General features: G+C 41.3%; 2 protein-coding genes across 2 annotated transcripts in view; one reads left to right on the top strand and one right to left on the bottom strand.

The window, feature by feature from the left end:
* Nucleotides 1-30,352, top strand: part of LOC111183837 (organic anion transporter 7) — a 32,951-nt gene extending 2,599 nt beyond the window's left edge. Inside the window, exons 3-10 of the mRNA XM_022591699.2 lie at nt 13,391-13,545; nt 13,648-13,816; nt 14,959-15,082; nt 25,988-26,103; nt 26,771-26,985; nt 28,615-28,723; nt 29,190-29,393; nt 30,292-30,352. Coding sequence (XP_022447407.2) covers nt 13,391-13,545; nt 13,648-13,816; nt 14,959-15,082; nt 25,988-26,103; nt 26,771-26,985; nt 28,615-28,723; nt 29,190-29,393; nt 30,292-30,352 — 1,153 coding nt within the window. The remainder of the gene's footprint in view (nt 1-13,390; nt 13,546-13,647; nt 13,817-14,958; nt 15,083-25,987; nt 26,104-26,770; nt 26,986-28,614; nt 28,724-29,189; nt 29,394-30,291) is intronic.
* Nucleotides 30,353-42,999: 12,647 nt separating this feature from the next.
* PLAAT5 (phospholipase A and acyltransferase 5) lies at nt 43,000-66,352 on the bottom strand. The gene is given in 7 exon segments (XM_089914646.1): nt 43,000-43,401; nt 45,206-45,463; nt 47,404-47,495; nt 47,498-47,516; nt 64,061-64,156; nt 65,443-65,540; nt 66,100-66,352. Coding segments are annotated over 7 exon segments (909 nt in total). The 3' UTR covers nt 43,000-43,308.
* Nucleotides 66,353-72,089: the final 5,737 nt, after the last annotated feature.

Genomic DNA, 72,089 nt, shown 5'->3' with positions numbered 1-72,089 from the left:
CCCACTATGGAGAACAGTATGGAGGTTCCTTAAAAAACTAAAAATAGAACTACCATACGACCCAGCAATCCCACTACTGGGTATATACCCTGAGAAAACCATAATTCAAAAAGAGTCATGTACCAAAATGTTCATTGCAGCTCCATTTACAATAGCCAGGACAAGGAAGCAACCTAAGTGTCCATCGACAGATGAATGGGTAAAGAAGATGTGGCACATATAAACAATGTAATATTACTCAGGCATAAAAAGAAACGAAATTGAGTTATTTGTAGTGAGGTGGATGGACCTAGAGTCTGTCATACAGAGTGAGTTAAGTCAGAAAGAGAAAAACAAATACCGTATGCTAACACATATATATGGAATCTAAGAAAAAAAAAAGTCATGAAGAACCTAGGGGTAAGACGGGAATAAAGACACAGACTTACTGGAGAATGGACTTGAGGATACGGGGAGGGGGAAGGGTAAGCTGGGACAAAGTGAGAGGGTGACATGGACATATATACACTACCAAACGTAAAATAGATAGCTGGTGGGAAGCAGCACATGGCACAGGGAGATCAGCTCCGTGCTTTGTGACCACCTAGAGGGGTGGGGTAGGGAGGGTGGGAGGGAGGGAGATGCAAGAGGGAAGATATACGGGAACATATGTATAGGTATAACTGATTCACTTTGTTATAAAGCAGAAACTAACACACCATTGTAAAGCAATTGTACTCCAATAAAAATGTTAAAAAAAAAAAAAGAAACACTTATGGCAAATTACACTGCCCTGGGGCTTCCTTGCTCCCCAGGGATCTAGAAACACAAACAAATGGAGAATATCAGTCCATGTGGTGAGGGCTATTTTATCAGCTGTGAGCACTGTGTATGGGATACAGAAACAACATCTCCATCAGACATGGGAGCATTTTAGGATGAGGTTTAGAACAGAGGTGCCACAACATATGGCTTATAAAGACAAGAAAGAGGTACCTATGGGAACAGAGAGGAAGATGTTTCACATCATGAGATTCAACCTGCTCAATGATACAATATGGAAAACAGTGTTGCATGCCTTAGCCAGGGGGCCGTGTTCAGTCCCTCTTAGCTGAATGCTTGTGGATTTTCAGAGCATGGTCATCATGTCCCTGTTTCTCAAGTGTGATGGGTAGACATTCCTAAGAAACCTGTGTTATACATAGCAAAGTGTCTTGGTGGTGTATTCCAAGGACCTTGATTTTTATTTTTGCTGAAACATTACTTTAAAGGTAAATTTTTCAACCATGTAGGAAATTAATCTAATGACAACTTCTGTCACCTTTTGTGGTATTAGAAATTGGAATACCCTGGGCCTGACCATACCACTTCTGAATTAGAAAGCCAACCTTTGCCACCACCCAAGCCTGTCTCCTCTAAAGGGTGTGGGGAATTAAGGTGCCCCTTACCACTACTAGCATAATGCCATCTGTTATCTCAGGTGAAAACTGTGAATTCTGAATTTATGGCCTTATAAAAGGTACCTTATAAAAGTTTTCAGAGTCAGAATGTTCATTTCTAACAGTTCTATAACACAGAACTACTCATCTTGCAGAAATAAAAATAAAACAATATATCTATGCTGATTGATTTTTGAAAAAGCTTCCAAGACCATTCAATGCGTAAAATATGGCCCATTTAACAAATGGTGCTGTGACAATTGGATATCCACATGCAAAAGAATGTGAATAAACCTAAAACCATAATAAATAATAACACAACATGGATTAGCAACTTAAATATAAGATCTAAAACTATAAAACTCAGGAAAAAACAGGTGTAAATCTACATGACTTTGGGTTTGGCAATGTATTCTTAGATATAATACCAAAAGCCTGAGTAACAAAAGAAAATATATATAGATAGGACTTCATCAAAATTAAAAACTTTTGCACATCAAAGGATATTATCAAGAAAGTGAAAAGATAACCTATCTGATGGGAGAAAATATTTGTAAATCATATATAAAGAATAGATAGGCAAATAGACCAATGGAATAGGGTTTAATATCTAGACTATACAAAGAACTCCAACTCAACAACAAAAAGACAAAATACTCAATTTTTAAATGGGCAAAGGACTTGAATATACATTTATTTTATGAAGTTATACAAATAGTGCATAAGTACATAAAAAGATGCTCAACATGATGTCATTTAAAAAATGCAAGTCAAAAACCACAATAAAATGCCACTTCACACCTACTAGGATGGCTATAATTCAAAAAAAAAAAGGAAAATAACATGTATTCACAAAGATATAGAGAAATTAGAATCTTGTACACTACTGATGGGGAGGTAAAATGGTGCCACCACTATGACAAATACTTTGGGAGTTCTTCAAAAAGCTAAATTTAGGGAAACCACATGACCCAGCATTCCATCGCTAGGTATAAAACAGAAGGAATTGAAAACAGGAACTCAAACAGATAGCTTATACAACAATGTCATTGCAGCATTATTCACAATAGCCAGAAAATGAAAACAACCCAAGTATCCATCAACAGATGGATAAAATGTGATATGTACATACAATGGAAATTGTTCAGCCATAAAGGAAATAAAGTTCTGAATCATACTAAAACCATGAAAACATGTAAAGTAAAATAAGAAAAGACAAGACAAATATTTATGATTCCACTTATATAAAATATGTAGAATAGGAAAATTCATAGAGAATAATGTAGAATATAGATACCAGAAGATGGGGAGAAAGAGGAATGGAGAGTTATTGCTTAATGGGTACAAAGTTTCTGTTGAGGATTTTGAAAAATTTTGGCAGTAGCTAGTGACGATGGTTGCACAACATTGTAAATGTAATTAATACCAGTGAGTGATCTATACAGTCAAAAGTGGTTAAAATAGCAAATCATATTTTATATATTATACTGAAATTAAAAAGAAACTTAATCAAGAGCATGAGAAGACAAACCACAGACTTGGAAAAAATACTTGCAAAAGACACCTGAAAAAGAATCGTTATCCAAAATATACAAAGAACGCTTAACAAAAGGAAAATGAACACTCCAATTTAAAAATGGTCAGAAAACTTGAAAGGCACCCCACCAAAGAAATTATACAGATAGTAAATAAGCATATGCAAAGATGCTCCACAACATATGTCATTAGGGAAATGCAAACTAAAACAATGATATACTACTGCACACCTATTAGAATGGCAAAAAGCAAAACACTGACAACACCAAATGCTGACAAAGATGAGGAGCAACAGGAACTCTCTCTCATTCGTTGCTGATGGGAATGCAAAATGTTACAGCCACGTTTGAAGACATTTTGTCAGTTTCTTACAAAATTAAGCACACTCTTGGCAAATAATCTAACAATTAAGTTCCTTGGTACTTTCTCAAAGGACTTGAAAAGTTATGTCCACACAAAAACCTACCTGTGGATGTTCATAGCAGCTTTATTCATAATTGCCAAAACTTGGAAGTAACCAACATGTCCTTTAGTAGATGAACGCATAAATAAATTGTGTTACATCAAACCATAGAATCTTACTCAATGCTAAAAGTAAATGAGATATCAAGCCATGAAAAGACATGGAGGAACCTTAGATATGTATCACAAAGTGAAAAAAGCTAATCTGAAAAGGCTACATATTGTGTGATTCCAACTATATAACATTCTGGAAAAGTCAAAACTATGGAAACAGTAAAAGGATAAGTAGTTGGTAGGGGGGGAAATAAATGAATAAGCAGTGTACAGAGGTATTTTAGGGCAGTGAAACTACTCTTTATGATACTGTAATGGTGGGCACATGTCATTATACATTTGTCAAAACCCATAAAATGTACAACACCAAGAGTGTATCCTAATGTAAACTATGAACATTGGGGGATAATGACGTATAATTGTAGGTTCATCAATCGTATCAAATGGATCTTTGATATTTAAAATCCTTGTTGGTTAGTTCCAAAATTTGTCTCATCTCAGGAGAAGATTTGAAAGATTTCCATTCTCTTGGGAATGAGTTCCGTTCTCTTGGTTCTTCACATATCAAGATATTTTGAATTATATCTTGAATATTACAAATATTAAGTTGTGAAGATTCTATTTTCCATTATTATTCATCAGTAACACTGATTCCTTCATTTTAGCAAGTAATTTTCATGCCTGAAATTAAACTAAAAACTGTTTCTTATGCAGCAGCAGATGACCTCAGTTTAGATCTTTGTCCTTAGTTGAACTTATTCTGCAGGTGTATGTTTCAGGGGCCATCTGGGGGATGTGTGGTAGACACAATTGTGGGATCCCCTCTTTACCACTTTCCCGTGCTGGAGCTCCCACTTTTTTCATTGTTCCCAGTTTCCCACCATCTGTGCCCTGATTCTCCAGATTGCAGGATGGCAGGTTTTTTTCATGCACCTCATTCACTTTACTGTGAGGACTGCACCTTATTCCAGGCTAAGAGCCATGGAAACAGGATGTTTTTTATATTGCTCTCCCTCTGCTCTTATCTGAGAGAGTATACACTCCCCATTACAGTCTATCTGCTTTTGTTCACTCTCACCTATGTTCCAGTAGCTCCTTTTTGTGTATGTACCTGCATGATATTTCTTTTCTGAGGGAATGGAGGGCAAATAGTAGGGTTTAAGGCCTTTATTCCTGGAACCAGAAATGTATGCATCAGAGGCTTTTAAGAGGAGTATTATAATAGAATATTTTAAACCTAATTCTTGAATCTCCATTGATAATTAACTGAGAGAGCCAGAATCATGTTAGGGAAGACATTTTAAAAGTCTGTCAAAATAGGCCTTAGGAAAGATGGTGGGAATTTGAATTAGGAAGATGTCCACAGAAATGGTAACAAATAGCTGGATTTGGGTCATAATTTGAGGACAATGCAGTAGAACTTCCTGATGCTTTCAGATTTTTAAGGAGTGGCAGAGGGTCAAGGAAGATATCTATGTGTCCAGGCTGAGGAAATGGATGAATGCTGATACCATTTAGTGAGATGAAGGAGGATAGAGAATGAGGCACATATAGAGGTGAAAGTCAAGACTGCTGTTTTGGGGGAGGTGGCCAAGATAATTGGAGTAGGAAGACCCTGAGCTCACTTCCTCCCTTGGGCACACCAAAATTACAACTATTTACATAGCAACTATTGATAAGAAAGACCAGAATCTAGCAGGAAAAAAATCTTTTACAACTAAAGATATAAAGAAGGAACCAACCACAAAAAGACAGGGAGGAAGGGCAGAGATTCAGTATAGTCAATACCTATACCCCCAGGTGGGTGACCCACAAACAGGGAGGATAATTACAATTGCTGAGGTTCCCCCCAAGAAGCCAGGAGCCCAAACGTTACATTGATCTCCCCAGCCTTGGGGTCCTGCATCAGGAAGATGAGCCCCCAGAAGGTTTGGCTCTGAAGGCAAGCAGAGCTTAATTTCAGGGGAGCCAGAGGGTTGTGGGAAATAGAGACTCCACTATTAAAGGGCTCACACAAAATCTCACATGCTCTGCGATGCAGTGCAGAAAGAGAAATTTGAAAGGAGCCTGGGTCAGACCCACTTGCTGATCTTGGGGAGCCTCCCAGAGACGCAGGTAGTAACTGGAACTCACCCTGGGGACATAGACACTGACATCAGCCATTTGGGGAGCTCATTCTACAATGTGGACACTGCTGCTGGCTAGTGCCATTTTGGAATCCTCCCTCTCCCAGAACCTGGCCCTGCTCACCAGCTTGTCAACACCAGTACTGAGGTGCCTCAGGCCAAGCAACTAGCCATTTAGGGACACAGCACCACCCACCAGCAAGAGAGCAGCCTTAAGATCCCCTGTGGCCACAGCCACCCCAGCACACATCCATTTCCACCAGAAGACCCAGGACCCAGCAACACACACCAGTGTGCCATCACTAGCCACAGGACACCCAGGGCCCTGCAACCAGAGAATCTGGAACCCATCAGATGGCCAGCTTCACCCACCAGATGGCCAGCACTAGCCCTGGGCCAGCCACACACATGGCAGTGGACAGGCATCAACTCCAGGACCCATTGGGCCCCAGCCCTGCCCACCAGCAGGCAAACTCCAGCCCCAGGACCATGGCAGCTCCACTGCTCACCATGTCAGGACCTAGCCCATTCACCAGCAGGCTAACACCAGCTCCAAGACACCTTGGACCCCTCAGCCAGCTGCCCCAGGATCCAGCCCCCTCACCAACAGGCCAGAAACAGCTTTAGAATAACCCAGACCTCACAGCCAGGTATGTCAGGAACTGACCCAAACGACGAGCAAGTCAACACTAGATCTGGAACACTGGTCAAAAAAGCAGCCACCCCAGAACACACCCACCAGAGGGTCAGCACTAGCCCTGGCACAATGCAGGACTCTGCATCAGCCTCCTTACAACCGAGCCCAGCCAGCCAGCAGCCAGCAGCCAGCAGCCTCTGCACGAGGCAGGGCCTGGCAGCCAACTGGACTGGGGACCAGCAACTCCTATGAGGCTGCGCACAGTAGGCATCCACAACAACAGAAGGACCCATGCAGCCCACATAGGGGGCACCTCTAGAGCATATAGCTCTGGTGACCAAAGGGAGTTGCACCACTGGCATGGATAGGACAACTCCTACAAAAGGCCACTTCTTCAGGTCAGGAAATATAACCAACCTACCAAATACATAGAAATAAAAACAGCAAATTATAAATAGAGCTAGCACATATATATGGAATCTAAAAAAATAAAAGTTCTGAAGAACCTAGGGACAGGACAGGAATAAAGATGCAGACAAAAAGAATGGACTTCAGCACATGGGGAGGGAGAAGGGTAAGCTGGGATGAAGTGAGAGAGTGGCATGGACATATATACACTACCAAACGTAAAATAGACAGCTAGTGGGAAGCAGCCGCATAGCACAGGGAGATCAGCTCAGTGCTTTGTGACCACCTAGAGGGGTGGGATAGGGAGGGTGGGAGGGAGATGCAAGAGGGAGGAGATATGGGGATATATGTATACATATAGCTGATTCACTTTGTTATACAGCAGAAACTAACACACAATTGTAAAGCAATTATACTCCAATAAAGATGTTTAAGAAACCCCAGCAAATTAGGCAAAATGAGGAAACAGAGGAACGACATTCCAAATGAAGGAACAAGATAGACCCCAGAAGAACTAAGTGAAGTGGAGATAACCAATTTACCCAATAAAGAATTCAAAGTAATGATCATAATCATGATCAAAGAAATCGAGAGAAGATTGGATGAACAGAATGAAAAGTAAGAAGCTTTTAACAAAGAGTTAGAAAATATAAAGAAGAACCAAACAGAGATGAAGAATTCAATAACTGAAATGAAAAATACACTAGAAGGAATCAGTAGAGTAAGTGATAAAGAGGAAAAATTCAGCAAACTGGAAGACAGAGTAGTAGAAATCACTAAAGCTGAACAAAAGAAAAAGAAAAAACAATAAAAAGAAATAAGTACAGTTTAAGAGACTTCTGAGACAACATCAAGTGGGCTAACATTCACATTATAAGGATCTCAAAAGAGGAAGAGAGAGAGAAAGGGGCAGAGAACATATGTGAAGACATAATAGCTGAAAACTTTCCTAACCTGGGAAAGAAAACAGACAGCCTGGTCCAGGAAGTACAAAGAGTACAAAACTCAAAAAATAAGAAACAAGAAAATTGTGAAAGGAAAAATCTCATTGGTTAAGGCATATATACAGTAAAGGTAGTAAATGAACCAGGTATAAAGGTTAAAAGAAAATTAGTTAAATCATCTCTATGTGCAATAAGTATTTAAAGGATTCCAAAAACAAAAAGAGGGCTTCCCTGGTGGCGCAGTGGTTGAGAGTCCACCTGCCAATGCAGGCGACACGGGTTTGTGCCCCGCTCTGGGAAGATCCCACATGCTGCAGAGCAGCTAGGCCCGTGAGCCATGGCCGCTGAGCCTGCACATCCGGAGCCTGTGCTCCACAACGGGAGAGGCCACAACAGTGGGAGGCCCGCGTATCGCAAAAAAAAAAAAAAAAAAAAAGATGTAAAATATGACATCAAAAACCATAATTGTTGGGGGAGGGGAGTAATAATGCAGGGTTGTTAAAATGCATTTAAGTTAAGAGATCAGCAGCTTAAAATAATCACACATATAGAGAGACTGATATATATATATACCTCATGGTAACCAGAAACCAAAAACCTATAATAGATGCACTCCCCACCTCCCCAAAAAAGAGAAATGAATCCAAAGATAACAATAAAGATAGTAAAATCTATCACAGGTAAAATCAAATCACGAGGGAAGAGAACAAAAGAGAAGAAAGGAACAAAAAAGAACTATAAAAACAATTAACAAAATGACAATTAGTACATACCTAACCATAAGTATTAAAAATGTAAATAGACTAAATGCTCCAATTGAAAGACGTAGTGTTGCTGAATGGATACACACACCTAAAAACAGACCCCTATATATGCTGCCTACAAGAGACTTACTTCATATCTAGAGATACACACAGGCTGAAAATGAGGGAATGGAGAAAGTTATTCCATACAAATGGAAATCAAAAGAAAGCCAGAATAGCAATACTTATATTAGACAAAAGAGACTTTAAAACAAAGACTGTAACAAGAGGCAAAGAGGGCCATTGCATAATGATCAAGGGCTCAATTCAGGAAGAAGATATAAAAATTATATATATATATATATATATATATATATATATATATATATACATACATACAAAAATATATATGTATGTGTGTGTGTGTGTATATATATATATATAAAACATAGGAGCACCTAAATACATAAAGGAAATATTTACAGACATAAAGGGAGAAATCAACATGGCACAATAATACTAGGGGACTTCAACACCTCAATTACACCAACGGAGACATCTTCCAGACAGAAAATCAATAAGGGCTTTAAATGACATATTAAATCAGATGGAGTTAATAGATATATATAGAATATCCCATCAAAAAGCAGCAGAATACACATTCTTTTCAAGTACTCATGGAACATTCCCCAGGATAAGTCATATGATAGGGCACAAAACAAGTCTCAGTAAATTTAAGAAAATTGAAATCATATCAAACATCTTTTCTGACCACAATGCTGTGAGACTAGAAATCCAATACAAGAAAAAAACTGCAAAAACCACAAGAATGTGGAGGTTAAACAAATGCTACTAAATAACCAATGGTTCACTAAATAAATCAAAGAAGAAATTTAAAAATACCTAGAGACAAATGAAAATGAAAACACAACGATCTGAAATCTATGGGATACAACAAAAACAGTGCTAAGAGGGAGTTTTATACAAGCTTACCTCAGAAAACAAGAAAAATCTCAAATAAACAACCTAAACTTACACCTAAAGGAATGAGAAAAAGAAGAACAAACAAAACCCAAAGTTAATAGAAAGAAAAAAATCATAAATATCAGAGCAGAAATCAATAATACATTAGAAGTATCACAAACCATGATCAAGTGGGACTTAACCCAGGGATGCAAGAATGGTTCAATATCTGTAAGTCAATCAATGTGATACACCACATTAACAAACTGAAGAATAAAAATCATATGATCATCTCAATAGATGCAGAAAAACCTTGACAAATTCAACATCCATTTATGATAAAAAAAGAAACCTCTCAACAAAGAGGGAATATACCTCAACACAATAAAGGCCATATGTGACAAGCCCATAGCTAAGTAGCATCATACTCAATGGTGAAAAATTGAAAGTATTTCTAGTAATATCAGGATGAAGACAAGGATGCCCACTCTCACCAATTTTATTCACTTTTATTTACATAGATTTGGAAGTTCTAGTCACAACAACCAGTTGAAAAAAGAAATAAAAGTAATCCAGGGCTTCCCTGGTGGCACAGTGGTTGGGAGTCCGCCTGCCGATGCAGGGGCCGCGGGTTCGTGCCCCGGTCTGGGAGGATCCCACATGCCACGGAGCGGCTGGGCCCATGAGCCGTGGCCGCTGAGCCTGCGCGTCCAGAGCCTGTGCTCCACAACAGGAGGGGCTGCAGCAGTGAGAGGCCCGCGTACCGCAAAAAAAAAAAAAAAAAAAGTAATCCAAATTGGAAACAAAGAAGTAAAACTGTCACTGTTTGTAAATGCCAAGATACTATACACAGAAAATCCTAAAGATGCTACCAAAAAACTACTAGAACTCATCAATGAAATTGGCAAAAGTTACAGGATATAAAATTAATACAGTAAGTTGAAAACTTTCAAAGATGAGAATGTGCCCAGAGTAAGGGCGAAGAGAGAGAAGAGGAAGAAAAAGTAACTGAAGAACCAAAGAGGTTCATGATGCAGGAAATGGCAAGGGGATTTTCTTTCTTTGAGGAGGCACTGTTAGTTTTTGAGACACAGGACCAAAATGTAGAACAGTACATGAAGTTTGCAGCAGCCATTCAGAATGGAATCCAGTGCTACAGTGTCATCTATGATGAGAAAAAAAAAAAAAGGATCTACTACCAAGACATCACTGGATTGTTTTTTCAAGAGGGTAGAGAGAATTGAATCTAGCAAGGAACCAGAAGCTGTGCCATCAATGACACCCATGAGTGCAATTGCAGCTTGCACTCAGTCTCCTATTGCTGACGATCTTTCAGCTCTACCATCTCCCACCTCCCATCCCTCCTCCAGTCAGTAACTCTTCTTGCCTGTTCACTTGATGCCAGGTCCTGTATGCCAGCTGCTGTACTGTACTACTGTACTTTTCAAGGTACTGTACTATAAGATTAAAAACGTTTTCTTTATTTTTGTGTTTGTTTTTTATGCATTATTTGTTTGAAAAGTATTATAAACCTATTACAGTACAGTACTGTACAGCTGATTGTGTTAGTTGGGTACCTAAGCTAACTTTGTTGGACTTACGAACAAATTGGACTTATGAATGTGCTCTCAGAATGGAACTCGTTCATATGTAGGGAACTTACCATATACAGAAATCTGTTGCATTTCTATACACTAACCAAGAAGCTATCAGAAAGAAAAATTAAGAAAACAATCCCATTTACAATTGCAACAAAAAGAATAAAATTCCTAAGGATAAGTCCAACTGAGGGAGTAAAATGCCTGTACTTGGAAAATTATAAGGCACTGATAAAAGAAACTGAAGACAACAAAACAAATGGAAAGATAAACCGTCCTCAAGGATTGGAAGAATAAATATTGTTAAAATGACCATACTGCCCAAGGCAATCTCCAAATTCAATGCACTCCCTTATCAAAATACCAACGGTATTTCTCATAGAACTAGTAAAAATAATTCTAAAATTTGTATGGAAACATGAAAGACCCCAAACAGCCAAAACAATCCTGAGATAAAAGAACAAAGCTGGAGTATCATGCTCTCTGGTTTCAAACTATACTACAAAGCTACAGTAATCAAAACGGTATGATACTGGCTCAAAAACAGACACATAGATCAATGGAACACAAGAGAAAACCCAGAAATAAACCCACATTTATATGGGCAATTAGTCTCATCAAAGGAGGCAAGAATATACAATGGAAAAAGACAGCCTCTTCAATAAATGGCATTGAGAAAACTGGACAGCTACACACAAAAGAATCAAACTAGACCACTCTCTCACACCAAGCACAAAATAAACTTAAAATGAATTGAAGACTTATATGTAAGGCCTGAAACCATAAAAATTCTAGAAGAAAACATAAGCAGCACACTCTTTGACATGGGTCTTAGTAATTTTGAGGGGCGGGGTGTATGTCTCCTCAGGCAAGGGAAGCAAAAGTAAAAATAAATAAATGGGACTACATCAAACTAAAAAGCTTCTGCACAGGGAAGGAATCTATCAACAAAATGAAAGGCTACTACTTAATGGGAGAAGATACATACAATAAGGGGATAATATCCAAAATATACTGGAATTCATAGAACTCAACATCAAAAAAGCAAACAACCTAATTAAAAAGAGGGCAGAGGATCTGAATAAACATTTTTCCAAGGAAGACATACAGATGGGCAACAGACACATGAAAGGATGCTCAGCATCAGTAATCATCAGAGAAATGCAAATCAAAACCACAATGAGAAACCGCCTCACATCTGTCAGAATGGCTATTATCAAAAAGACAATAAATTGGTGAGGATGTGGAGACAAGGGAACGCTTATGTACTGCTGGTGGGAATGTAAATTGGTGCAGCCACTATGGAAAACAGTATGGAGATTCCTCAAAAATTAAAAATAGAACTACCGTATGACCCACAAATTCCACTCCTGGGTATTTATCTGAAGAAAACAAAAGGAATAATTCAAAAAAATATACGCACCCCTAAGTTCATTGCAGCATTATTTACAATAGCCAAGATATAGAAGCAACCTAAGTGCCCATCAATAGATTAATGGATAAAGAAGATATATTATATATATATGAAACATATAAAACATATGAAAGAATGAAATCTTGCCATTTTCAACAACATGGATGGACCTAGTGGGTATTATGCTAAGTGAAATAATTCAGACAGAGAAAGACAAATACTGATTTCACTTAAATGTGGAATCTAAAAAAGAAAACAGTGAACAAACATAACAAAACAGAAGCAGTTATAGATACAGAGAACAAACAAACAGGTAGTTACCAGAGGGGACAGGTGTGTGGGGAAAGAAATAGGTGAGGGAGATTAAGAGGTATAAACTTCCAGGTGCAAAATAAATGAGTCAAGGGTATGAAATGTACAGTGTGGGGAATAGAGTCAATAACAATGTAATATCTTTGTATGGTGACAGACGATTTATCGTGGTGATCATTTTGAAATGTATAGAAATATGGAATTACTATGTTGTGTAACAGGAACTAACACAGTGTTGTAGGTCAATTATACTCCAAAAACAAACTCATAGAAAAAGAGATCAGTTTTGTGGTTACCAGAGTCGGGCATGAGGGGAGGGGCAACTGGATGAAGGCAGTCAAAAGGTAGAAATTTCCAGTTATAAGATAATAAGTACTAGTGATGTAATGTATAACATGATAAATATAATTAACACTGTGTGTTATATATGAAAGCTGTTAGTACGGTAAATCCTAAGAGTTCTCATCACAAGGAAAAATTTTTTCTATTTCTTTAATTTTGTGTCTATATGAGGTGATGAATGTTCACTAAACACTGTGATAATCATTTCATGATGTATGTAAGACAAATCATTATGCTGTACACCTTAAACTTGTCCAGTGCTGTATGTCAATTATATCTCAATAAAACTGGGGAAAAAAAGAAAAACAGAAAAAATTTTAAAATAAAATAAAAATAACAAAACATCCCCTAAATTTCAAAGTGTGTCTTCTTTTTGTTCATTTCTACAACAGGTTGTTACTATTACTATATCTAACCTGTTTCCATTTCTCAGGTTTGGGAGGAGGTTAATGCTCAGATGGTGTTTGCTCCAGCTCGCCATTACTGACACCTGTGCAGCCTTTGCTCCCACCTTCCTCATTTACTGCTCCCTACGCTTCTTGGCTGGGTTTTCTACCATGAGCATCCTGACAAATATTTCTGTGCTTAGTAAGTCAATACTTCGGGTCTTTGACATTTTCCAAGCCTTAACTTTGACTTTGAAATTCTAACTTTGTTTGAAGTCAAAATCCTGTTTGTGTTTTCTTTCAGTTGTAGAATGGACAGTGCCCCAATTCCAAGTCATGGGAATGACCATGTCAATCTGTGCTGCTTGCATGGGACAGATCGCCCTAGGAGGACTAGCTTTTGCCATTCGAGACTGGCACACCCTTCAGCTGGTGTTTTCTGTACCATTATTTGTCTTCTTTCTTTCCTCAAGGTATAAGCTTTCTTACATCCTTTGTCTTAGAGGATCCTAGATGCAAGGTACCTGAAATTAGGATGCAAGAATTCTGGGTGGTCTTAGTCAACTCTTGAGCACATGCTCTACTGATCTGTGCCCTATGTACACTTAAAGAAGCAGAACGGGTAGGGTTGCCAGATAATACCAAGGGCATTCAGTTAAACTTGAATTTTAGATAAAACAACAAACTTTTTGTATAGTACACCAAATATTGTATGGAGCATAGTTACACTAAAAATTATTCATTGTTTATATGAAATTTCTACTTACCTAAGAATTCTGTATTTTCATTTACTAATCAGATAAAATACAGTGTCTCATTAAAGTAAAACTTCAAATAAACAGCAAATACTTTTTAGTGTATGTCCAAAATATTGCATGGGACAGTCATACTCAAGAATTACCCATATTCACTGCTCACCTGAATTCAGATTTAACTAAACACAGTGGATTTTCTTGTTGTTTGGGGTTTTATTTATTTATTTATTTATTTATTTAATTTATGGCTGCCTTGGGTCTTCGTTGCTGCGCGCGGGCTCTCTCCAGTTGTGGCGAGTGGGGGCTACCCCTCGCTGCGGTGCGCGAGCCTCTCATCACAGTGGCCCCTGTTGTTGCAGAGCACGGGCTCCAAGGAGCACGGGCTTCAGTAGTTGTGGCACACAGGCTCAGCAGCTGTGGCTCGTGGGCTCTAGAGCGCAGGCTCAGTAGCTGTGGCGCATGGGCTTAGTTGCTCCGTGGCATGTGAGATACTCCCGGACCAGGGCTCGAACCTGTGTCCCCTGCATTGGCAGGCGGATTCCCAACCACTGCGCCACCAGGGAAGCCCAAACACAGTGTTTTATTTGCTAAAACTGATAATATCCCCCTGAATAATGGGGGGAGGGCACTATGACTCCAACTCTATATTCCTGGCAGTCAGTGAAGGTGTACTGCATGGAGAGGTCATCGTCACAGCTTCCTAGTTATGGTACAAAAGAACCTAAGTTTATATTTCCTGGTATAACAAAACAAGAGATAGGTATTAGATGGGAGGGGAGAGGCATTTCAGGAAAAAGCCTCTGTGAAAAAAAAATGGGCAAATGAAAGCTGATGGCACCTCTGTCCTCTTCTTTGATCAGGTGGCTGGCAGAGTCTGCTCGGTGGCTGATTATCACCAACAAACCCGAGGAGGGCTTAAAGGAACTTAGAAAAGCTGCTCACAAGAATGGAAGGAAGAATGCTGGAGACGCTCTAACCATGGAGGTGAACAGGAGAGGGAGTTGGTTATGGAATATAGGAAACACATGACCTAACATATACACTAGTCGGCGTCCATAAAGTGAATAAAGGGTGGGAACACTGGTGTGGTTTGGGATCTTCTTACCTCATTGTCCTGGTCTTCAATAGCTGTCAACATGGTTTGAATGAACATTAGGATGCTGGTGCCGAAAGGACTGGATGGAGATATTTTACTCGACAGAGGCAGATAACGCAAATATGTGGAAGCTAGAAAAATGGTACAGTATTTATGATTGTAAAGGTTGTTATTGTTCTCACTTTGTGTTAGAGAAAGTAACCGAAACTAATCCACTTCTTTCCAATTAACACTTCAGTGTGTTTTCTTTCAGGATAGTAAGGCAAGTTGAAGGGCAGCTTAGTGACCATGCAGAATAGAGCATAAGGAGGCTTATTTGTCAAGTCAATCATATATGCTTCCATTCATGGTATATTTACTGAAAGGGCATTCTGTTCTATACAGGAAATATGGTAATGACCACAACAGTCCAAATCCCTGTTTCGTGGCGTTTACATTCTACTTATTACAAGTTCCAAGAACATGACTGAGTGGAAATGCTTCAGAGAGATCTTTCTCTTTTTTTATTTTCCTCCCCAGGTATGGAAGGCAGACGCTGCTGTATGTCATAAAGTAGACCATTCACCATGTCATGAATGTATAAATTATTTATTGAAAAATTATAATGTAGTAGGCGTGGTGCTTGGTCATGAATAGCTGTATGAGTCAGAATTCCATTTTTCACAGAGTTTTAATATTAAAAAGAGAAATTTTAACATATATTTTAAAATAACTTTTATTGTGGTCAAAATGCATAGAATGAAATCTAAAAATTTTAACTGTACAATACAGTATTGTTAACTATAAGTACAATGAGCTCTAGGGCTTTTTCATCTTGCATGACTAAAACTCTGTACCCATTAAACAACAATTTCTCAATTCCCTTGTCCCCAGTCCCTGGTGACCACCATTCTACTTCCTGTTCTATTATTTTAATATTTTAGATACCTCATATAAGTGGGATCCTGCAGTATTTGTCCTTCTATGAGAACTATTTATCCTTTTGTGACTGACTTACTTCACTTAGCAAAATTTTCTAGATTCACCTATGATATAGCATATGGCAGGCTTCCCCCATCTTTATGGTTGAATAATATCCTATGGTATGAATATACTACATTTTCTTTATCCATTCATCCGTTAATGGGCATTTAGGTTGTTTCCATATGTGAATCGTGTGGCAATGAATATGAGTATGAAAATATCTCCTCAATATCCTGTGTACAATTCTCTTGGCTATATAACCATAATTGATATTGCCAGATCATATGGTATTTCTGCTGTTAACTTTTTTGTTTGCAACGATAAGAGAATGAAAAGAATGCTAGTAGAGACAAGGAGAAACCATCTGCCCTCATTTAACAGGAAAAAGAGAGTGCTAGGAGCTAGACAGCCAAAGAGAAGCGATAAAACATTTCTGCAAATAAGTTCAGTTACACGTGTGATAGATTTTTTAAAAAACACTTTACTGAGGTATGATTAACATACAAAGAGCTGTACGTATTTAATGCACACAACTTGACGTATTTGCAGATGAGTATACATCTAAATATCATCACCACAGTTTATGCAATAAACATATCCATCACCTCCTAAAACGCTCTCTGCCCTTTATTCATTATTTTTTTGTGATAACACTCAACATAAGATCTACCCTCACAGCAACTTTTAAGTATACGGTACAGTATTATAACCCTGGACACTAGACTGTAAAGTAGATCCCTAGGATTGATTTATCTCGCACAACTGAAACTTTGTACTCTATGACAAATATTTCCCCATTTCTCACATCCCCCAGCACCTGGCAAACACCATTCTACTCTCTGCTTCTTCGAGTTTGACTCTTTCAGATTCCTCGTATAAGTGGTATCATGTAATATTTGTTCTTTTGCACATGGATTATTTTACTTAGCATAATGACCTCTAGGTTCATTATGCTGTGGAAAAGGGTGGAATTTCCTTCTTTTTATTGCTGAATAATATGCCATTTTACATATATATGTGTATACACACACACATATATATATATTTTCTGTTCATCCATGGATGGACATTTAGGTTGTTTCCATATCTTAGCTATTGTGAATAATGATCCAGTGGACATGTGGGTGCAGATATCTCTTCAAGATCTTGATTTTAATTCCTTTGGATATATACCCAGAAGAGGGATTACAGGATAATATACTAGTTCTATTTTTAATTTTTTGAGGAAACTCCATACTGTCTTCATAGTGGCTACACCATTTCACATTCCTAACAGCAGTGTACAAGGGTACCCTTTTCTCCACATCTTCACCAACACTAATTACTTTTTTTTATAATTGCCATCCTAACTGGTGTGAAGTGATAACTCGTAATTTTGATTTGCCTTTCCCTAACAACTAGTGGTGTTAAGCACTTTTTCATGTACCTCTTGGCCACTTGTACGCTGTCTTTGAAGAAATGTGTATTTAGTTCATATGCCAATTTTTTAATTAAGTTATTTGGCTTTTTTACTATTGAGTTGTACGAGTTTCCTATGTATTTTGGATATTAACCCTCGATAAGACATTTGGCTTGCAAATATTTTCTCCCATTCTGTAGGTGCTTTTTCATTTCGTCAGTTATTTCCTAGCTGTGTAGAAGCTTTTCAGTTTGATGTATTTAGTACGATTTGTCTATTTCTGCTCATGGCCTGTGCTTTTGGTGTCACATCCAAAAAATTATTGCTAAGACCAATATCAACAAATTTTTCTCCTATGTTTTCTTTAGGAATTTTACAGTTTAGATCTTACATTTTAGTCTGTAATCCATTTGTGTTGATTTTGTCTATAGTGTAAGTTTCCAGTTTCATTCCTTTGCATGTGGATATCCAGTTTTCCTAGCACCATTTATTGACAATATCCTGTCCCCATTGTGAATTCTTGGCACAACTGTCAGAAATCAATTGTCTGTATATGCATGAGTTCATTGCTGGGCTCTCTATTCTGTTCCGTTGGTCTATATGTCTGTTTTTGTGCCAGTATCATACTCTTGGTTACTGTGGCTTCGTAATATATTTTGAAATCAGAATATGTGATGCTTCCAGCTTTGTTTCTGTTCAAAAATGCTTTGACTGTGGGGACCGTCTGTGTTTCCATATGAATTTTAGGATTGTTTTTTCTATTTCTGTAAAGAATGCCATTGGGATTTTGACAGGGATTTATTGAATCTGCATATTGCTTTGTGTTGTATGGACATCTTAACAGTATTAATTTATTTGTTTAATCCACGAACATGGTGTCTCTCAATTTTCTAGTATCTGCCTTAATTTCTTTCTTCAGGGATTATAGTTTTCAGTATACAAGTCTTTCACCTCCTTGGTTAAGTTTATCCCTAAATACTTTATTATTTTGATGCTACTGCAAACAGGATTGTTTTCTTAATTTTATTTTTAGAGAGTTTGTGGCTGGTGTATAGAAATATAACTGATTTTATATGTTAATTTTGTAGCCTGTAACTTTACTGAATTCATTTATTAGTTCTAACAATTTTTTGGATATGTATTAGGGTTTTCTACAAATTAGATCATGTTGCCTTCAAACAGACAATTTTACTTCTTCCTTTCTGATTTGAATGCCTTTTATTATTTTTTTTCTTACCTAATTGCTCTGGCCAGGACTTCCAGTCTTACATTGAAGTGTGATCCTTGTCCTGTTCCAGATCTTAAGGGAAAAGCTTTCAGTTTTTCACCATAGAGTATGATGTTAGCTGTGGGCTTTACATACATGGCCTTTCATGTAAGTTCCTTCAATACCTAAGTTGTTGAGAATTTTTACCATAGAAGTGCATTGAATTTTGTCAAATGTGTTTTCTGCATTTATTGAGGTAATCACATGATATTTAGCCTTCATTCTGTTAATTTGGTGTATCGCATTGACTTGCTTATATTGAGCCATCCTTGCATCCCAGGAATAAAGCCCACTGGGTAATGGTGCACGATCCTTTCAATATGCTGTTGAATTTGGTTTGCTAATACCTTGATGATTTTTTCAACTATGTTCTTCAGGAATATTGGCCTGCATTTTTCTTTTCTTTTCTTTTCTTATGGTATCTTTGTCTCACTTTGGTATCAGGATCATATTGGTCTGACAAAATGAGTTTAGAACTGCCCCTGTCTTCTATTTTTTTGGAAGAGTTTGAGAGGATTGGTATTAATTAATATCTAATTAATTAATCTTCAAATGTTTGGTAGAATTCACCTGAAAAGCCCTATGGTGTTAGGCTTTTGTTTCTGGAATTTTTTAAATTATTGCCACATACTCTTTATTAGTTATTGGCCTATTGAGGCTTTCTGTTTCTTCTTGATTCAATCTTTGTGGGTTATATGTCATATCTTTGTGTTGCAGTGATCCTTTTATCATTATAATTTACCTTCTTTGTCTCTTGTGACAGTATTTGATTAAAGTCTATTTTATGTATACAAGTTGACTATCCCTGCTCTGTTTTGGTTATCATTTGCATGGAATGTCTTTTTTTAATCTGTTCACTTTATGTCTACTGTGTTTTTAAATCTAAAGTGACTGTCTTACAGATAGCATAAAATTGGATCTTTTTTTAAAAAATTCATTCAGCCACCCTATATCTTTTGATGGATGAGCTTAATCCATTTACATTTAAAGTAATTATTGATAGGTAAGTACTTACAATTGATAAATTGTTTTCTCTCTGTTTTATTGTTCTTTTTTCCTCTCTTCTATTGCTATCTTCCCTGGTGATTTGATTTTTTATAGTGATATACAATACTTTGATTCTTTTCTGTTTTTATTTTGTATATCTACTGTAGGTTTTCTCTTTGTTGTTTCCATGAGACTTGCATAAAACTTCTTATAGCTATAACAGTCTATTTTAAGCTGATAACAACTTAAATTCTATTATGAGCAAAAACTATACTTTTACTTTCCCTAAACACGTTTGATGTTATTAATGCCAGAATTCACTTCTCTCAAATCATGTATCTATTAATAATTTTTGTGGTTCTAGTTATTCTTAACAGTTTTGTCTTTTAATTTTTATACTAGTGTTAAAGAAATTTACATGCCACCATTACGGTATTAGATTATTCTGTATTTGTCTTATATTTACTTTAACCATAGAGATTTTTACTTTCATATGCTTTCGTGTTGCTGTTTAGTATCTTTTTCGTTTCAACTTCCTTCAGCCCTTCCTGTAAGGCACGTCTATTAGTGACAAATTCCCTCAGTTTTTCTCTGGGAAAGTTTTTATCTTCCTCATCTTTAAAGGACATTTTTGCTGGGTACTCCATTCTTGGTTGGCAGGTTTTTCTCTCAGTACTTTGAATATATTATTCCACTCTTTCCTTTCCTACAGAATTTCTGCTGAGAAATCCACTGATGGTCTTATAGGAGTTTTGTTAAGTGTGGTGAGTCACTTTTCTCTTGCTGCTTTCAAAATTCTCTCTTTATATTTCACTTTTGAGTATTTAGTTATAATATGTTTCCATGTAGACCTCTTTAGGGTCTACCTACTGGGAGTCCTTTGTGCTTCATGAATCTGAATATCCACCACTCTCCCCAGAGAAGGGAAGTTTTCATCCATTATTTCTTTAAATGAGTTTTCTGGTCCTTTCTCTCTCTCTTCTTATGTGACTCCTATAATGTGTATATTGATTTTTTTATATTGTTCCATAAGTTCCTTAGGCTGTCTTCACTCTTTTCCATTCTGTTTTCTTTCTGTTCCTCTGACTATGTAATTTCAAATGGCCTGTCTTTGAGTTCATAGGTCCTTTATTTTGTTTGATCAAATATGCTGTTGAAGCTCTTAATTGAATTTTTTAGTTCATTTATTATATGCTTCAGCTCCAGAATTTCTGTTTGGTACTCTTTTATGGTTTCTGTCTCTTTGTTGAACTCCTTATATTCTTTATGTTGTTTTCCTTGTTTCATTTTGTTGTCTTTCTGGGTTCTCTTGCAGCTCACTAGCTTCTTTATGATTATTGTCAAATATTTGTAGGCAGTCTGTAGATCTACACTTCTTAAGAACTGGTTACTAGTGCTTTATTTTGTTCTTTTGGTGATGTCATGTTTTCCTGATTCTTTGTGATCCTTGCAGCCTTGTATTGGTGTTTGTGCATATGAAAAAGCAGTTATTTCTTCCAGTCTTTACAGTCTGGCTTTGGCAGGGAAGCTCTTCACCAGTCCCTGGAAATTCTGGGCAGGCCACTTGGCAGAGACTACAGGTGGGCCAGTTAGCAGGGTTCAATAGTGGTCCTACTGCCTCGGTCCACATATGGCTGTGCCTTCAGCCAGGGTCTGCAGGTGGGAGGGTCCACTGCTAGTGTCCATGGAGAGGCAGAACTTGTTCTGGGGTCTGTGGCCAGGCCTGGTGCCATTGTCTGTGGACAGGCTAGATGCCAGAGTCCACAGGTGCTGTTGTTGGTAAGCAAGTTTCATTTCAGGGTCCCTGGATGGGCCTGCTGCTGGTCATGGGCCAAAGGCAGGTCTGGTGATGGGATCCACAGGCAGACATGTTGTTGGGGTCCTGAGAAGGGTGGCATGGTGCCTGGGGTTATTACACAGAGGCAGTGGCCCTGAGAGGCCCTGAGATGATAAAGAGCCATTGGCATAGTCCTTTTTTTTTTTTTTGTAAATATTTATTTAGTTATTTATTTTTGGCTGTGTTGGGTCTTCATTTCTGTGGGAGGGCTTTCTCTAGTTGCGGCAAGCGGGGGCCACTCTTCATCGTGGTGCACGGGCCTCTCACTATCGCGGCCTGTCTTGTTGCAGAGCACAGGCTCCAGAGGCGCAGGCTCAGTAGTTGTGGCTCACGGGCCTAGTTGCTCCACGGCATGTGAGATCTTCCCAGATCAGGGCTCGAACCCATGTCCCCTGCATTGGCAGGTGGATTCTCAACCACTGTGCCACCAGGGAAGCCCCAGCATAGTCCTTTTTTTAAAGAAATTTTGAAATTTAGGTGGAGCTCTATGGCACTCTGAGACTGTATCAATATATACCTGACTTATAGCAAATTATTTTGGGCCAACTAACATCTTGGAAGTATCTTTAGTTCCAAGCCCGCACCTAGTATTTTGTCTACCAGGTTGGCCCAATCCAAAGAATTAAAGCTTAAATCTTACAGGAAAGTTATTTGCCAGGTAAATAACAAAAAATAAGTGTTACGAGCTGGAAGAAAGAAAGGAACAATGCATTATCAGGGTAAATGGCAAATGACAATCACCTCAGTGCCAAGAAGAAGAAAGACAACATTGTACAAGAGGAACAAATGAAATTTGGTTTAGGAACTGGATCCTATGCATGAATGAGTACCCAAAATTGCCTTAATTTCATTTTTTAAATTTTGTAAAGATTATTCAGAAATTTGTGGTCTTAGTCATGTTTAACCTCCATCTGACAGATTGCCAAACACGTTCACTCCAGACAATCCTTCTTACTTAAAGCTGTTCCCCTTCATATCAATAACAATCCATTGATTAATCCAGTTTTGGCTGTCTTGGAGTCCAGTAAATGATAAACGTTTCCTCTGCCTAAATCACACCCAACTGAGGGATAGTTAATGTGCTCAGAAAGATGACAACAAAAACTTATGTTTTTCACTACAGTGAAAACTGAAATAGAGGAAGTGTCTAAATTTCAAGCAACAATAAGTTTGCTAACACTTCAACCCACAACTGAACTTATTCACAAGTGCCAGGTTTTTCCACAGATGCAGAGCCTGCATTGCTAAATATAAGGTGTGACCCAGGCAGCAAATCTGAATGAATTTTCATTCTAAAGGCATTCTGGGTCACTGAAGCATATCCATTGCATTCTCCTAATTTACCAGTCAAATACCTCAGTCCTCCAAGGGGCAGTGAGGGTAGGTATAAAGTGGTCTGTAGTATTACTCTTTCAAAGTCTTTCTTCTTGGAAACATGAAGATTATGAAGAAAGTGCCCCTACCCTAAGCCACCAGTGTTTCTCAGGCAACTTCTTTTTGGTCAATTCTTATTTCAGTCATCCTTTGGCAGATTCATTTTTCCATCTTTTCTTTCTTTATCTTTTAATAAATTGTCCTCCTCCCCTGCTCATTTCATTCTACTGGTTCTGGTATTTCAATGCAATTGTGGTCTTATCTACCTTCCTTCCTGTTCTAAACTCTGTACATTCCAAATTCTGATACTCTCCTCTCACCTCTGCTCTGTCCAATTTCCTCCTCCTATTCCTGTGTGACATCTACAGTCTTTTTCAGTCTTCTTTTCTATTGTCCTAATTGTTTCAGACCCAGTAGAAACACAAGAACTCATGCTCCACAGTAGCCCAGCCTGAAATACACTTCAGGCTGTATAAGAAATACATTTTCTTAAAGGATCCCAAGGTGCACTGTCCAGTCAAACCATTAAAAAGTATTCAGTTGAAACTCGATTCTCACAAACTCAATGATGGCACACTTATGTGATGGTAAGTGACATGGCAACTATGAGAGACCAACACAAATTCCTCCCCTGAATCCTCCGCAGGTTTCTCTTACATACAACTTCAGAGTTTTCCCAACTATTCTACATTAAGAGACGTTTCTTTCTAAATATCATAAATTGTAATTTTGAAGAAATAAATGTCCATTTTCTCCATTTCTGATCTCATTGACAAACATCTTCTCAAAGCTCTCCCGATCCATGTTTTATACCTATATTGGTTCTTGAATTTCAAGTCTTTCAGCTTCTAAATGCATTCCACCTTCAGCCAGTTTCTTCCACCCTCCCTGTCGTCCCTCTTTCTTTTTGTCTTCCTCTTTCCCTTCCAAATTTATTTCAGGACTACTTGATGACAGATCCTGTGACAGTCGCAGAGGGGAAAAGTCTACAGTTTCTATCTTCATAAAGATCACACTCAACAAGTAAAATGGGCTTGATAAAGTCTCTTTGAATTAAAGCAAGGGTGGAATGTGACTGTCAAGGAGGAATATATAATCTGAACGCAGATATGTGGGCAATGAATGCATCTTGGAAGTAGTTATATCTGAAATGGGTCTTACAGGTTAAGGTAGAACTATCCAGGTTTAAACCAGGCAGAGAGATGATTAAATTTGCAGTTGAGAGCAGTCCAAATGACTTACAGAGGGGTCAAACCAGGGTGTGCTGGTAAATGTTTAACACTTAACATTGCAAGAGGAAAAGAAGCATAGATCTCAGATTTGTGGCAATTATCAATTTCCGTGGTGTGACTATTACCACCACAGTGAGTTTCGTGCCACCACCAAGATGGCAACTGCTTTACAAACTATCTAAAAATTTAACAAAGGGCTTTTGTGAATTTTTACACACTGATTCCAGAACGCCACTGGGCAAGGGTTCAGACGAGGGCTGTTTCATGCTTTTTACCCCAGGATAGTGTTATGAGTGGTACAAAGCATTTTTTAAGCAAGAAAATGAAGTGAAGATCAGAGAGAAAAGTACCTTTTAAAAAGTGAAGATACAGCAGGCTCCCATTTGAATACGGGCCTCTTTTCCCCTGAATAAGGATTTTACCAGGTAGGAGGAACTCCTTGAGCTCCTGTAAGTGATCTGGCATCGCCCCCCAAATACATCTGCTAACACTATTCACGTCTCTGCTTGCTCACCAAAAATGAACGGCCAGTGTAAAATAACCACACCATATCCCAAACTTTAACTTTGATATTGGATGTAATTTAAGGCTAGTCTTGCAGGCATTGCATCCCTCATCTGGCCCAAGTTTAAAGTATTATTTGAGCACATTCTTACATTATCATCCATGACCATGGCCTGTGGTCATGGGATTCTGGTGTTAGATGCAATCCTGACTCCTCTCTTCTAAAAGTGTTAAGTCCAATATTTCACTATTTGGGCTTGTTCTTTAAATGAAAGGACATTCTTGCATGTGTAGGTCCTCAGTTAGGGTGGCCTTTCATTTCTCTGAATTCCTCATGGAATTATTCCAGTGGACTTCATGGTACGTTTTCATTTGTAGAGGTGGGATAAGAATTAAGACTATACTGTTTGAATAACTAATAAGTAAGTATCTGAGGTATGCTGGATATAATTCCTTATGCATATTTTTAGCCTCATGTATGGACCAGGAAATCCTTGTGAGGGAAATGCCATTATTTTTCTCCACCTCTTCTCCTCCTACTCTGATTCTTCTACCTGTTCTTCTTTTAAATGACAAGTAAATTGAGTTTTAGAAATATTTAATTACCTTCCTCAAGGTATATACCTGGCATGTTGCAGGGCTATTAAGTAACTCCAGATTATAACCAACTCTGGGTTTAAATCATTCTATACCAAGATCTCTCCTAATTTCATCCTCAGTTTTAATTCTAGGCATCTCATTCATGGAGGCACGACATGCCAGGATTTCCCCCAAAGTGACTGAGAAAAGAACCAAAATAAAGATTCTCAGGAAATGTTCTTTTTCCTGAGATAAACAGTTTCTCTGCACAGGACAGCCAGCTGATAACCAAGCTTAGTTCTCGGGTCTTTCATGCCCATCTGGCACAAATGGAGCTTTGGAACATAATCCAAGCAACTCTGCATTTGATTCCCTTTCTAATCTGAGTATCTAAGGTACACTCCCTTTCTGATGCCCTGTAGTCCTCTCGAATCTTGTGTTTGAATATTTTTGTTGCTACATCATTTCCTTCAGTCCCCTTTAACTCTGTAATTCTCTAGTCATACCACTTTTACTCCTGTCATTACATCCTCAGTGGCTATATTTTCCAGTAGACGGAAAGGGACATCATCTATCTCGTCATCTGTTGAGGGCCTCACAGTGCCTCCCGTTGTGTGACAACTGAACAGTCTGTTGTTGTTGTTGTTGAAGGTTGTGAGATCCATCCTGCAGGAAGAGCTGGAGGCCGCACAGACCAAACCTTCTGTGTTTGACTTGTTCCGCACACCCAACCTGCGTAAGAGCATCTGTCTCCTGTCCTTTGTGAGGTGGGCTTCTCAGAATGTATGAGGGATGCTAAAATAGTGGAGACATGAATCTATCCCATATCAAAGGATACAACATGTTGTGGGAACAGATTTGAGATAAAATACAGAGGAAGCTATAATGATAATTGCTGTGTTTAGAGTAGTCAAAGAGTTATGAAAAATACTGACCCAGAGCTATTTATACAACGGCGAGTTTTGTTTATCATATCACCCTACCAACCTCATCACTGGAAACTGAGACTGAGAACTTCAGTCATGGTACAGACATTGGCTTTAACTTTCTTCACTTGTTTGTTTCCATTTTAATGGAGGTAAAATTACAAGCAGTAAAGTGCACAAAAATATACAGCTCAATGAATATTTCCATATGTAAATATGCAACCATCACCCAGATAAAGATATAGAAAAAAACTCTAAAACACTAGAAGGCTCCATCATGCATCCTCCACAAAAAACACTCCAAACCCTCCCCCAAAACTTAACAATAATTAGGAGCTCCAATTTTAGAATTTTAAAATCATCACCTTGCGAGGAATTATTCCATAAAATATACCATGTTTTTATACTTTAAAACCAACCATTGGCTGCGTGGCTAATATTTATCATCATTTGTAAGACAAAGGCTCTAAACCTTATAATAAGTGTCTTTCATTTTTGTTCACCACAGATTTGCAAACTTCATGTCCTTTTTTGGCCTGATTCTCCACCTCCAGTACATAGGGAGCAATGTTTTCCTGTTCCAGGTTCTTTTTGGTGCAGTCAACCTCCCAGCCAATTATGTTGCATTTTTGGCACTGAATCACCTGGGCCGTCAAGTAAGCCAGACGCTCTTCATGTTTCTCCTTGGAGTCTCCATTCTGGCCATCACATTTGCGCCTCAAGGTGAGAAGAGAGCACAGGTTGAAATAAGAAAATGTCTTACCTCAGAGATTTGAAGACAGGATCTGAAGGCAGAAGGAAGTGAAGACTAGGGTTCTAAGGATTTTCCAAAACCAATCTGAGGATTTAGGATAGATTCTGTCATTAAGTGGCTGAGAAAGAGGCAAAGGTCAGTGAAAGTCAGTTCAGACATGTGGTTGTCTTCATCATATCAGAGATGTGTTTGGTAATTGGTGACATTTATTGCTGACAGTTTCTCTGGGAGAGCAAATGATCACTTTCTCTTTGGCCAGTCACACTTGTAACTGTAAATGACAGTATTATGTCACTATATATAATTATATCTCATGTGAGGACACAGCTGTCACTTCCTTTGTCTGGTCTCTTTCTTATTACTACAGTTTCAGTGAAAATTTACTCCCTAATTCTATGTATCCACTCTTGTGTCTGGAATTAGGTCGCCATAACTGCAACCCTGGTCCCAGGGTGTCATCTTGACTCTAAGGTATTTTTAATCCTTTGTCTTCGAGCATAGAAGGTACAGAGAGTAGGAAAAAGGCATTAAGCTGTTAACAGCCTCTCTTAAAATCAATTTTACTAAATTAAATGACCATATGTAATTCATAGGGGAACCCAGGTGGTCACCATGCTTCAGCTAGCTCCCAGGGCAGTGATGCACTTTACAGGATCCCATCTTGAATATCAGCATCAATGCAAATTTGCTGCCTTACAACAGAGCTCACTCCCACGTTGTCACGCTTTCATGATTTTTTGTTTGTTTGTTTTGCGGTACGCGGGCCTCTCACTGCTGTGGCCTCTCCCGTTGCGGAGCGCAGGCTCAGCGGCCATGGCTCATGGGCCCAGCCACTCCGCAGCATGTGGGATCTTCGCAGACCGGGGCACGAACCCGTGTCCCCTGCATCGGCAGGCGGACTCTCAACCACTGCGCCACCAGGGAAGCCCGAGCCCCATTCTCTTATTACTCTCTACTGCATTACTAGCCCCATGTCAACATTGTGTAAACACCCAGGTTTTGAACTCCTGGAGGATATTGATGAGTCTTACATCCATCAGTAATTGCTCATATAATACTCCTATGTTATACATGAAAGGCAGAGGAGACACTGGACAGAGTAAATGAAAGCAAACTCTTGCTGGGTTTTTGTTCCCCTCTCCATCTTTGGCAAATTTCTGAAATCTCTGATATGTAGGAAGAGTTGATGCAATAACTCAGGTTTTTAATTTAGTTAAGTTGTAATATTTCTCAGCTATTAGGCTGTGCACATTCTCTGCCCCTGTGTGCTTTCTCTACCAGGTATTTAACACATGCAAGTGTCTCCAACTGTCTTTTTCTTTTTAAATATTTATTTACTTACTTAATTATTTGGCTGCACCGCGTCTTAGTTGCAGCACGCGGGACCTTCATTGCCATGTGCAGGATCTTCAGTTGCGGCATGTGGGATCTAGTTCCCTGACCAGGGGTCGAACCCAGGACCCCTGCGTTGGGATCGTGGAATCTTAGCCACTGGACCACCAGGGATGTTCCCCAACTGTGTCTTTTTCATTTATAATTTGGTGGATGGTGATTTCTTCAGCTCAGATTTCCTGAGTCTCACTTGTCTTCTTCTCCAGAAATACAGACCTTGCGTGTGGCTTTGTCAACTTTGGGAATAGCAGTTTCTTCTATGGCTCTCATGTGTTCTTTTGCCCATGGAAATGAACTAGTCCCCACCATTGTCAGGTACACCATCTCATGGAAGCTCTATCAGGGTCAAAACAGACCTTTCCCAGCTAATCAAAACTTATAGTGGAAAGAAAACTAATCTGATTCATTATCAAAAGCATTGATTATAATAATATTAATAATAACAAAAATTATAGCCAAAATTTTTGTTAAAATCTCACTTTTGTCAGGCATGAGTTAAGCCCTTTAATGTATCATCTCCCATAATCTGCTGAACCATTAAAGGGTAGGTGCTGTTGGTAAGAGTATTTTTTCAATAATGAAAACGTATCTTAATGCACTTGTGCACTTGAAAAATTTGTGAGCAAACAAGAGCATATTTTAAACGTAAGAGTACGTCATCAGCCTTCATGCGTCTAAATATTGCTGAGGTGTCTCCCATAATCAAAGCAAAATAATAAATCACAAATTACTTGTATGGATTTATACCAGATTATTTTTGTATTGTTGTTTGCACTCCAAGGGTAACAGCCTCAGGATTCATGGGAATTGCTTCTAATATTGGGGCAGCCCTGGCTCCCCTCTTGATGATCCTAACAGTATATTCTCCCCACCTACCCTGGATCATCTATGGAGTCTGCTCCATCCTCGCTGGCCTTGTTGTTCCACTCCTTCCTGAAACCAGGAATAAGCCTCTGCCTGACTCCATCCAGGATGTGGAAAAGGAGTGAGTAAACCGCTGGCTCTCCCTTAGGGTTGCTGTGTGATATAGGTTCGTGCTAGGAGGGCAAGGCACCATGCAGGGTCATATCCCCAGGAGAAGGCTTACACCTAGACTGCTCCAGGTGGTCAGTGCGTTTGGTTTAGCTACAGCCTCATCCCTCCTCACAGTGACCTCAGACTCCCCCAAGCCTCCCTAGATCACACAGACCAACACCAGTAGGCACCAGTAGGTTTAGTGATGAAGAAGCCAAAATTAATGCCCTCGTGTGACATACATACCCTTGAAAGCGTTTCACAAACATGCACAGATCCAGACACCAGATTCTCATCCCTCAGATCCTGGCAGCCCTCAGCCCAGTGAGGGCAGTAACCTCCCTGAGATTGCTGGTGTCTGTAGGTCTGTGACCTGCCCTGGTCGCTGAAGCTCTGAGGGAGATCAGGGAGAGGACAAGAGCCCATTCCACAGGTGACAATATATCTCAGAGGAAGGAGTCCTACTGTGTTGCCTGTAAGATTCAGACCATCTGGTTTTCACTGGGAATGAAAGTGTTAGGAAAAGAGAGGAAAAGGGTGGTAGTTATTGGTATTTTTAAGTGATCAAGAATTTGAAAGGGTTTAAAAACTTTAATATACTTCCCTTGCCTCTTCCAAAGACCCCGTTAGCCAATACCATGGTGTCCAAGGGTGAGCACTGAAACTGTCAAAGCTGCCTCTCCAGATTCTGCCCTGGGAGCTTGGCTTTTTTCTTCACAAAATTTACTCAAATTCTCAGGGCAGGTGTCATGGTTTTTATCAAAACTCGTGGACCAAGAATCAGCTTGCTCTAAAGAATGCAGGACGTAGATGTTTTTCCATGTTTTTAAAATTTTGTTCGTTTGTTGTTTTCATTGTATTTGTTCTAGGAGAAAAGGCTCAAGAAAAGCAAAGCAGGAAGATACTTCCATGAAAGTGACACAGTTTTAAAGGATTCCAGGAACTAACTGCTAATCAAAGAGCAAGATAAACACGAAAAATTAGGATCATTCCCAGATATTGGCAAAATTTGGAAAACAAATAAATAAAAAGATATAAAGGAAAAATGGACCCCATTTACAATTGCAGTTCTAAATAACTATATATAAAATGCCTATGACTACTCATAATAAGAAGTTTGAGGAAAGTCATAATACTTTTAAAGGGATCATAATAAAATATGTGTATAATTGTAGAACCCTAGCATGTTTCTGGAAAGAAAGATAGAATAGTATTTAAAACACTGATTCTGCTCTAATTAATGACAGAGTAATTGATGTAATAATTACTTTGGGGACAATTTGAAAAAGTTCCAAATATATCTACAAATTAATTATAGACAAGATCCAGAAAAATGAAGTTTATGGAGGGAAAGTGGTGCAAGTATTTGGGGCAGCATACGCTGTAATGAAATGCAGATGCATTTACAAATCAAAAGAAGTCCAGAATGAGACAGTGGTGTGTAGAACACTTAAAATTTGATAATTTGGGCATCACAAATCACTGGTAGAAAAAATGATTATGTAATAAATATCATTAACTAACTTTAGAAATAAATGACTAATAATTTGATTTCATTCTCTAAACCAAAAAAATATATATTCCATATGGTTAAAATGACAAATGGAACAATTAAGCCATGTTATTCAATAGAAAACGTGGGTACAAAGTCTTGGGATTAAGAAAACGTTCTGATAAGTAAAGCAAATGCCAACGATTTAAATATAGGTAGATTTGACTAAATACTCATTTAAAACCTCTATTGGACAAAACTCGAAAAACTTATGGGAGAAGTCTAGAAAAAATATTCACCAAAATGATAAAAGCTGTTAACTTTTAGTGGTGTACCTTTATGAGATTTTACTTTCTTCTTTGTAAGTTTCTGTACTCTAAGTTTTAAAAGGATAACGCAGCATTCTAAAATATTATAAGATACTATCAAAAATAACTGCAAAAGACAAATTAACAATTTTCAAAATTATTATATATTAATATGTAGGATTCTAATAAATATTCATGAAAAGAATACATAATTCAATATTAGATGGTCAAAAGGCAAGAGCATATCATTTTCAAAAGAAAAAAATCCCATGACTAATAAATTTATGAAAAACTGTACAAAACCACTGAAATTTAAAGACATACAAGCTAAGTAAAATACCAACTTTTCTGAAGAATGTAAATGGAAACTTGTTAATTGATGGTGGAGTTATAAAATAACATATACCATACAACTGCACAAAACAGAATGGTGTCATTATAAAGAGCTTTAAAAATCTTTCATTGATTCAGCAACCATTTATTCAGCATGTAATAGTTACCAAGCAGTATGACAGGAGCCTTGGATACAAAGAGGAAATGAAAAAAAAATGTATGAAGACAGATGTAGCAGATGTTAGACTCTGTGTGCTGGCGTGGCATCACATTTTTATTTTCTATGGGCAAAGAAAGTTTATTTTAAAGTCCTCATTCCCTCCAGGCTGGTAGAAAATTGCAAATCAGTTCCTTTGGGAAATTATTTCCACAAGACTTCCACACCAGAGCTATCCAGATTCCAGGAGTATATACGGTTACAAGGAGGAGCTGCACTGGTTATCAGTTACCTGTTCAAAGAGGTTACTACTGGACCAGTAGACACTCAAGTGCAGCAATTCTGCCATTCACACCACAGTGAAATGTTGGAATCTAGGCTTCTCATCGGACAGCTCAGCTCCTTTTACAGCCACAAGGGAAGGGGTCTTCTGTTTCCATAGAGTGTTGCCAGGGCTCAAGACTGGGTTCCTGCTCCCCCAGAACCTACAAGCACTCCTCCATCCTCAGACTTCCTAGACACTCAACTTCTTTCTCTTATTAGCTCTTCCACACATACCTTCTAGTTACCCCATGGGCTTTAGTTTTTGAAACACAATCAAGTCAATCAGTCTTACAGTCTTTTTTTTTTAATTTCAGTTCTTTTTAAAATAAATTTATTTTTTTATTTTTGGCTGCGTTGGGTCTTCATTGCTGTGCAAGGGCTTTCTCTAGTTGCAGCGAGCGGGGGCTCCTCTTCGTTTGGTGCACACGCTTCTTATTGCGGTGGCTTCTCTTGTTGCGGAGCTCAGGCTCTAGGTGCGCGGGCTTCAGTAGTTGTGGCTCAGGGGGTTAGTTGTTCCACGGTATGTGGGATCTTCCCGGACCAGGGCTTGAACCTGTGTCCCCTGCATTGGCAGGTGGATTCTTAACCACTGCATCACCAGGGAAGCTCCAGTCTTACGTCTTCTTTTGCCTTTTCCCTGCCAAATGACTTCCAAGAGATCAAGAAGCACAGAAATTACCACTTGCAGAAAGTGGGAAAGAGAGAAAGGGAATGCCAAGGAATTATCAATAATGAATGTCATTGGTTTATCTGGTCTTCTTCCTAATGCATTATTCGATATCCCATCAGGAGAAAGACTAGACAGCATCTATTGTGCATCACCCCAAAGGCTAGCTTAGCTGCCAGTCCATAAAATCTGTTTCATGGCAGATAAAGTCCCACAGGTCCTCATGGGTCTTTGACATTACACCAGCAGCTGTGGCCCAGCAGATGCTCTGTGATACAGAGAGTAGAGTGAGGTATATTTTGGTGGAGAAGTATAGTAAGCACAAGTATAGAAAATTGTGGTGAGAGGGTTGGGGAATTTTCCTTTCAGTCTGACACAGAGTTGCAGGGTCATTCTTCAAAAACGTCCGATCTGTCATTGTTCTGCAACAGGATTATCAGTGAACATGGTCCATTGTTTCCAATCTGTCACTGTTTTGCAACAGGATTATCAGTGAACATGTTTCGTTTACTCTATATTTTGTAGTATTTCTTAAAAGGATTTTTATAAAAGGAAAAACCGAATTCAGATAACTAATGACATTTAAAGTCAAGTGAGGAAATGCTACATGGCAAATCTTGCCTCCTAATTGTAATATTAGAGCTTCTTCCTGGACATAGACACAGACTACCCACTTACAGAGGCCTTGTCAACCATACCCTTTTGAACCATGAGGCTGTATATAATTTTTGACAATCGTTATATAATATCTGATTCTATTAATTATTCAGAAATAGTATCATGGAATCTAGTCAACGGTTCCTAAAGAAGGATAGTACATAAAGCAAGTGCAGCTATTTTTAGGACAGCAGGTGATTTATGTAATGACGTGGCATGGAAATCTCTGCTGAAAGAGGCTTCCATTGGTACCCTCTCTAAGTTATTACCCTTTATTATTCTCAAAGTTATTAGGACATCACTGAGTGGAATATAGTCTTGTAGTGAACCTGAGAAAAGGAAATGTGTGAAAGCTAGAGACCTGCAATTGCACTCATGCAATTTAGTAAAGCTGGGGTTTGTTTGTTTTTGTTTTTTACCATCCTATCACCTTTCTTTTCAGAAAACTCAAAGATACATTAGTTGATCCCTGTTTCCCAGAATCTATTTTCTCCAGAGTCCATGAGCTGCTGTTGATCACAAGACAGAGACTAAGTGGCTTAGTCACCATAAGCCATTGTCTGTATAGCATGTTCTATAGGAGCTGAAAACTCTTGTACAAGGATATCTCAACTAAAGAGCTGCTTTTTGTCATTTATCAATGTGTTCACTTCCTAGATATAGCATGTATTGTTCTATTTTAGATAAACTATGGCAATTATAAATAAAGCATACCATCCCTATGGGCAAGACAGATGGGCTACAACAGGAGTATGACTTAAGGCACACATCTATTCCTTGGACTGGTCCTTGGTCAAACTGATGTACACCCTTCAATGTTACACTCCTGAGGGACTGCTCATACACAATAACTCATCCTTGTGGCGTTAACTTGGCTCATTCTGTGACTCGAGACCAGACATTTCTGAAGGGCTCTTCCATCTCTACCTCCTCCCGTAGATTGCCTGGGCACTCTGTTGCAACAATACTGGTTCAACATTTAGCTGTAACCAGTCATGCCTTCCTCACAAACTTATAGATTGTAGTTCTAATAAACCTCCTGCATGAAAATCAATGGTTAAGAGGGTTTTTTTAATCCCAAAACACCAGACGCAAAACAAAGACTAATCTGTTAATTTACCTTCACTGAAGTATCCCAAGAGTGTTGCGGGTCCCCAAGAACACACTTGAGTTTCATGATTTACTGGAAGGAGTAACAGAATTCTGAAAAGCCCTTATAGTATGCTTGTGGTTTATTACAGCAAAAAGAAAAATTTAAATCAGAAAAGGAAAAATGCCTTAGGTGGAACCCAGAAGGAATCAAGCACGAGCTTCCTGTTGGCCTTTCCTGTTTGGAGTTACGTACACCGCTTAATTCTACCAGCAACGCGTGTGTGGTACATGACAAGACGTGTGAAGAAATTCCAGCCACAGAAACTCACCCAGGCCTAGGTGTCCAGGGTTTTTATTGGGTGTCCGTCTTGCAAGTTGGACCACCCCAAGTGACTGCCCTTAACTACTCAGTTCTAGTCCCCCAAGAGGTCAGACTGATATAAAATGACCCATGGCCCCAGGTTAACAAAAGCACTCATTCACCATAAATCAGATTCATAGCTAAACTATCTATCATAGCCCAAGTCCCAGATATACAAATAAACCCTTATCAAATCAAATATTCAGAAGACTTACAGGCTGTCTCCCAGGAGAGAGAAAAAGGCCAGTCCTTTCCTCAGATAGAGCAGGTTTTGAACATCCTAAGCCATTGAGTTAAAGTCTTTACTGCACACCAAGAGACCGTGAATACTGTTTCTTCATTTGGGGCTAAAATTGTATTAGGTCAGGAAATGTTACGATTTTCATTCTGATTTCATTATGATGAGGGAAATAGATTTAGTGGATAGAATTGACCGAATTAGACACTGTTTGAATTTTGAGGGAAGGACAATAAAGAGTTAAGGGAAAACCAGGCATTTTATTTGGATGAAATGAAAATTAATCCATTTATATGGATCCATTTGTATGGGTGAGGGTAAAATGTACAGAGACATCAGGAGAAGCAAGCAATAATAAGTAAAAGAATATCTGAAGTAGACAATATCTAACATAGATTTTCGAGCTATTCCTAATATCTCTTTTGCTGGTTATATTTCCTCCATGCTCCCTTTTCGAACCACAACTCCAAGAGCTCATCCTTAGTCTGTCAAGATCCCATCAAAAGGATCAGAGCCTTAACTGATCCAGAGAGTACAGATAGAACAAACATTTTTATTTATCTACATAGACAGTGAAGTGACAAGTAGCCAAGGATACAAGTTCTTCATCGTCTTTGTACCACAACCCACAAAGGAGGTCACAAAAAGGGATCAGAAGACTACAATCTGAGTTGTGGGACACCCCACTGATGAAGAGCTGATGCTAGCCTGCAGCTAAAGTATCTATTTTACACTCGGCAGCTCCCTTCTGAGGGAGGCAGAGCGGGAAGGCTCATACCTCACTAGAACCCAAATGGCAATAAGAAACTGTCTCTTAACAGGCATTAGCAATGTCATCATCACTGCTTAACACGTGCCCTCGGTCTGCACAATGGACTCCATGACGACTCCATGACTTCATGATATCACAACTGCAGTCGCAAGGGAGATAATGCCTCCCTAAATTTCAGGGGTCCACGGTGGAGCACCAAGCTTCACTGGACTTTTTTGATTGATCACACAAAGCTATTTAATAATGTGGTATTTTTATTAAGCTCTTCTTCCTCCGTTATCTCCATGATTACCGTAGTAACCTGCTTCCCTCTACAATGCTATCCTCTACGATCACAAAGGAACTACATGACAATGCTGGGGAAGATAGATGGTTCCTGGTGTGCACTTATCTTACTGATCTGCTTCGAATTGCGACACTTCCCCATTGGGAACGTCCCTTACAATAACCAGAACACTACACAGATAGAACATACTGAGTCCCACAATACATCCCACAATACAGTATCAATCACCACTACTTGACGTGTATCAGCCCTGAAGTTCCCACCCACAAAATTACAACAGTCCATTGTCCAATCTGAAAGTTATTTCCATATCCAGTTAAAGTAATTTCCCAGTGTAACATGAGTACCTCCTGGTAGCACAGTGAATTCTTCCTCAGTGTCCAAAAATACGAAGAGATTCCTTTGTTGCCATGAGTTCCCCAATACACCTTCATCAGTGCATAACGCATCTGGTGCTCCTTAGGGACTGATGAATTTTAGACTTTGCCCCAGTTCTGTTCTTCCTTGAACGGATAAAGTTTGACTATAGGGATTACGTCAAAGTCATTGAATCAATACCAGTCCACACAGCATAGGCGGGAGGGAGCCACATTTTGCACTATAAATGAGAGAGCTCACTGATCTTCAATCTGGATCTTAAAATTCTGTTGCCATTTGCTGGCCTGTTATCAATAGGTAATATCCATCATGAGAACGTTATCGGTCACTTCTGTGGGTACCCCCTAAAGTAATCATTGGATACATAAGAGTCCTACAGCGTGGATCTTCAATTGGCCTGTATAATGCCCAGTAGCCTAAAGAGCACATACCATAGTTTGTGTGCAGGCTTTAATTCTGTGGTTTTGATTGCCCAGGAGCGGAATCATTTTCCAGAAACACAAGAGGATATGTTATCGTCCAAGGAGCAGGAGAAAACACACATTTCCTATGGAATAACCTAAGGGGGGGAAACTGTTAACCAGTGCTACCCGTGTATCTCACTACATAGAAAGCTTCTCTAAGGAATCCCAGCCATGAGTCTGGACAGAACGATCAGCTTCTGTGCACTAGATCGTGTTTGGGGTCCTACGGGGAGAGGAAGAGCAAAGATCTGAGATCGTAAGGTGTACTGTGGTCATTGGCTATTTCTGCCCGCCTGACTCCTTCACTTCCTAACCCACAATAATCACACAGTTCTGGAGAACTGGCCCATCAGGGTATTTTGACGCTGATGTTATGAAGGCCTAAGTCCAGATGTACTCTTTTCTGTTCCAGGATTTGACAGTCACTTAAGCCAGTAAATTCGTCACTTCACTTAAGCACTTTTGTTGTTGAGTATTCTGTCCCTTGAAACTAAGAGAGTCCTAACGCAGGTCTACTTGTGGCTCAGGGGATATCCAGGGGTGAGACTTCAAGACGTCTCTAACAGGTTATTTCCCTGTATTTGGAGGATGACAGCTCAACCATGCCAAATATCCTTCTTTCCACACTTTTCTTAATATTATATGTCTGGCCGGGTCCTCGTGTTTGGGGTCTGGGTAGTGCCCTTAAACCGGCAAGGCTCAGTGAGCCTCTCCCGCCTCACCCTTCCGGAGCCCAGCCTTGCAGAGTAGAAGTCTTGGGTGTGAGCCCCCAAAAAGCAGTTTCATCAGTTTAGAGCACTGTTCTCCTATTGCCCTGCGAAGCCCCAGGGCTGCCACCCATGGGGCACAGAGGAATGGAAGAACAGAACCCTCAGCGTCTGCATGTGAGTGAGAAATACTGAAACTTCTTGTTTTATCCCCCTGAGCCGAGATGGCGGCGAAGGCTGCTCCTGCTACAATGTGCCAGACTGGGATCCCTGAGACGCCAGATGCTGCCCTCCCAGTGGGTTTCAGCATCCGGGCAAGCTCTGCTGCAGCCACTGGTGGGTGGCCCTGTGCAGCCTCAATCCTGGAAGTGGATTCCCACCAAAGAGGTTCTGATTATCCATGGCTCCCGAGTTCCTCCCGGGATTGAGTCTTTTCCCGCCACCTCCCGGTAAAGAGGACACACCTTGTTGCTTCAGCCCTGTGAGAGACACTGCATTTGGGTAATCACAATTCAGTGTCTGTACCCTGCAGGGACTTTCTGTCCCAAAGGTATCATAGGTCAGCTCGAAAGCTTATCCTACTCATGAATATCTATTACTATTCACCCAAAAGCCAAGGTCTGGTATTAGGATTATATGCAATTAGTTCTGCCTCTGCTGTGAGCCCCGTGGATGACTAGCCCTTTCTCCCTGCCCACATTTCCCTTTTCAATTATGCATCTTCGGGCCTTAAATACCCTCTTCTGGTATTTATCTCTGGGTTCATGATAAAGCAACTCTTGATTTTAAAGTCCTTATTTTGCCAAGTGGAGACATTACTGCTATAAACATTTACCCAGTTGGAGCACTGTGTAAAGCTGGGTGAGTGGGTGCTACATGTTCACAGGGGCCAAGTCTGTAATGGAGATAATGAACACATAGAGCCACAGGGTGACTGAAGGTCGTCCAAAAGTATTTAAAACAGCACAGGGATAAATTAGGAGGCTGGGATTAACATATACACGCTACTATATATAAAATAGATAATCAGCAAGGACCTACTGTGTAGCACAAGGAACTCTACTCAATACTCTGTAATGACCTAAATGGGAAAAGGATCTGAAAAATAATGGGTACATGTATACGTATAACTGAACCACTTTGCTGTACATCTGAAACTAACACAACACTGTAAATCAACTATACCCCAATATAAAATAAAAATTACATTAAAAAAATTTTTAATAAAATTCACTATAAATTTTTAAAAAAGAAAGAAACGGCACCTGGGACAGCGTGAACGGTCCGCGAATGTCACTGCTGTCCTTGTCATTATTACTTTATTGCCCTCAACTGTTGGCGGAGCCTGTCCGCCAGGGCTTCGGGTCTAGCACACGCCCCCCAGGCTGCCCAAGTGAAGCTCTGGGCCCTGCCCAGCCCAGAGCTGCTCCATTTTTCCCGTTTCACTCATCAGGCAGCTCGATGATATTATGCCTAAAGGGAGGGTTCTGATGCTCATGCAAAGTGCAGAAGCCAGGGCTCTGGAAAGTCCACTAAAGCCAGCCAGATCTCCCTTGTCTTTCCAACTCAGAACTCTCCCTGCCAACACGCTCACGACTCGCAGGATCAAGCAAAGGTTGGGGGAGCCATCCTGCATCAAGGCGGAAATACCAGGAACCTGTGGCCTCCATTGGTTTCTTTTCAAACGCCCTTCTTTTGAAACGGAACTGGCAGAACCCCAAATTACTCATTTACAAGGCACCCCCCCCATGTTGCTACAAACTCAAATATGCTTTAACTTTGAAGTTGAACTTTAAGCAATCTTTCTGAAAGCACACAGAAAAAAATTGTCTTTTTATATTTAACCTAACAAACCAAATATATTTTAATACCCACCATAATCAAACAAAAAGAAGAAGAAAACAAAAAAACGAACCACTTTGCACCAAGAAACATCGTGTGGTCCATAAATAGTTGTCTTCTGGTTAAAGCATCTGCCCAGTTAACGATGGGCTGGTGGGCTTCAAAAGCACTGGGAACTAGGCTTCCCTGGTGGCGCAGTGGTTGAGAGTCCGCCTGCCGATGCAGGGGACACGGGTTCGCGCCCCGGTCCGGGAAGATCCCACATGCCGTGGAGCGGCTGGGCCCGTGAGCCATGGCCGCTGAGCCTGCGCGTCCAGAGACTGTGCTCCGCAACGGGAGAGGCCACAACGGTGAGAGGCCCAAGTACTGCAAAAAAAAAGCACTGGGAACAGACACTTCAAGAGAACAGAACTTTGAGTGGCTCAGAAAGCATTCTTAGAGTTTGTACTGTTCGGCTAGAGTGATAAAAGAAGTTTCAATAGGAACAGTGTAGGGTCAGAATGGTCTATTAGCATCAGCATGCCATGCATCCAACACCCCCTCCCCTTGTGCTGTGCTTGACTACGTGTGACACAAAAATCCCAGTCCTGCAGAATCAAAAGTCATGATTCCCTTTAAAATCTTTACTTTTTTGAACAAGCTCCCCTCCCGCCTGACTGCGGGAAATCCAGTTCCGTCCCAGAAGGTTCCAGAGGGCTCCCACACGGAAACTCTGGTCTGCTTGCTCCCAACGGACTCCCTCTGGGGCATCCCTGAACCTCTTCTCCCTGTAGCTGCAGCCCTCTCGGGTGCTAAAAGCCGTGCACACTAGCCCCTTCCTTTATGCCCCCCACACACAGCGAGCAGGTGGCTTGCGGCTAACAGAAGGTGATTATAAGCATAAGACAAAAACATAAAACTAGGAACTGGGGAGCAGCTCATCCCTACTCCCGGTGTCACTAGGGGGTCCCCTCTGTCTGGTTCTCTCCTCAGCCTCTGGCCTGCTGCCCCAGAGATGGGGTTCATTCCCCACGTGTCAGTTGGCACATCTGACTGGTATATTTTCCCCTCGTTATCTCCCACTCCTGGCCAGCAACACCAGATCCCTCTGTCATCACAATAATCTCTGCAGAGGTTATTCAGGGTTTCCCGAAGTCCATCTTTCCATCCTTAAGCAAAACAACTGGGTTGTACGTAGCACCTGCCAGGCCATGTGTCACTTAGACTGGGCCTCCCTAATTAAGGAACACAGAACGTTTCTGTTCTCTGTTCCCTGTGATATGCCAAGCGAACCAATGCCACCACTGTCCCCACTCACCCATGCCCCCAAAGCAAAAAGGAATAAACACTAAAAAAAATAAGAACACAAACAAGAGACCAGTATTTAACATCCCAGAAACATTTGCATTCAGATGACTTTCCCTTGGAATCTCCCCTCCAACAGTGGGTATGTGCCTTATATCTACAAGACCAAATAGGCTCACCAAGGGGTCCCACTCAAAGCAGAATTGTTTTTACCCTAGAATGCAGGAACTGCTACAGGTTTTTTAGTAACACTTCAGGAAACGCTCCCCTCTTCATCTGAAAAATACGGTGTGTGCATCCCAGAGCTCATGACTTTATGGACAGCTCGGGAGCAGGGGAGACCACTGGCCAGCAGGTAGTCTCCACCTCATGCTCCACTGTGTCTTGCATCCCCCCAACCATCTCAGAACTGCTCACTGCCAGCCCTGACCAGCGCTCATGGGTTCAGGCAGAGGTGGGCGGAGCCAGGGCTTGGCACATGGCAGACACTCCAAAATATCTGTTGGATGGATGAGTGAACATAAGCCCTGAAATGCTCCTAAGGGTCTCTGCCTCACTGGGTACAAACCAGAAAGGACCCAGGGAAGTGTCTTTCTGTCCCAAACATAATAAGCAAAAGACAGATGAGTGCTGTATTTCGAAGTTACTACGTACGCCCTGGCATGGGGGAGTTGTTGGTCTGTTAACCAAACAACACCTGGTCCCCTTGATTAATGATTAATATGGTCTATGAGTTCAAAGTGATCTTCAGATCAAAAGGTTTACTAACCCATGACTGAGTTAATTCAAAGCTAAAATTTATAAAGTATAAATTCCCGGCACTTGGGTTCTCCTCCAAAGGAAGATTCCAACCTAGACCGTATCATGAATAAAGAGACTGATGGAGGGGTATTGGGAACTCCAGTGATCTTGTGGGGTGGGGAGGAGGTGATTACGGGAACTAGGGACAATGGCTTTATCCTAGTCGTGATTCACAGAAATGGGGGCGAGCTCCACCTACCAGCACCTGTAACTGCTGTGCAAAGCAGAGAGAGGGGCCGCTCGGGACAAGCAGAGGGAAGACAATCAAAGAGACACACCCAGACTCCAGCATCTAGGAGACAGAGAGAGGCAGTCAAGCTCGGATTGCTAAGAACAGAACAGAGAGGGGGAAACTGAAGAGTTTCCCTGCAGGTCTGTTTCCTCCGAACAGGAGAAAGACTCTAGAAGATCCTAACAGATCTTACGTGAGATGCTCGGGGGTTCCATCCTGCTCTCTTCACGTTCCTCATGTTTCCCCAGGGCATTTCGAGAGCCCTTCTCTGGCTTTCTGGGGTGGCTTCAGCTCTCAGCCGGCACTAACGATCTCCAGCCATCATCTTAGATCTTCCATCATGTCCACATTGTTCAAAGCACAAAAACCACTCCTTTCTCTCCCTCATTCACACTGAAGTCCATTAATTAAATTCTTTTAAGTATTCCTCTGAAATCGGTGAAGATAGAAATTTCTAATTTTCTGGTGCTTATGAGGCAGAAAAGCAAAATAAATGCTCTCATTGATTAAACTTTAAGTTGGGAGGTTTTTTAGACAATAAAGAATAAAGCTATGGATAAACAACAAGGTCCTACTGTATAGCAACGGGAACCATATTCAATATCCTGTGATAAACCGTAATGAAAAGAATCTGAAAAAGGACGTATGTGTGTGTGTATAAGAGTCACTTTGCTGTACAACAGTATTTAACACAACATTGTAACTCAACGTTACTTCAATTAAACAAAAATAAAAGTCATGTATAATTTTTTTTTTTTTTTTTTTTTTTTTTTGCGGTACGTGGGCCTCTCACCGCCGTGGCCTCTCCCGCTGCGGAGCACAGGCTCCAGACGCGCAGGCTCAGCGGCCATGGCTCACGGGCCCAGCCGCTCCGCAGCATGTGGGATCTTCCCGGACCAGGGCACGAACCCACGTCCCCTGCATCGGCAGGCGGACTCTCAACCACTGCGCCACCAGGGAAGCCCCATGTATAATTTTTAAAAGAAAATATTTCTTGGGAAAGGTGTTCCTAGATGAAGGCACAGGTGGCCCTGAGCAGCAAGTTACAGGTTTCCTAAAAGGCCTCCTCCACTGAATCGCACTGTGGGTCTGAAAGGGCAATAAAACGACCTTCTGAAAAGAATTCTTCATTCCTGGGAACGCTCGGCAGAGATTTCCGGATGTTTCAAGCGCCACAGACTAGGTTCAGCCTAAAAAGCAAGTAAGGCTCCTTCCTACAAAGAGAGTAAGATGAAGTATGTGAAATGCCTAGCACAGTGCCTGGCACCTAATAGATGCAGAATAAATATTAGGTTCCTCCCACCCTGAGGGTCCAGGGGTCGATGAGCACATATATTGGATGTATTTCTGGCGGGGTAATTGGGTACATTCTAGATTCTTCCAGAAACTCACAATTTTCTCACACGGGGCGGTGGGGAGAGCGAGGCAGGGGAGGGAAGGAGGCACGTTCTCTCTGCCGACGTCAGTAGCTCTTCCTCTTCTTCAGAGGCTTCAGGCCATTGCTGCTTTGGGCCTTAGGCTGTCCACCACGGCTGAAGGCACCGCCCCTGCAGCCTTGGCTCCCTCCGTCAGCATGTGCTCTACCTGCAAAGCAGACCAGTTCATAGGACCCTCCGTGAGACTCCTAGGCTCGCACCCTGCCCCACCCCTACCTCACCACACCCCATCAGGAGCTGGCCTGCCTAAGAAGCAGTCACCTTCGATTCCCAAAGACCCTAGAGCTGCAAGAGACCTGGAGAAGCCAGGACGGCCTGAGGTGCACATCAGAGGCAGAAGCAAGCCCTTTCCCCAGGAGGCATCCAGGGCCCCTGGTCCCCTTCCTCTCCCCGAGAGCCATTCAGCCCACGGTCTGCCACTAGCACGGGGCTCAGAGGAGCACAGCCACTGAGTCCCTCATTCTACACACAGGGAACCTGAGAGCCAGGGAGGGGAGCTCACTTGGACAAAGTGACACAGTGAACGGCATCCGCACTTAGATCTGGGCTTGGGTCTCATGCACGCCAGGCCCAGGCTCCTTAGCAGGACCTCCTATAACCCCCTTGCGCCCTGGGGTCTTCTTTCCATGCACAGATGCTCAGGAGGCAGGAGATCCCTCATACCAGAGCCCACCAGGCCCGAGCACTAGTACAAGGTCTCACAAGCATGGAATGGCTGGGAGAAGAGGCAAAGCAGGAAGGAGGAAGATGCAGAGTGGAAGGGGTTGAGTGGGCGGGGCTGCTAACCCTCACTGAGAAACAGGAGAGGGACGGACCAGCACTGGGATTCGAGCCCCGTAAGTCAAGAGAACACAGGTAACATAGAAAAGAAAATGGGAAAATTATGTTCCACCTTTCAATCTTGATCTTTCTAATCTATTAAAAAGGCAACAGTACACACTTCCTCCTCTCATCTCATGGGGTTTTAGTAAGGTCCAAATAGTAACAAGAGCAGCTCAAATTGTCACAGGTATTTAGGTTTCCAAAGCTTTTTCACATGTAGCGTACCACATTTAATTTATCACCATCCTATATGTGGGGGAAGCGGAGTGGGGGAAGGAGGCCCGACCCAAATGCGCACAAGCCAGGCAGGGAATGTGGGTGAAGCTGGTAGGTGACATACCGATGCCCCACACCACTTCTAAAGGGGGAGCTCCTACTCGGCCCCGTAGAGTGTTAGCAAGCTGGAACGAGGGCCCAGTGGCCTGATCAATAGGTTGTCCAAGAGAGGCTGGGAATCCAGATCTTTTTTTTTTTGCGGTACGCGGGCCTCTCACCATTGTGGCCTCTCCCCTTGTGGAACACAGGCTCCGACACGGAGGCTCAGCGGCCATGGCTCACGGGCCCAGCCGCTCCGCGGCATGTGGGATCTTCCCGGACCGGGGCACGAACCCGTGTCCCCTGCATCAGCAGGTGGACTCTCAACCACTGCGCCACCAGGGAAGCCCCAGATCTTTTTATATAAAATTTCTATATTCTCAAATGTTTGCAAGTCATTCAAATTAAGAAAAAAAAAATACTAGTCATCCAAGCTAAACACATCTGTGGGCCAGGTGTGGCCCGTGGGCTGCTAGTTTGCAACTTTACCTCTGAGTATCTACCGCAGTTTTTCCCCTTTTTGTAAAGGAAGAAAACAGTTTCAGAAATAAGATGATTTGGCCGAGGAGACCATGACAGTTTAAGTGGCTGAGGAGGGATTCCACCTGGTGGTCTTACTATGCAGCCCAGTGCCCCCTCTACTCCTCCATGGGTCAGTAGAGGTGAAAACACCTCCTGAGCCGTCCTGGAGCAACGGAAGGCCCCACAAGCCCAATAAATAATAATGAAATCACCGATCACCAGTTGGACCCCTGATGCAGCAACAAGCCCCAAGACCCCGGGTCAGAGCCGGGCGGGGGCAGGGGGTGCCACACCTGCTGGCTCCTGGGCACGCCGTATCTCAGGTCGTTGACAAAGCGCTTGCAGTTCCCGTCGATCAGGCTGTACTGCGCTATCTTGCTGGTCGTCTTTTTCGTCTGCTGGATGACCTTGTCCATGGGCAGGGGCAGGTATGTCCCATCCAGCTCGTTGTTGACCTTCCAGGAGCAGCCATGCAGCACGTCCTCCAGACAACTGTATTTCACCACCGCCCGGTTGCTGAAGACGGACGTGATGCTGCTGGCCTCAAATTCCTCACCTAGAGGCCAAAGACAAGCCAAAGTTGGAAGCTGCAAGGGGGCAGTGGGGCAGAGCACCGGCTCAGTCCAGCCGCTGGATCAGTGGCTCCTCTTGGGGTCCTGGTTTCACCGTCTCTAAAAGGCACAGCAGAGGATGGCAAGTTGGACTAAATGAACTGCAAAGGGCTAGCTTTCCGCACTCCCCACTTTCAACCACCACTGCAATCTCTTTCTCATCAAGCTCCAGGCGTACCTCATGGTGTAGGCCCAGACTCCACTCCGTGTACAGACCTGACCAAGTCCTAGGACTGGAGTCTTGCTTTCCTAACCAGACTCCAGCAATCTTCACAAACACGTGACGAATACCCTTACAGGTAAGAGTCAGCTCCTGGACAAGGGGCTGTCATGCGGTTCCAGGAATAGGCCTCCCTCTGCCACCATGCAGACCCGCTCCAACCCGCTTCCACCCAGAGGCACTCTGCCTTTCCCTCTGCTCAAGTATCAGGATTCTCACTGAGTGTTTGTTTGAAAACAGGGTTCCACAGCTTGGAAAAGCAGAAACGTCTGAAAACTGCTGTATTACCATATTTAGTCCTTAGAGGAGGGAGAGCTCCTGAGAAGGTCTGGAAGCTGCCCAAGGCCAGGTGGGTGGTAATTTAATATCAGGACTGTTTTTCTGCTACAACCATATGGATAGGCAAACGTGGGAACCCTCCCCCTCTGTAAGTTGTCTGAGTGCAAGAAATGTCCCTTGTTCCTTTCTGAAGTATTTGAGGATGATCTGCTGATTTTGCAAAAGCTGGCAGTAGGCAATTCGGCTCTCAGGAACGAAGATGGCAGAATTCATGTTTGAAGGAAGATCTGATGGGGGGCGGTAGTGACAAAACTGTTAACTTGTACAACTCTTTGGTTACGCAAGAGGAAGGCTCCTGGACTTAGTCTGGAAAGGAGAGGTGAAGATGAATGCAACGTGGAGCAATTTTTCATCCTTCGTGTAGGCATCCAGACAGGAAGGGGGACAGGTGTGGGTGGATGGGATGGGGAAGCAAAGCGAGGGGAGAGGGACTCTGCTCTGCAGGAAGGTCTCAGCCAGGTGAGGGGCGGGGCCAACCGAGGGGGACAGGAGACAAGGATGAGAGCTGTGAACAAGGTGCGCCCACAGGCATTTGGTACCAGTGCCCTTCTGTAATCTAATCTTGAACGGGCAGTACTTGCACAGGAGGCAAAATCCCCAAAGCATCAAAGATTACACAGAGGAGCCCCCGCCTCCCCTTCTCCCAGCTCCCCCATCTCCTGAGGCCACCATGTGACCAATGGTTCTGGACGTCCAGTTTTAAGCTGTTTCACATTCTGTGCTGTCATCTTCCACTATCACCACTTCTGCCCCCATCGAATCTCCACCAAAATTTAACTAGTCACCTGTTTAATCTCAGCCCTGTGTTAATGCTGCAATGAAAGGAGAACGATGCCCACACTGGGGGTGGTGCAGCCTGGGACGGGTTGGAAAAGCAGGGAGACAAGGTGAGGATGGAGGTGCCAGAGGTGACCAGGAAGCCAGATGGATGCAGCATTTGGGGCAATAGGAAGCAAGTGACAATCAGAACGCATAAGCATCTACACCCCTCCCAGGGGACCCTCAGAAATAGAGGAAGGGTATTGAACTGCTGTCATTACAAAACGGAGGCTCCGGTTCTTACGCTCCTATTTTAAAAGAAAGAGTGGTCTAGGTGGTCAGGGAACTTAGGAATGATCTTGATACTTTTATCTGTCTTAGGGCTGGACACTCAGTGGTTTTTGGTGGACAGAGACCAAGCTCTATCACACAGTAAATTAAGGTCCAGTCATGCTTTGGGTGTTCTGTTGCTAAAGTAAGGCAGCAGCTGAGGAACCAGTAATTCGCTGTCCTTCTCTTTACTTTGCTAACTTCAATATCAATATTTCAATAGAGTATTCACTCTGACTTGTGGGAGCAGGTGGACCACACAGTCATCTTCCACATAGACGGCCCAGTGCTCGTAGCCAACCCGGAAAATCTCAATCAGGTCTCAGGTCTGGGTCTTGGTTTACCCTATGATGGAAATGGAATGGAATGGAATGAAATGAAATGAAATAAAATAAAATAAAGTAGACTTCACATGCCCAAGGAAGTCCAGAGACCTCCTTGTTTGGGGATCAGCTACAGCTCAGCCTGAAGACACTGCCTTTCATCACTTTACAGAAACCCAGGCTGCAAAACGCTCTCTTCACACAAATGGCCGAGGGACCCGCCCACTCCTGCTACCACCCTCATTATTAAAGCCACCGAGGCTGACAGTGCCAGCTCCAAATGCACAGCTCCGTATGCATACATGCCCTGTGATAAGCAAAGGAGCTCCTGTAAGCATTTCTCCTTGAAACTCAGCACCATGCGAGCTTTCTCAATAGAGGGCGCTAGAGAGACATTGCAAGAGGAAAAGGTTCTCCTGCAGGTTCTGGCTTTGGGCTGGGGAGTTACACCAAACTCCCATTCTTGGGATAAATCTCACCTAGTAATGATGTATAATCCTTTTTATATGTTGCTGAATTCAGTTTGCTACTATTTTGTTGAGGACTTTCACGTCTACATTCATAAGGGATATTAGTCTGTAGTTCTTTTCTTTGCCTGACTTTAGTATCAGGGTAACATTGACCTCAGAATGAGTTGGGAAGCATTCCCTCCTCTATTTTTAGAGTTTGTGAGGGACTGGTAATTGGTAATTCTTCTTCTTCAAATGTATGGTGAAGTCCTCTGGGCCTGAATTTTTCCTTGTGAAAAGATTTTTATTTACTAATTCAATTTACCTGTTATAGGTCTGTTCAGATTTTCTAGTTATTCCTGAGCCAGTTTTGTAATCTGTGTCTTTCTAAGAGTTTGTTCATTTCATGTAAGTTTTCTAATTCGTTAGCATAAAGTTATTCATAGTATTCCTTTATTATCCTTTTAATTTCTGTAAGACTGGTAGTAAACCACCTCTTTCATTCTTGATTTTGGTAACTTGAGTTTTCTTTTTCTTGGTCAATGAACGTAGCCAAAGTTTTGTCGATTTTATTTATCTTCTCAGAGAACCAACATATGGCCTCACTGATTTTCTCCATTTATTTCCATTTTCTATTTCATTGATTTCTGCTCCAATACTTATTATTTCCTTCCTTCTGCTTGCTTTGGGTTTCGTTTGCTTTCCTTTTTCCAGTTCACTGAGGTAGGAATTTGGATTATTGATTTGAAATCTTCCTTTTTTTTTTAAAAGATTTTTTTGATGTGGACCATTTTTAAAGTCTTTATTGAATTTGTTACAATATTGCTTCTGTTTATTATGTTTTGGTTTTTTGGCCACGACACATGTGGGATACTAGCTCCCCGACCAGGGATCAAACCCGCACCAGCCTATATTAAATTTTATTCTAAGCATTGCTTTAACTGCATCTCATAAAACTTGATATGCTCTGTTTTCATTTTCATTCAACTCAAAATATCTTCCAATTTCTCTATTTTTTCTTTTACCCATGGGTTATTTAGAAGTATGTTTTTGAATTTCCAAATACTTGTAGATTTCCCAAATTTCATGCTGTTATTAATTTCTAATTTAATTTCATGTGAACAAAGAAATATTTCATATTATTTCAGTCCCTTTAAATTTGCTGAGACTTGCTTTATGGCCTAGAATATGGCATCTCCTGGGGAACATTCATGTCTGCTTATGAAGAATATGTATTCTGCTATTGTTGAATGGACTATTCTGTAAACGTTAGTTAGGTCAAGTTAATATCGTCGTTCAAATCTTCTATATGCTCACCGATTTTCTGTCACATTGTTCTATCCAGCATTGACATTGTAGTATTTAAAACCCCCAACTATTATTTCTGAATTGTCTATTTCTCCCTTCAATTCTGTCAGCTTTTGCTTCATGAATTTGGGGATTATGTTGTTAAATGTGTGTGTTTATAACTGTTATATCTTCATGATGAATTAACGTTTTATCATTACAAACAGTTTCTCTTTTTTCCTAGTAATACTTCTTCCCTTAAAGTCTATTTTTTCTGATATTAGTGTAACCACTCCAGCTGTGGTTCTGCTTGCATCTTTTTACATCCTTTTACTTCCAACCTATTTATGACTTTGAATCTAAACTATGCCTCTTGTAGGTGGCATATAACTGGATCTTGTATTATCAAGTCAGATGATCTCGGCCTTTCTGGACTGTTTAATTGAGTCACATTTCTCCCTGTTGATTTGATTTCTCCCTGTCCATTTCAGCCTCCCTCCCTTGTGCTATTATTGTCATATTTATTACATCTTGGCATGTTAAAAGGCCAATAATAAAATTTTATAATTACTGTTTAATTCGATTGTCTTTTTAATTAGGATAAAAGCTAAAATACATATTTATACTCTTTGATAATAATAACCAATGTAATTACCTTTATGGGTGCTTTTTTTCTTTTCCTTTTTGCCACACCGCATGGCTTGTAGGAGCTTAGTTGCCTGACCAGGGATTGAACCTGGGCCCTAAGCAGTGACAGAGCAGAGTCTTAACCACTGGGCCACCAGGAATCTCCCATGCTTTGTATTCTTTCATGTGGATTAGTTACTATCTGGTGTGACTTCCTTTCAGCCTGAAGAATTTTCTTTGCTATTCCCTTTAAGGCAGTCTTCACTTATCTGAGACTACCTTTATTCTACCTTCTTTTTTTTTTTTTTTTTTTGTGGTACGCGGGCCTCTCACTGTTGTGGTCCCTCCGTTGTGGAGCACAGGCTCCAGAGGCGCAGGCTCAGTGGCCATGGCTCACGGGCCCAGCTGCTCTGCGGCATGTGGGATCCTCCCGGACCGGGACACGAACCCGCGTCCCCTACATCGGCAGGCGGACTCTCAACCACTGCGCCACCAGGGAGGCCCCTACCTTCATTTTTGAAAGACAGTTTACTGGATATAGGATTTTTGGTTGACATTTTTTCTTTTGGAACTTTTCAAATGCCATTCCACTGCTTTCTGGCCTCCGTCGTTTCTGATGAAAAGACAGCTATCAATTTTATTGTGGTTCCCTTGTACATGATGAGTCTTTCTTTCTCTTGTTGCTTTCAAGATTTTCTCTTTGTGTTTGGCTTTCAGCCGTTTGGATTCTGATTCCCCCCCAGGGCTGGTGGTTGCCGTTGTTTGTTTGTTTGTTTGTTTAGAGGTTTGCCTGGATTGATTCTGTGGTGTCTGTTTCCCTCAGAGCAACCACTGGTGTATATGCTTCAGTTTTGTTTGTTTGTTTGTTTTTTCTTGCTCTTATTTTTAAGCCTGGCATAAAAATAATGGTCAGCCAGTGACTGGTCAGAGGTTAAGCCACATCTTGGGCCAATAAGGCATCACTCTTTTCCTACGGAGCTCGGTGTGGTTTGGAGAATTCATTCAGGTTCTAAAGTTTAAAAGTCTGTCCCAGCTGTTACTTTCTGCATTCACAAGGCCTCATGTTCCTCCAGGAGCTAGAGACTCACGCAGGCCCCTCTATTCTCTCCCAAATGTGTGTGCAGCCTTGTGCACCCCTTAGAGAACAGCAGCTTTTCTAGACCCTCTTTAGCTGTCTCATTACCTGGGTTTCCGTATTAAAGTTCTGGCTGGTCTGTTAGTCCATCATTTGTCCCAACCAGTATTGCAACCTCAGGCTAGGCCTTCCATGATGTTTGTCACTGAGATAACTACTGTTTTCCACAACATCTCTGGGCATGGAATTTTCCACACTCTGCTCCAAATAAAGTTGCCCTCTGCTGCCACTGCCAGTCCTCCTGGCAGGTCCCACCCACCCAGGTAACAACTTCCCCACCACAGAGCTGGGGGAGGTGGGGGACTTACTAAGACACTACAGATCTCCATTGTTCTGAGATTCCAAGATTTAGTAGGCTTTCTTGATTCAACACTTATCAATTTGTTGTCTGCTTTTGGTCAAATTCCAGAGTCTTTAAATGGTTGTCTTTGATGGTTCTGTCCAGCTTTATTTTTGCTGTTTGGGGAGATTTTTCTGAGATGCTCTGTTAGCCACTCCAGATGTCCTGCCCACTTGACGGAATGAATTTTTATGGGTAAAAAGCAGACCATCTACTCAGTGATATTACATGGAAGGAACTGAGGCCAAGAAAGGGAGTGGATTTTAGAATTTTTATGGGCAAAAAGCAGGCCAAGAAAGATGAAGTGCTTCGTCCAAGGTCCTAGGCAAGTCAGTGGCAGAGCTAGGACCAGAACTGGGGTCCTGGACCAAACCAACTCCTTCTGCCTTAAAGAGAAAATACGGTGGCAACTGAGCTCCCACTAGAGGGCGCTCCAAACTAGGCTTCTCATCTGGAAAGCAGAATCACTATCCTTGCTGTTTTTTCCTCGAATTACCTGCCAGTAGGAAGACAGCACAATTCATTGTGATGCTAGTCTAAGCCAAAAAAAAAAAAAAAAAAAAAAATCAAAAGAAATCCACGTGCTGGTCATCAAGGATGCTGAACAAGCTTTGTGGTACAGGAATCAAAAAATTCTGGGGTTGAGGGGAGTGGATTTTAGAATTTTAAGTTTTCTTTTGTTCCTTAACACTCTCCACCTGCAATATTGCCACTGGATGGGGTAGTCAGGTGGAAACTTGAATGGGATTCACAACAGACTTAATAGTCACCTAGAGTTACCTGCTCTCTTGCTGAAGTTTCTCCCACTATAAGTTGATGGTATTGAGCTTTGAGTCTCAACCTTGGCTGCACATGGAAATCACCTGCTGAGCTTTTAAAAATTAAGATTGATGTGGAGTATGGCCCGGGAACCAGAATTTTAAGAGCTCCCCAGGTGACTCTAATGGCAGCCAAGATTGTAGCCATATTGGGAGCTTTTCCAAGGTCCCATCCTTCCTTTTTCCTTAACTTTAGCCTGTCCCCAGCATTTCATGAACCTTAGGGAACCTGTCTATATCCTCCAGGGCGAACTCCACTCCCAGCTGATGCTCCAATCTTCAAATCCAGATTAAGGTTTCCCTGCCCCTTTTTCTCTCTTTGGAATAAGATATGACTTTGAAATCCTCCATCCATCTGCTATTTATTTCCTTTGCACAAGCTGGCAACCCAGCTCTGGCCCTTCTCCCAGAAATAGGCACCTGGTTGGAAAAACCAGTCTTTCATAAGGCCGCTGGATGATAACAGTTTCTGAAAGTCTTATAACTATGACAGGGGTGGTGCAGGGAAGTGGGTGGAGGGCTCGTTCCTGCCTGCAGCATGCGGCAGGGAGGCAGGAAGAAAACCACAAAGACAGAGCTTTATTTTGAACTCCTGGGAGTAAAAATGTAAAGTCCCTAGCTGTTTCTGAAACACACTGATTCTTGGGTCAGTCCCTGACCAGGCACTGGAGCAGATGTGGGAAGCTGGGAGCAGAAGAAAATCATCATGATACAGGTATTAGGAATTTCACTTTCAGCTCTGATCCTAACCCAGATGATACCTCAGAAATAAAACCTGAAGCCTCAGACACGGACATGACGCCAAGGAGAGAATTTGAGTTAGAATGGTAGGCAGAGAATAGCCAGCTCTACCATCCACCAGTCCCTCCCATCAGGAAACTTCCACAAGCCTCTTAGATAGCCTCATCCACCAGAGGGTAGACAGCAGAAGCAAGAACTACAGTCCTGCAGCCTGTGGAACAAAAACCACATTCACAGAAAGACAGACAAAATGAAAAGGCAGAGGGCTATGTACCAGATGAAGGAACAAGATAATACCCCAGAAAAATAACTAAATGAAATGGAGATAGGCAACCTTCCAGAAAAAGAATTCAGAATAATGATAGTGAAGATGATCCAGGACCTCGGAAAAACAATGGAGGCAAAGATCGAGAAGATGCAAGAAATGTTTAACAAAGACCTAGAAGAATTAAAGAACAAACAAACAGAGATGAACAGTACAATAACTGAAATGAAAAATGCACTAGAAGGAATCAATAGCAGAATAACTGAGGCAGAACAACGGAGAAGTGACCTGGAAAACAGAATGGTGGAATTCACTGCTGCGGAACAGAATAAAGAAAAAAGAATGAAAAGAAATGAAGACAGCCTAAGAGACCTCTGGGACAATATTAAACGCACCAACATTCGAATTATAGGGGGTCCCAGAAGGAGAAGAGAGAGAGAAAGGACCCGAGAAAATATTTGAAGAGATTATAGTCAAAAACTTCCCTAACATGGGAAAGGAAATAGCCACCCAAGTCCAGGAAGCGCAGAGAGTCCCATACAGGATAAATCCAAGGAGAAACACTCCAAGACACATAGTAATCAAATTGGCAAAAATTAAAGACAAAGAAAAATTATTGAAAGCAGCAAGGGAAAAACGACAAATAACATACAAGGGAACTCCCATAAGGTTAACAGCTGATTTCTCAGCAGAAACTCTACAAGCCAGAAGGGAGTGACATGATATACTTAAAGTGATGAAAGGGAAGAAACTACAACCAAGATTACTCTACCCAGCAAGGATCTCATTCAAATTCGATGGAGAAATCAAAAGCTTTACAGACAAGCAAAAGCTAAGAGAATTCAGCAGCACCAAACCAGCTCTACAACAAATGCTAAAGGAACTTCTCTAAGTGGGAAACACAAGAGAAGAAAAGGACCTACAAAAACAAGCCAAACAAAGATTGGTTTTGACATGTATACACTGATGTGTATAAAATGGATGACTAGTAAGAAAAGAAAGAAAGAAAGAAAAAAATGGTATAGGGGAGATAATCGTAAAAGATTTGGAAAAATTGTAAATACTTAAAAGATATCTGCACTCAGATTGCTTTACAAGCATCTTCAAGTTTATGTACCATCTAAAAGAAATGGAAAATAGAAATCATAGAAGATACTTTTTGTACTTAAGCAAGATTCATACTCAAAGAAAAAGTTTTACCCCAAGTCAACACATTAGCATATATATACATATAAATGTTCATTTGTAGGGGGTTTGTGTGTATGTATTTATTGAAATAAAATGTGCATATTTCTTAAAAAAAAAAAAAAGAATGGTAGGCAGCTACAAAGTCATAGAAAGAAGACAGGGTTTGTTGTTAGGAGACCTGGTTCAAATCCCAACTCTGCCACTTACTAGGCGTTCGACACATTCTCAGTAGAACTTCCGAGAGAGCAAAGATGTTGGTCTTTACAAAAGAACATTTTACAAATGTCGAAAGATTATTGTATGCCCCAACGGAGCGCCTCACTCCTAATTACTCTGTTATGAATCTGCCATGGTGAACTTTTTTCTAATCCCTTGCAGTGAATACGATGGTTTTATTCCCCCCAGAAATTCTCCCTTTATGTATTCAATCAACAAATATTTATCAAGCACCTACTAGTTTAAGCACTGGGAATACAGCAGTGAATAAGGCTGACAAAAGCTCTGCCCTCTTTTGGAAGGAGACAGACAGTCAATAAGCAAAATGACTATATAATGTGATACATGCTATTAAGGCAATAAATGGGGTGATATGATGGAATGCTAAGACTACTTTAGTACCATATGTACTAAAGTGTAGCCATGGTAGATGGTCTGGATTCTTCTGATAGCAGCCGTCTCATTTCTCTTCGGGTAACTTCTCCCTTCCTCCCCAGCCCTGTGATCCTAGTGGGGATGCCAATCATTGCACCCTTTCAACTCAGGCCAATCCGATACTTTTCCTTGGGATTTTTTTTTTTTAATTATTATTGAGGTATAACTGGCATGCAACATTATATTAGTTTCAGGTATCCAACATAATAATTTGATATTTGTATATATTGCAGAATGGTCACCACCACAATAAGTCTAGTTAACACCCATCACCATACATAGTTACAGAATTTGTTTTTCCTTGTGAAGAGAACTGTTAAGATTTAGTCTCTTAGCAACTTTCAAATATGCAATACAGCATTATTAATTATAGCCGCCATGCTGTACATCACAGCCTGTTTGGTTTTATAACTGAACATTTGTACCATTTGACGCCCTTCACCCATTTTGCCCACCTCCCACCCCCTGCCTCTGGTGACCACCAATCTGTTCTCTGTATCTATGAGCTCGGGGGTGGGGGGGGTTGTTTGCTTGGTTGGTTAATTGGGGTTTGTTTGTCTGTTTTCAGGATTTTTTTGTGTTTAAAGCAAGGGAAGAGATGTTGTCTATTTCCTCTGGGGTTGCTAAGCAGGGCCTCCCTTCTCTAAACCGCATGGAAGAAGCTGTTGATGTAGAGGAAAATTGAGGCCATCGATCTGAAAGAAACCAAGGGGAGAGGTGGCCAGACAGACAGGATCCCCTGGCAGCGACAGGGACCCAGATCCTGGTTCCAGTCTCTAAAGAGCCCAGATCTGCCCAGGTTCCTACGGTGAGTCCTCCCTGACTCTAAGTTACCCTAGTAACCTTCCAATTTAAAAAAATCTCTTCTTGACTTATACTAGCTAAAGCTGGTTTTCTATAATCCAACTGAAAGGGGAGTGGTGTGGCAGAGGGTGACCGTGGATACACTCTGGGCCCCAAGGGCAGGAGAGACCTCTATGAAGAGGTAAGATTTAGGCTGAGAAGGTAAAGGCATGAGGAAGAAAATTATGTGACCATCTGGAGGGTCATTCCAGGCAGGGGCAGGACAAAGACTCTTGGGCAGGAGGGTTTAGTGTGGCTGAATATGAAGGGAGAGAAGGTCGGATGAGACTGTAGAAGAAGAAAAGGACCCCATCGTGGTGGAGGCGGAGGTCTTTCCGACACCAGTTATAGACAGGAGACCATGAGGGCAGACGAGTCCTTCAGGATACTGGTTGTGAAAGGGAGGAGGGGCACCAGGTGGGAAATGGACAGAAACAGGGGTCCAGGGAGGGCATTTTCAAGACAGGAAAGACGACAGCACACGAGTGCTGGTAGCACGGCTCCGGCGGGAGGGAGACGTTGAAGGCGGCAGAGAGAGGAGATTAATCAGCAGCAAAGGGGCCTGAAAAAGTGGGAGGGGCTGAGATCAAGAGCCCCCGAGGAGGAGCTGCCTTCCCATAGAGAGGTCAGGGAGGGCCTTTCTGACCAGAAGACACGCACTGGTCTGCTTGGGCTGCCATAACAAAATACCACACGCTGGGTGGCTTAAACAAGGGAAATTTATCTTCTCACAGTTCTGGAGGCTGGCGAGTCCAAAGACCAAGGTGCCAGCAAGGTAGCTTTCGCTCCGAGGCCTCTTCTCTTGGCTTGTAGGCAGCTGCCACCTCACTGCAAGCTCACGTGACGACACATGGGAGATCTCAGTTCCCCAACCAGGGACTGAGCCCTGGCCACAACAATGAAAGCTCCTAATCCTAACCACTAGACCACCAGGGAACTCCCAAGTGACTACTTCTTTGTGTGTGGAGAGAGAGAGCTAGCTCTCTGGTGTCCCTTCTTATAAGGGCACTAATCCTATCATGTTAGGGCCCCACCCTTATGATTCCATTTAACCTTAATTACTTCTTACTCCAAATAGAGTCCTGCTGAAGATTAGGACTCCAACATGTGAATGTGGTGGGGGGAGGGAGGGACCCACATACACTGAGTCCATAACAACATATGTGAGCTGGATTTGCAAAACCAGGAAAGAGCAGTCTTGGCAACCCAGTGAGTGCAAAAGCTATGAGAAAGGGAGGACTTGGGTTCATGAAATGTACAGAAAAGAGGCGGGGATGGTTGGTACAGAGTGATCAGGGGGAGGAGAGAGATACAAGATGAATCTGGAGATGATATACAGATCCAGACAATAGAAAGCAAAAAGGAGAGAATGTGGGCAGGGTGGGGGGTGGACGCGTGTCCATGGTGAGCAATCTCTGAGGCCTCATTTGAGTAAAAGAGCTGGCGCTCCTCATGTGCTAGGACCTCAAGATGCATTTATTTCATCTGTCCTATCTTGGCATTAATTCACCCCTGTTACACAAAGCAGTAAGTCGTTCCATGTATTTTAAAGGGTATGTACATGTCTTGATGAAATCAGCAGAAATAGGAGTCAAATGATAGAGCCTCAAAATGGCATGAGGTTAGTGAAGGTGAAAAGTAAGCATGTCCGTCAAAGACCTACACGTAGACCTCAATCAGGTTAAGATGAAAACAGAACAGCTTGAAGTGACACATCCCAGCAGGTTTTTGTCCGGACTCTCTGAAACAGGGGCAGGTGAATGAAACCATGTATGAATGTTACACAAAGTTTCATATGGGGAGCTGGTAATGATGTTGCTTGTCATTTTATAAGATAAATTCCGCTCTTCCTCCTATCACCCAAATAGTCCACAAGCACCTTGAGGCCAAGGACAAGACTAGCCTCCCCGGTCTCTGCTGAGCAAAACACTGTAGAGAAGCAATGCTACACACGCCTTATTTCGCTATGAAGTAAAATCCTATTCATCTTGCATTACATTTTTGCCATTAACACTGAGCTCTACAGACCTGCTTTTGCTTATAACGTTATCAAAAGAAACTCCAGAGTGCTCACTTCGGCAGCACTTATACTAAAGAAACTCCAGAGCCTAACCTTAAAAAATGCAAGTCCTGGTGGCGCAGTGATTGGGGGTCCGCCTGCCGACGCAGGGGACGCGGGTTCGTGCCCCGGTCCGGGAGGACCCCGCATGCCGCCGAGCGGCTGGGCCTGTGAGCCATGGCCGCTGAGCCTGCGCGTCCGGAGCCTGTGCTCCGCGGCGGGAGAGGCCACAGCAGTGAGAGGCCCGCGTACCGCCAAAAAAAAAAAAAAAAAATGCAAGTCCTTATAAATTTCCATTTAAAAGGAGTCTTCGCTTTGTGACCACCTAGAGGAGTGGGATACGGAGGGTGGGAGGGAGATGCAAGAGGGAGGAGATATGGGGATATATGTATATATATAGCTAATTCACTTTGTTATAAAGCAGGAACTAACACACCATTGTAAAGCAATTATACTCCAATAAAGATGTTAAAAATAAATAAATAAAATTAAGTGTTTAAAGTGATGGCCACCCTGCAGCTGCAGAGATAGCTGTATCTTTCCACGGCATTAAGCTTGCTAAAGAATCTGACTTGACAAAGTATCAAATTGAAAACACAAGAGTATCAGGTTTGAGATACTGTGCAATATGGAGGCTTCCTGAATATTCATTAACTGTCACCAACTTGTTCTGTTCTCTGTTAATATAAATCGGTCCTTAGAATACCATCTGAACAAAGTGGTCTTGAGACATTCTAGAAATTGTTGTAGTTCAAGGAGGAACTGAAATTCCTATTGGTGGTTGGGCTTGATAACTCACCGGCCTGGTAATAATGTTGGAATCTTGACGCCTCTCTATTCCTAAACCATACAATTGAGACCAACTCAATTGGCGCCTTCCTCTCCTATCATAGAATGAGAAATAAAAACCTTTGACTGTAAGGATTATTATTTTACTAAAGAGATTAAGAGTCTCACCACCATTTGAACAAGTACAACGTAGCGATTCATAGTAAGTCCAGCAGTAACTGTGATGGCCAAGCTCTCTAGCAGACCCTGAGTACCTCGGATCACATGACACTACAATCACTGCTAGAAGACACCTTCAAAACTTCGGATCAATCTACTCATGTTTTCTTACAATTTAAATTCTTTTAGAAGATAACTGTATATATCCGAGAGAACTGAAAGTGTGGACACAGGTCCACCCTTGTACATGAATGTTCATAGCAGCATTATTCCTAACAACCAAAGGTGGACGCAACCCAAACGTCCATCAACTGATGAATGGCTAAACAAAATGTACTGATAGTATATCCATACAATGGAACACTACTGGCCAATAAAAATGAATGAAATACTGACACGGGCTACAACATGGATGAACCTTATAAACATTATGCTAAGTGAAAGGAGCCAGATACAAGAGATCACAGATTGTATGATTCCATTCGCATGCAACGTCCAGAAGAGGCAAATACTTAGAGACAAAAATCAGGTTAGCGGTTTCCAGGGACTACGGACAAGGGAAAATGAGGAGACTGCTAATGATGTGGAGTTTCTTTTTAGGGTGATGAAAGCATTCTAAAATTAGACCATTATGATGGTTGCACAGCTCTGTAAATATACTAAAAACCACCACACGGTACACTTTAAAAGGATAAATTTTAGGTATATGTGAATTGTATCTCAATAAGGTTGTCATTTTTTTAAAAGGTAACTGACAGCTTAAGCAAAAGTACAATAACAACAATGTATGTTGGGATTTATAACATATGTAGAAGCAAAATGGATGTTAATAATGCAGTGAGGCCAGATATGGAGAAACGGAGCTACTGTAAGCTTCTTATACTATAAATAAAGTGGTACAGTATCACACGAAGGTAGACCATAATAAGTTAAAAATGTAGAATATAAAAACTAAAACAAGAATTAAAATTACAAAACACAAGGAATTATAGTCAATAAACCACAAATGAAATAAAACTGAATCACAAAAAACAATCAAAAAGAAGTCGGGGAAAAAAAGGAGAAAGGAAACAAAAAAACAGATAGGACAAATAGGAAATAACAGATAGGACAAATACAGATAGGACAAATAGGGATGGCAGACTTAAATCTCAGCCTATTAATAGTCACATTAAAGTACATAGTCTAAACGTCCTAATGAAAAGGTAGAGATTGTTGATTGGATAAAAAAATAAAACCCAACTATGCTGCCTACAAGAAACACATTTTAAATACAAATGCATAAATAGGTTAAAAGGAGAAGGAAGAAAATGACATACCATGCTAACACTAATTGAAAGAGCTGGAGTGACTATATTAATATCAGACAAAGTAGACTTCAAAGCAATGAATCTTTCTAGGAATAAAGAAGGTATTATTTGTAATAATAAGGGAATCAATTCATCAATAATGAATAACAATACTAAATGTTTACATATCTAATGATACGGCCTTATGATTCATTAAAAACAAACTGATAAAACTACAAAGAGAAATAAACAAATCTACAATTATAGCCAAAAATTTCAGTACTCCTCTATGTAATTAATAGAAAAACATAAACAGAGGACCTGAATAACACTATGAACCAACTTGACCTAATAGATATTTATAGACTGCTCCATCCAACAATAGCAGAATACACGTTCTTCCCAAAAACTAACAATATTTACCAAGAAGGACCATATCTGGGGCTGTAAAACAAGTCTCGTTAAATTGAAATGGATTCAAGTCATACAAAATACATTCTCTGACCACAACAGAATAACTTAATAACCAAAAGATATCTTGGAAAATCTCCAAGCATTTGGAAACTAAATAACATTTTTCATAACCCACAGGAGATAAAAAGGGGGGGGGAATTACTTTGAATTGAACAAAAATGAAAATACAACATGCCAAAATTTGTGGGACACCACAAAGCAGTGCTTAAGGGGAAGTTTATAGTAATAAATGCCTATAATAGATAAGAAGAAAAGTCTGAAATCAGTGTCCTCTACTTCCACCTGAAGACAGAAAAAGAAGTGCAAATTAAAACCAAAGTAAATAGAAAAAAGGAAATAATAAAAATCAGAACAGGATCAGAGATAGAGAAAACAGAAAAACAACAGAAGAAAATCAATGAAATCAAAAGTTGGTTCTCTGAGAAAATCCATAAAATTGTTAAAACTCTAACCAAATTGATCAGGGAAAAAAAGAGAAGACGCAAATTACCAATATCAGGAATGAGAGAGGTGACATCATTACATGTCCTACAGATACTAAATGGATAACAAGGGAAAATTATGAACAACTTTATGCCAATGTATTTGACAAAGCTCACTCAAGAAGAAACAGATAATGTGACTATCCCAAAATATATGAAGGAAATTGATTTTGTAGTTAAAAATCCTTCAAACAAAGAAAATACCAGGCCTAGACAGCTTCACTGGTAAATTCTAACCAACATTAAAGGAAAAAATAATACCAATTCTTCACAAGAATTCTGTGGAGTAGGAATACTTCCAAACTCATTCTATGAGGCTTGCATTACCGTAACACCAAAACAGACAACTACAAGAAAATAAAATTTAACAAATTAATACCCTTTATGAACATAAATGCAAAAATTCAAAGCAAAATTTTGTAACTTGCATAAAACACTATACAAAAAGAATAATACATCATGGTCACATGTGTTTTCCCCCCCCCCAGGATTTCTAGGTTGTTATAACATCTGAACACCAGCCAATATAATTCAAACTAAAAAAGAAAAATTATATGATCATCTCAATAGGTACAGAAAAAGCATTTGTTAAAATTCAATGTCTATTCCTGATTTTTTTTTCCAAAGAAACTCTCAACAAACTGGTAAAAGAAAGGAACTTTCTTAACCTAATAAAAGGCATCTATGAAAAACCTACAGCTTACATCATACTAAATGGTAAAGACTGAATGGTTTCCCTCTAAGTTAAGGAATTAGATAAAGATGTCTGCTCCCACCACTTCCATTAAGCATTGTACTGAAGATTCTGGCTAGTATCAGTACAATTTAAGACAAAAATAAAGGCATCCAGCTAGGAAAGGAAAAAGTGAAACTGTCTTTATAGGTGACATGATATGTAAAAAGTCTAATGGAATCGACCCCAAAAAAGTTACTCAAGTAAATAAGTCAGTAAATAAGGTTGAAGGATACAAGATAAGTATCCTTATCTAAGTACCCTGGAAAAAGTCAATTATATTTCCAATTACTAGCAATAAACAATCCGAAATTGACATTTTTTTCACTTTAAATGTTCAAAATTGAAATTTAAAATTTTCTGAAATACCATTTCAATAGCATCAAAAAGTATGAAATACTTTCAAAAAGATGTGCAGGATCTGAAGCTGAAATTTACAAAACACTGCTGAGAGAAATTAAAGAAGACCTAAGTAAATAGAACACCTTGTTCATGAGTCAGGAGACAATATTGTGAAGACACCAATTCTCTTAAAATTTGATGTGATTCCAGGGAAAATCTCAGCAGGCATTTTATAGAACCTAGGATAGCCAAAACTACTTTGAAGAAGAACAACAGAATCGGAGGGCTAACATTCTTGACTTCAAGAGTTATTACAAAGCTACAGTAATCAACATAGTGTGGTATTGGCCTTACAATAGGCAAATGGGATCAATGGAATAAAACAGCCCAGAAAGGGACCCACTAGTATGTGGATAACTGGTTTTTACAAGGTGCAAAGGCAACTCAGTGGGAAAAGGATAGTCGTTTCTAGAAATGGTGCTGGAATAGCTTGATAGCCACGAGGAAAAAAAAATAAACGTCGATCTATACCTCATGCCATATACAAAAATCAACTCAAAATGTATCAAAGATGTAAACGTAATGTGTAAAAACTAAATGTAAAAACTAAAACTTTAAAATAGCTGGAAGAAAAGAGGAGAAAACCTTTGTGACCTTGGTTTAGGCAAAGATTTCTCAGCTACAACACCAAAGGCACAATTCATAAAAGAAAAACTTCTAAATTGGACCTCAACAGAGTTAAAATTTTTTGTTCTTCAAAAGACACTGTTAAGAAAACAAAAACACAAACCACAGACTGAGAGAGAATATTGCAAGCGATGATGAACTTCATCTGTGCTTGTATACAGAATTTCTGAAGAACTCTCAAACAGATAAACCAAGAGAAAAAATAGGCAAAAGATTTGGATACTTCACCAAAGATTATATATAAATATAAGGAAAGCAAATAAACACAGGCAAAGATTTTCAGCATCATTAGTCATTAAGGGAATGCAAATTACAACAGCAATGAGATACCGACATACATATTAGGAGAGCTAAAGTTAAAGAGATTGACCAAACCAAATGCTGATGAGGACGAGGAGGAACTGGAACGCTCACATACTGCTGGTGGGAATGTAAAATGGCACAACCACTTTGGAAAACAGTGAGTTAAACAAACATCTACCAAATGATTTAGCCACTATATTCCTACATATTCACCCCAGAGAAAACATATGTCTATACAAAGATCTGTAAACAAATGTTCATAGCAGCTTTATTTGTAACAGCCAGAACTGGAAACAACCCAAATGCCCATCAAGGGGTGAATGGATAAATAGTGGTCTATCCATACAATGAAATCCTGCTCAGTAATAATAACAAGGAATAAACTACTGATAACCTGCAACATGGATATAATTTGAAATAATTACGTGAAAGGAGGCAGACAAAAAAGAGCACGTACAGTATGATTCCATTTATATAAGTCTCTAGAAAACGCAAACTAACGCATAATGACAGAAAGTGCATCAGTTGTTGCCTGGGGATGGGAGTGGGAAGAGGGAGGGGTTTACAGAAGGGAACAAAGAAAGCTTTGGGAGTGATGGAGATGTTCGTTATCTGGATTGTGGTGATGGTTTCATGGGTGAATACATATGTCAAAACATATCCAAATGTATATTGCATATTCTGAATATAGGAAGTTTATTGTACGTCAGTTATACCTCAATAAAGCTCAATAATCAGCTCCGTAAAGCTGTTTTTAAAAAATTTTAAAGGCATAAGCAACATCCCAAATCAGTGTGCAATTCAACCTGCCACAGTATAAATAAAGTAAAATACAATATTATGTAGGGAAGAAGTCGCCAGGAAGTTAAAGATATGCCTGGTCTGAGAATTCCCGAGATACCCACCTCTGCTGCCTGCTTTATTAACCTTCCCGCACTCCCAGGCTCCGGAGCTGAATTCCACTCTGCTATCTTCTGGTTGGGTGTGGACTCCAAGGGCTTCTCCCTAAATGAATTTTGTGATTATACAGTTAATAAACAAAACACTTTTTCACAATTATTGGAAATTCTGTATTACTTCAGATTTACGATTTTAAGATATCTGTTAGTTTTCAGATTATAGGAAACATTCCCCCCCCCAAGCTTGTTTCTGTGATGCCATTTGCTGTCATACATTTGCTGTTTTTTGCTTTTCAGACAATTGTTTAAAATGCTAATGATAGCAATGAGTTGCTTTCAGGGGCCTTCCCCCCCTCCTCTGATAATCTTTTTTTTTTTTAATATTTATCAAAGTGATACTTGGACATAGCTTTTTTAAAAATGGTAACTGTACATAATGACTTATATGGAAATGCAACAGGCCTCTGCTCTTTCCCTTCCCCTCCCAGTCCTCCTGGCCAGAGGCAAGCCCCTGGAACTCCTGAGCTGTTTCTTCCAATAATTAGCTCCATGTTTCTGAGAAATCTTGTTGACAACACTGTAACTGCAAGTAATGTGAAAGAAATCAGTATATTTTGTTCCTAGAAACAAAATGTTACAGGAGAGGACTGAAACTAAAGGTAGGAGTATGCTTTTGGGGTAGAAAAGTAGAGTGAAATATATGGGGGCCAAAAAGACCTGGGTTTGAATCCTGGCTCTGATATGTGCTGTTCAACCTTGAGCTAGTAAACTAGTCTGTCTGAACCTCAGTTTGATTGTCTATAAAATAGAGATGCTAATATTTTTCTCGCAGAGTTGTCAAGAGGGTTAAATGAGAAAGCATATGTACACATCTAATACATTACCAACCCCCAAATGGCATTTTCTTTACCTTCCCCAAATTTTAACTCTTCTCCAAAAGCACAGTATATGGGAGCGGGGGAGTGGGGGAACCCCTCATTTTGCATATTGCTCTTCTCCAAACTTTCAGCTCTCGGAATTTTAAATAGAATCAACTATCATGTTTTTAATGAAAGCGAATTGCAGAAATTGGCAAGAAGGTTACATCATTCATTAGTTACTGAGCCCAGCTGGCAAAATATTGTAAGCACTCTTGGAAAGCAATTCAGTTCTCAGGAGTCTGTAGAATGGCCTTGCGCTAGAAACTGCTACAAGGTAGCCTCCCTCCAGCAGGTCCCAGGACTGCCCTCTGGCTGTTATTACCAGGAGCACACCAGCCTTCGTTAGTGGTAGCTGGTTCACAAAACCAGCTCAGGATTCGTTTTACAAAACTGTCATCAAAGTCGGTTCTTCAAAAGGCTTGTAACCACCCAAAGACCCAGTCCTTACATACGAAGAAAGAATCTTACCCCTGCCGGACGGACGCTGATTCTGCCCTGTTCTAACGTGCCCTGCTGTGGCTGCTTGGGCAAGTGCTGGACCAACTCTTGAGATCCCACAGATTTTTCTAATTCAAGGGGAAAAAAAATGTTATTGAATATTTAAACCACAACTGCCTTCTATAGGGCGTGAAACCCATGAAAGGAGGATTGGAGCGAGCACCTTGACAGCTATGCAGAGGTGGGAGCTCCAGTCTAGAACCAAGCCTGGCACCTGGTTAGCCCTCAATAAACTTTGGGATAAAGGGGGGGTTGTGAGACCATCCTGGAGAGGGCTCAGTTCCTCCGGGAAAGAGAGGCTTTGGAATTCCTGGGTACAGACTCGGGAAGAGGATGCCTCTATCCCAGATGGCAGAATCCTCGGGGCCAAACCCAATGGCAGAAGCTTCTGCGGAGCCAGAGCTGTAGTTATAACTCTACCTGCCCAGCAGCTACCCCGTCTGTCCCATTTCCACCCTAAATACAACAGGAAGGTAAATACTCGAGAGAGTCACTGGACGCCTGGTTCGCTTCGATTACATTAATAACCAACGATCATTCCAAAATATTCACTCATTTCAGTTAACAAGCATTTCGCACAATGAACAAATATCTACGAGAAGGAGAGTTGAAAGAAACCATGGTGACCTTTCTGGGGGTCCAACGGCCTGCTGGGGCCTGGAGAACGACCCCGACAGGTTCCAGGCCCGGGCGTGGGGGCTTGGTGAGGCGGAGCCCCCCTCCCGCGGCGACCCGACTGGGGCCCAGGCGAAAGTCCAGGAGCAGGCTGGGTGTCATTTCGTCCGTACACTCGCGGTTTCCGAGGCGGCCTGAGGCGGGGCCGGGGGAACCTAGTGAGGAGGCGCCCGCACTCGCGCTCGGCGGCGGGGCTCAGGCCCATCCCGCTGCTGCCGCCCCGCCGGCCCCCGGGCCTCGCTGGGGGAGACGCGCCAGCCCAGTTCCCAGTCGGCGCGGCCCCGGATCGGCAGAGCCGCGGGGTCCGGGACGCTGCTTGCTGGGAGGGCGGAGGGGCGCGGAGTGGGCACGCGGGCGCGCAGCGAACGGCGGGGGCGCGCGGCCAGAGCGCGCGGGGCGAGGGCAGCGCGGGCGTGGTGAGCACGTGTCCGAACACAGCCGGCGCTGATCGGGGCGCTTCAAAGCCCAGGAACCTGCGCGGGGCCGGGGGGTGGGGGGCGCTTTGAGAGGAAAGGCAGGGAAAGGCGGCGTAGGAGGCGACTGGGGTGGAAAGTAACAGAACAGTTTCTGTAAGACCCAGAGGTGGCATCTGATGTGGCTGGAGAAGCTGAAGGTCCACGGAGCAGACAGAGGAGCGACATCTGGAGATAGGGGTTGAGGCCAAGTTAGGAGGGTTTGGGGAGGTACGCTCAGGAGTTAAAATCTTGGGCGATTCAGACCAGCTCGAGCGATCGATAATCTTTTATATGTTTTTATTAAAATTATACACATAATATGTAATATATATACAAAAGAATCCATGGAATACATGTAGTTATGAAACATGACGATAAAATTACCACCCATGAAAACCCATCCTACTAAGAACCGCAACACACCTAGCACAGAGGCTCCTCCTACCTGTGTGTTCTTCCCTTATCCCATCTCCCAGCCCTACCCTCACCTCCACCCCCATTCCCCAGAGAGGTCACCTCTCTCCAGTCTATCATGCTCTTGCTTTTTAAAACTTTTAAAAAATCTCTTCTTTGTAGTCCTAACACGTTGTTTCGTTTTGCTTATTTGAAGCTTGTAATAATCGTATCACACACAGAAAAAAAAATCGTATCACGCTGTATTATCTTCTGCAATCCGCTTCTTTTAAAGTTGTCTCTAGGGCTTCCCTGGTGGCGCAGTGGTTGAGAGTCCGCCTGCCGATGCAGGGGACGCGGGTTCGTACCCTGGTCCGGGAAGATCCCACATGCCGCGGAGCGGCTGGGCCCGTGAGCCATGGCCGCTGAGCCTGCGTGTCCAGAGCCTGTGCTCCGCAACGGGAGAGGCCACAACAGTGAGAAGCCCGCGTACCGCAAAAAAAAAAAAAAAAGTTGTCTCTATAACACATACACACACATTGCTGTACAGATCTGTAATTTGTTTCCCGTGCTGGAAAATATTCCATTATGTGAATAGACCACATTTTATTGATATGGTGATAAAACCACTTGGTTTTGTTCTGTTTTGTTTTCTAATTTGGATTTAGAAAACTATTGAAAAGAGCCCAAATTGTATCCTGGTGTATGCATGCAAGAGAGTCTATAGGATTTAACAGCTAAGAAGGTATGAAAATGTTCCACTTTAGAATAGAACACTAAAACGTTTTCCCAATTGGTGGTACCAATTTCACTTCCACCAGCAATGTGTAAGAATTCTTGTTGATTTACATCTTCACCAACACTTAGTACTATCTTACTTAATTTTTCCAGGTGAGTGGATGTAAAATAGTACTTCACTGAAATTTTAATTTGCATTTAACTGATCGCTAATAAGATTGAGACCTTTACATGTATTTACTAGTCATTTAGACTTCCTCTTTTAAAAAGTGCCTGTTCGTGTCTTTTGCCCATTTTTCTTTGGAGTTGCTTTCTTACTGATTTGTAGGAGCTGTTTATGTGTCCTCAATACTCATCTTTAGTCGGTTGTATTTGTTTACACGTATTTTCTTCCAGTTCCTGGCTTGTCTCTTCACTCTCTTTATGAAGTCTTTCGATGAAGAGAAATTATGGACTTTAAAGAAATAGAATTTACCAATTCTTTCTTTTGTGGTCAGCTCTCTGTGTCTTTTCATGAAGTCCTTCCTTGCCCTGCAGTCAGAAGAATATTCTCCTGTATTTTCTTGTAAAAGTTTTTAAATGTTGTCTTTTTCGTTTAATCAACCTGGAGTTGATTTTCGTGTATGTGTGAGGCAGAGATCCAATCTGATTTTTCCCTATATGAATAATCATTTATGTCAGCATCACTTACTGATAGTTTCTCCTTCCCCCCCTCCGTGATTAGCAAGACCACCTCCGTCACGTGTCAGGTTTTCATGGACGAGCAGAACGTTGCTGGCTCTATTCCACCCCACTGGCAAATGTGTCTGTCTTTGTGCTACTATCATACAATCTTTATTACTATACCTTTATGATAAATCTTAGTATACGGATATCTTCAGATTCCCCCTCCTTATTCTTCCTCAGGAGTTTCTTGACTCTTCTTGAGCTTTTTCCCTTCCATAAATATTTCAGAATTAGCTTGTCAAGGTGCTCAACATACTCTGTTGGCATCTTGACTGACATTACCCTGAATCCATAAATCAATTTGGCAATTTTAACATCTTTACAAAATTGAGTCTTCGATGTATTACGTATTATGTCTCTCTATTTGTTAGGACTCCTTTAATGTATTTCATTGGAGTTTTATAATATTCTTCATACAGATCTGATCTTAGGTGTGTATTACATTTTTCTCTCTATTCATTTGGAAGTTTACACGCTATTCTTTTATTTATTGCCCTTGAAATTTTAACATTCATGTTCAAAGTCTAAAAGTAACCCCCAACTGCAGTAGCTCCCACCACCCCTGCCATTCAGGGTACTGGAGTAGGACGGTGCCCACAGGAGCAGACTGTGCTCCCGCACTTCCAGGCCGTTAAGCCATACATCTCTCCCCAGGTGAATAGTATAAGAGATCAAAAGCTGTGCACTGAGCTTCCCTGGTGGCGCAGTGGTTGAGAGTCCGCCTGCCGATGCACGGGACACGGGTTCGTGCCCCGGTCTGGGAAGATCCCACATGCCGCTGAGCGGCTGGGCCCGTGAGCCATGGCCACTGAGCCTGCGCGTCCGGAGCCTGTGCTCCGCAACGGAAGAGGCCACAACAGTGAGAGGCCCGCGTACTGCAAAAAAAAAAAAAAAAAAAGCTGTGCACTGATTAAGCTGTGGTTTTGGATTTGGGGTTTTTCGTTCGGTTGATGTTGGTGTTGGTTTGGTTTGGGTTTTTCACTTTTTATTACGAAAATGTTCACACACAAATAAAAATAGAGGAAACAATAATGGGTCTCCATTTACCTTTCACCCAGCTTCTCCAGTCATCAGGACGTGGCCAGTCTTGGTTCGTCTATATCCCCCACCCACTTCCTCTACACCCAGATTATTTTGGAGCACATGGCAGATGCCTTATTCTTTCACCTGTAAATATTTCACTACATATTTCTAAAGGATAAGAAATAAAGATGAACACAATATCATTAGCACATTTTAAAACATTCTAGCAGTTCCATGTCCTCAAATAGGCAATCAATGTTCACATCTCCCTGACTGTTTGTAAGTTGTTTAACTCTTTTCTTTTGAACGAAAATCCAAATAAAACCATAAGTTAGGGACTTCCCTGGTGGTGCAGTGGTTGGGAGCCCGCCTGCCAATGCAGGGGGCGCGGGTTTGAGCCCTGGTCCCGGAGGATACCACGTGCCACGGAGCAGCTTGGCCCGTGTGCCACAACTACTGAGACTGCGCTCTGAGAGGCCTGCACACCGCAACGAAGAGTAGCACCCGCTCTCCACAACTAGAGAAAGCCCACACGCAGCAATGAAGACCCAACACAGCCAATAAATAAATCAATAAAAAAAAACACAAAAAACCCATAAGTTAGAACTGGTTGATGTGCCTCATACTTTCTTTTAACTAAAGCAGGAGTCAGCAAGCTACCCACAGACTACCACCCACTGCCCGTTTTTGTGTGGCCTAAGTGCTAAGATTGGCTTTATACATTGTTAAATGGTTTCGAAAATAAAAGAATATTTGTGTCATGTGAAAATTATATGAAATTCAACTTTCATCATCCATAAAGTTTTATTTGAACATAGGCATGCCCATCGTTTACATATTGTCTATGCAACTTTCCCACTACAAGGTCAGGGTCGCATAGTTGCTGTGGCATCTGAGACTTCATGGCCTTCAAAGCCTAAAATATTTACTCTCTGGCCCTTTACAGAAAAAGTTTGCCAACCTCTGGTCTTATGGGTTTCTCCTGCACCTTTTTTTTTTCCCTTTTAATCTTCTAATTGAAGAAACTGGGTCATCGGTCCTGTAAAGCCTCCCAGGGTCTGAATTTTGCTGCTGTTGTTCAAGATGATCGTTTGTGCCCTGTATCTCTGTACGCTGGTGGTGAAGTCTAGAGGCTCAATCAAATTTAGATCAGATGGCTTTCTCTTCAAGAGGATTTCATGAGTGACGATGTGTTCTACCATCAGGAAGTAAATATGTCTGCTTCTCTTTCTTTGTGTGATGTCAACAACCATTGCTGATCAGCGCTAAACAGGGTTGAGTTTCAGTAACCAAAACTGATAGGAACTGCCTGGGATATTATGGGGTCTTCGACCCATCAGAGAAGAGAGCGTCAACATATATGCGCAAAAGCAGTGGTTGGAAAAAAATCAAGCTACTTCAGGTTTTGAGTTGAGATTCCGTAATAAATATATGATCCGCGGGGGAGGGAAGAAGTCCAGTAGGATATACATCAAAGTAACAAGAAGCGTCGTGTTAGCTTACTGAGGTTATGGGTGAGGCTTGTTCTTTGCCCGATTTTATATTTCTAATCAAATGGTTCTATTTCTTTGTGGGGAAAAGGTAAATAAAAAGAAGCTGGCTTTGTCCTATTGGGTCTCCCCTCCAAGTGTACGTCTTCTCTCTCCAATTAGACTGGAAGCTCCCTGAGAGCAATATTGATTGTTGATCCCTTTAACGGCCACAGCACCCAGTTATGAAAAATTGTTGCAGCCACTAAAACTCACTTACAGGGCAGAATAGCACCAAAAGAAATTGAAACTGTTTTCTCAAGAGTATATGAACATGCTTTTAGGCAATAGCATCCATTCCTTCAAAAACACTGACTGGACATCCCTGGTGTCTGGGCTCCATCCAGACTGATTCCTGTGCGCCCACCTCCTCCAAAATGGTCTTGGCTGAAATTAGCCAGCTTGCCACTGCCCCAGATTATACGTAAATCTTCCCTGTTTTTCCAGAATCTTCCCAATCTTTTTTTTTTTTTTTTTTTTTTTGCAGTACGCGGGCCTCTCACTGTTGTGGCCTTTCCCGTTGCGGAGCACAGGCTCTGGATGTGCAGGCTTAGCAGCCATGGCTCACGGGCCCAGCCGCTCCGCGGCACGTGGGATCTTCCCGGACCGGGGCACGAACCCGTGTCCCCTGCATCGGCAGGCGGACTCTCAACCACTGCGCCATCAGGGAAGCCCTTCCCAATCATTTGATTCAAGATGTTGGAGTCACTTTTGGGGGCCCTTTCTCCTTGTCTCCCTTATCCAGGCAGCTGTCGGGTTCTGTCAATTCTTCTTGCCTAGTATTTCTCCTAATTATCCTACCCTCTGTTCCAGGATGATGCAAAACTGGTCCCGAGAGAAAGAGGATCCATGAGAGTTTCCAGATAGAAGGAATCAGATAGAAGAAAGGGGTGGAGATGTAGACCAAAGTAGGTTAATCTATGCATTAGTCCCTCCCTAGGCCCAGAGAGTTATACCCATTCAGGAGCAGGGATTGTGAAAGAGGCTGCTGGATCATAGAAAGGGGGAGAGTGGGGCACCTTGAGATCCCTGAAAATGGGTTATGTTTCCCAGGCTATTAACTGGTAATTGACAGATA

Source organism: Delphinapterus leucas, chromosome 7 (assembly GCF_059928025.1).
Source record: "Delphinapterus leucas isolate spDelLeu-1000000601 "Yukka" chromosome 7, BTC_Dleu_Yukka2, whole genome shotgun sequence".
In the NCBI taxonomy this organism is placed as follows: domain Eukaryota; kingdom Metazoa; phylum Chordata; class Mammalia; order Artiodactyla; family Monodontidae; genus Delphinapterus; species Delphinapterus leucas.
Note: the sequence above shows the minus strand (reverse complement) of the source record. Positions and strands in the feature narration are given on the sequence as shown.